Below are 72,089 nucleotides of genomic sequence, written 5' to 3'. Positions count from 1 at the left end.
TACCACAAACCTACTTGGCTTCTGTGTTTTTTGTTTTATTTCATCTGAGCCCCTTGAAGTGGGTTTTGGTAGGGCCAGGGAGTGTCAGTGGTTACATGGCCTGGGACAACAGATTTCAAATCATCACCAGCTGTAGTTAATCAAAAGAATAGATTTAATATTAGCCTGGGACATTTCTGTCTGGCTTTTGTCAGGATTCCCTTTTGCTGGCTCGTATGGTACTTTTTATAGCTTCAACTATGACTAAAGAACCATCTCCTGACCTTGTCAGAGAGAGGCTTCCTAGTCTATATTTTAGTAGATGGCCCTGAAAAGCTGATCCCAGAAGATGGTAGTAGTGAACGTGATAACCGTAGACATAGCAGAGAAAACTTGAAGCCCAGGGAAGATGGGACAGTCCTCTGGCTGGCAAGAAGTTAGTATATTCATAGGTTATGGCTTTCGGTGGATGTGATGAACATAATGCTTTCAACTTGGGGTAGTTTTTCTGGGGACTTATGAGTGAGAAGTAGGTACCCTGGTTAACATACTTTTATCACATTTATGTTCATAGAATGCAAACATGGGCAGAAAGGACTTCGGTTTTGGTAAAGGAGAGACACGTAAAATCAATATAATTATTGAGGAATGTCTCTAGCAGCCTTTTAAGTTATGGCAGAGATAGTACTATTAATAAGCAGACAAGAGAGAACCTGCATGGGCTTTATAAGCTTCTTGGTCACTTATCTAAAGACATTTCTTTACAGTTTGCAAAAAGTCTTTCCTCGTAATAACTTGTGATATAGGCAGCAGCACAAATACTTTTAATGTTTTTTCAGCGGAAGAAATTGAGGCAAAGGGATTAAATGACTTACTTAAGATTATACAGCTAGTAAGTGGGAGAGTTGAGATTCAGCTTTTCTTCCCTCATGGAACTAAGGTTGTTTCAAGGTGTTTCTATGCCACTATAGTGCTTCAGAAAGGATATTGTGAATACCCACTTCTCTGGTCTGGCCCACTCCTTTCAACCTGCCTTCACAATGAATATTCTAGGTTCCCAGAGAAGAATTACTTCCATGCAGTTACATTCAAACTCTGAGAATACTCAGGGTAATCCTCTTGTGGGGGAATATATTCCTTCTACTTAATACATTAGTTTTTGAGATCCCCATTACGCATTTCTAATTATGCAAGCCTGCTAGTCACTGTGATGACACTTTCAGATCTTAAACATAACCATTTACTTAGCAATTCAGTAAAATAAATGATGTCAACACAAAGGTACTTGTATAATAAATCAAATGCAGAACAATAAATACAGCATAGTTCACACATAAACCTGGGTCACATTCTTCCCTCAATGAATTCAGTATTTATAAGGAATAATGGATACATGCAGGATATTAGTAGAGAAGCTCTTGAGGGAAGAAAACTGTTATTATCCTCAGGGTAGGGTATATCTCTGGAGTATAGGTTTCGAAGTCTTGGTCCATTTAGGAACTATTTATAAACCAATACAACATACTGTTTCAACCTATAAAGAGGTGGGGAATCTGCATCTTCAAAGCCACATGTGGCCCTTTAGGTCCTCAAGTGCATCCCTTTGGCTGAATCCAAACCGGCTTCAAGGCCACAGGTTTCCCAGCCCTGCATCCATCCTAAACAGGACATTATTAGAGTGTTTCCTTTTAATTTGGATAGCCATTTCCATTAAGCCAGAGAGATCTGTAAAGCCCATCAAGTTGGCCCTCTCTGAGCAACACAGACTAACCCTAGCAAGCTATTAATTTGCCAAGATGTTGTTTTGTCCAGTCAGATTATAGTAAATAGAGACTGTGGCAAAATAGATTAGGTTGTATCTCTAGGCAAGGCAAGCAAACTTCATCAGCTCTTCACTCATCAGGATTCTACATTATCCACTTAGGTCTGAACATCTCTTCCTCTATGCCTAAGTAGCTATAACCTCAACTAACTCAAAACAGAGGTGACAAAAAGGGTGATTGGCACTTCTGAAAGGCTTCCCTTCTCTTGAGCTCTAGGTGCTATTTTCAGCCAGGTGAAGCCCATCTCTCAAAATGCAGAAGAGTCCAAGCTGGGTTGAAAGCTGAAAAGTTTTATTAGGAGGAAATTCAGACACATTGCCAAGGCTCCCAGTACAAGGTACAAAGGAGCCCACAGTCCAGGAGAGGCAGGGGAGATTTATGCTGGAAAATCACAAAGGGGAAGTTCAGGGAGGAGTTGGGAAAAAAAATAGATAGTCTTTCTCAGGAACAGGTGTATATAAAAGCAGGAGGTTTTGCAGGAATAGCTGACCACTGGAGTGCTGGGTGAGCAAATCGCCTGAGCAGGAACAGACCCAGGGCAGAAGTACCAGCTACAGCTGCAATTGCGCCACAGGCCTCTCAGCCCAGGACGGGAGTCTGTCGGAGCTATGGGAGACACCAGCGCAGAGCCTGTGGCTATGGGAGCAGCTGGCCCGGAGGCCTCCAACCCACAGTCTAAAGGTTTGAAACTTGACTTCTTGAACTTCTGGGAGCCATGATGGCCAGATAAAATGGCTCTCATCCTTCCCTTGACTAAACCTAGAGAATACTATCTCAGGAGAAACAGAGGAGCCAGAAGGGGGGCTTCAGTAGCGAGATAAGTTGGGGAGAGGGCCCTTCTTATGGTGGCAGAAGGAGACTAGTGCAGGAAGAGAGGTGTCCCAGCAACCCTCACCTCTGCAGAACAATGAGAGTAACTGAGCCCCAGGAGGTGGAGCTAACTAACATCACTGCCAGGACCCCACACTTGGCTTTGCACAACCAGGGGAAGTGGCAGACACCAACACAGACAACAGCTAAGAACACCCCTGCTGTAGAACAGTCTTGGGGAAGGGGAGACTTCCAGCAGCCATACCACCCCTTCCCCACACCTCACAAAAACAGAGGCCATAGCACATAAAACTAGGTCCCAACACAAGAAACTTGGGACAGAGGCCCCTGAGCCTCAGAAGCAGAGATCCACTTTAGAAACCAGGAGAAAAAAACACCATGAAAAAGAATACTAAGAAGCTTTCAAAGACCATTGATTCCTACTATGGAGACAGAGAAGATCAAAATACCCATTCAGAAGAGGACAGCATGGACACTACACCCACATCTGAAACCTCAAAAGGGAAAGTGAACTGGTCTCCAGACCAAACAGCATTCCTGGAAGAACTCAAGGAGGACTTTAAAAACCTAATTAGGGAGGTAAAAGAAAAAAAAATGGAAAAAAAATTCACTGATGAAAACAAATTTTTAAAATGTAAAATTGGCAAAATGTTTAAGGAGAATCAGAATACAAATGGAGAAAATGTCTCATTGAAAAGTAAAATCAACCAAATGGAAAAGGAGATAGAGAAGCTAAAGGAAGAAAACAACACATTAAAAATGAGAATTGATGAAAAAAAGAGCCTAGACAGTATCTTCCAAGAAATCTTTAAGGAAAACCGCCTTGAGGTTCTGGAACTGGAGCATAAAATAGTCATAGAAAGAATCCACCCATCAGCCCCCTGAAAGAGATCCCAAATTGAAAACTCCAAGAAATATTATAGCCAAATTCCAGAATTACCAGGTCAAGGAGAAAATACTGCAAGCAGCTAGAAAAAAACAATTCAAATATCACAGAACTACAGTTAGGATCATGCAGGATCTTTCAGCTTCTACATTAAATGACAGGAGAAATTGGAATATGATATTCTGAAAAACAGAGGAGCTTAGACTATAACCAAGGATCAACCACCCAGAAAAACTGAGCATAATTTTCCAGGCAAGGAGATGGACATTCAATGAAATAAGGGAGTTCCAGACCTTCCTGATGAAAAGGCCAGAGCTCAATGGAGAATTTGATCTTCAAATACAAAACTCAAGAGAGACATAAAAAGGTAAACAGGGGAAAAAAACCCTAGTTAACCAGTAAGGCAAATTAGTTACATCCCTATATAGGATTATTTTGTTTTATATACGTTTTATACATATGTCAAACTTGAGAGTAGTACAGTTATTATGACAATTGAAAGGGATATACATAGACTGTGGGTGTCAGTATAAAATAACTGATATAATAATAAAAATACAATTAAGAGATATAAAGGGATGGTTCTGGGAGAAGAGGTAAGGAGGTAGTAGAAAAGGATAAACTATATCACATGAAGATGCATAAAAACATATTATAGTAGAGGGAAAGAAGGGAGGGAAAAGAGCAGTATTCAAGCTTTACTCTCATCGGATTTGGTTCAAGAAGGGAATAGCTGACCACAAGGCTAGCTTGGGCCAGTTTGGGGTGGGGGTGGGGCACAGTTCAGCAAGATCAGCCTGCTAAGAATACCAGCAAAGGCTTTTGGGAGTGAGCAAGACTTTGGCTTGCTGCTGGCTCCTGACTGGCTGCTTTCAGCAAACAGGCTTACTCTGTGTCCAGTACATCTTCCTGATAAGGTAATTGATAGGAAACGTGTATTAATCTCAGGAGTACTTCCACACTACTTAAGGGGAGAGTCAGGAACGACTAGCCAAAGCTTTCTTATTAGCTAACTACTCCTGCTACTGGTCTCTTTATCTTTAATTTTTAAAATTAATTTATTTTAAACTTAAATACTAAAACTTTAATACACAATAAGAAAAGGAAAAGAAACATTTTAAACTTACATATTAAAACTTAAATACAAAATAAGAAAAGGAAAAAAAAAGCATTGCCATGTGCATAGCAAAACATGAGAGTATTCAAAATATACAACAATAAATTTCCATTTCAAGAAAACCTGTATAATAATACTACACATTATGTTCAGAGCTGTCCATCTTTTCTTTGCCTCTGTGAAAGATTTCTTTTGTTCTCTGCTGTGCACATTTTACTTTGTTCTTTCCCCACCCTGCCCCAGCCCCAAGAGGGCTACAATTAAGCATGGATATACATATACATATACATATGCATATGCATATACATCACACACATATACATATACATACACACAATACACATATATATGCACATATAACCATATGTATAACACACACATATACATGTACATACACACAATACACATATATATGCACGTATAACCACACATATATACACATATACACACATACATATATACACATATGCACAAAGATATATACACACATATACATATACATATATATACATACACTTACATAACATATATGCTTAGATATGTATAATCATACTCATATGTAGACATATACATTCATATGCACCTAATGTAAGACCATACTATGCCTATTTGTCCTCTGTTTCTCTGAGAATGGATAACTTCTTTCATAAGTCCAAGTCTTTCCATATTTTTCTAAGTCCACCAGTTTGTCATTTCCTATACCATAGTAATATTCCAACCTTATACTGTTTAGTTATTTTAGTGTATCTTTTTTTCTTTTTTTGGAGGGGGGAAGGCAGGGCAATTGGGGTAAAGTGACTTGCCCAAAGTCACACAGCTAGTAAGTGTGTCAAGTGTCTGAGGCTGCATTTGAACTCAGGTCCTTCTGACTCCAGGGCCGGTGTTCTACTTACTGTGCCACCTAGCTGCCCCATTTAGTTAAAGAGTCTAAAACGATATTGATTAATAGGGTTGACGTATAGTATAGTTTCCCTATTTTGGTGTTTTGATTAAATCTATTTTAGCTTTAATTTTGTCTGAGATCATGATTACTGCCCCTACTTTTTTCCGTTCTAATAAATTCTCCTCCTGATCTTCATTTTATGTTTGTTATTGGTCTCTTTAAACAGTTCTGGCAAACCTATTTTTTTTTTGTCCACTTCCTGCTTCAGTGTTTTTAACCACTGCTACTTCTCTGCCTTAGCTTCTTGTATATTTTAGTGACTTAAATCAGAACCTCCTGTCATTCACTGATCACCTTTCCTTAAAAGGTAACAACTCAACATAATTCCCCTATGAAATCACTGGTCAGTATTTAATCATACCTCAATCTTCAAGAAGCAGTGTGACTTTTGAAAAAAGTTTTACCCTATTAAATCTCAAAGCAAATCATCTGAGGAACCAAAATGTCCTGCAGTTGTAAGTTTTCAACATGTTCCATCACATTTCATTTGTTGTCCTTAAAACTGTTTCTTTTTACTCACATTTTTCCAGTTTTCAATAGATGTTTTTCTCCTTTAAATCATCAATTTCTTCACATATAAACGAGGCATCATTCTGAATCTTTTACAAGATGTTTTAAGTCTTTATATTTACATCACAGTTCATTTCCTGTTCCAAGTTGCTTAAATCCCAACTGAAAACTGTGTTTCTTTTCACACATTTTAAGTAGTTTTTTATAAACCCCAATTTATTTTCCTACGTTTTTCAGGGATGAAAATTTTCATCTGTGACAGATGCAATATCAAACTTTCCTTTTTACAAGTTGATTTAAATTTTTTTCTTTACACAAAACTGCCCCATATGGGTACAACACAATGCTGCCTTTTCTGAAAAGAGAAGAGTACAAGCCTATTAGCTAGCACCAGGGTTGAGAGTGCTTAGGACAGCCATAATTTCTAGAAACATACAAGGCTCTCTCGAAATGATGGAAAGATTGGAAGAAAAAAAATCTATCAGTCCAAAATGACAATTTAATAATTTATTGGATAAATTTTGAAATACTTGACATCTTTGATTTCTTACCCGTGTCCTACTTTCCTTTATCCTGCTACTAGAGACAAAATTGTCCTTTTCATGTTTCAGGCCAGGAGTATTAGCCCTCAATGGGAGGCAGTTTGGTATTGTGAATTAGCATGCTAGATTCACTTAGGAAGACATAAGCATCCAGCTCAGATAACTACTAGCTATGCAACCCTGGGCAAATTTACTTAACCTCCCTAAGCTTTGGTTCCTTCAACTGTAAAATCATGATAATAATAGGACCTACTTCACAAGGTCATTATAAGGATCAAATGACATATTGTGCATACAATGCATGTATGACGATAATGATAGCTGTCATTTATGTTGTATATTAACGCACGTAAAATTTAACGTGACATAAATGCCAACTATCGTGATTATATAATAGCATATTATAGTAACATTATTATGTAGTGTACGTATACCTTATTTACATTGATGCGTGTAAAATTTAATGCATTGCACAAGTGCATTATTATTGCTATTCAACAGCTAAGTTTTTAATTTAATTTTTATTAAAAATTTCTCACCTTGTGCTATTCATAAAAACCCTCCTTTTAGGAGGTAAACTGAATATTCCACAGAGTAGGCTGGATTTCACATGAAAAATTATGTTAGTAGGAAAATGCCCATTTAAAATATATAGTCACAGTAGTACTGTCGAAATGTCTATACAGTATCCGAGCTGACAGGAACAACGGACAGTGAAGGTTTATTCTGAAATGACTCTCCTTTTTGCTTAAGGCTAATAGAAGTTAGCAGGGAGGTTTGTGGTGACAGGCATGACTGTGTGGAACACAGGGTCACACCTGGGTGTCAGTGAAGTTAATATGAATTGGTTTCAAGTAGGTTCTTTACTAATGTTTTTTTGAAAATACATTGCCAAGTAATTTTAAGAGCCCTGGGAGGTGCTTTTGCTGGTAAGCTCTTAAGTTCATAATAAGGGAAAAAGATGTTGGGATACTTTTGTTCCCCAATTAATCCATCTGCTTATGGATATTCCATTCCTCAGGCTCAGATTATTCCGACTCCCCTGCTGTAGGCAGTCAACACAATGATTCTTTGGCTTCCACGTGATACTGGGGAATCATCTTCTATTATCATGTTTTGGTATCAATATAATTGGAGGAAATAAAAGTACATGCATTTTCCAACATCGGAAAGACATTACTTTTTATTTCTTTTTCTATTACTCTTTTACAGCATTCCAGTCTTCAGCACATCTGATTACTTGGGGAAGTGTTATCAATTTCTCTGGCTTCTGCTCTGAGTGAAGCCTTTCTTTGCAAACAGCAGTGACTCATCTAGCATGTAAGAACTATTTGGTAGGGAGGGATTGTAAGATTTAGTTTTTTATGGAATTAATTTTCAAGGGATGCTATTAGCAATCTTAAACGTCTTTGAAATATTTCTGGAGATAGTGAATGTAGAACAATTTACTTCACTGCTATGTGATATCCAGGACTTTAGTTGATTTGAATGGTTTAAATGTGTATTTTTAAACATATACACGCAGTTATACAAATATACCTAAAAGACTGAGAAGTCTCCATAACTCATCTGAATTGGATTCAAACTGTTTTATGTTAGAAATGTTATGTGAGGTCTGGGCCTGAGAACTTGGGATCAAGATTGGGGATTTTCTCATCTCTGATTTCTATAGTATACATAGGCCCAGGCAACTTGCTGATTATGTGAATGCTATACAAGTTCTTCATACTGGGTCCCATATTTCCAAAGCCCAGAATAAAACTTAAATTATATTGTATTTCTTTCAGGTAGAAACATGTCTAAAGGAGCAGAGTCTAAATAAAACAATCAGGAGAATGAAGAAATATAATAAACCCTAAATTATCCTTTTCTTAATTGTTTGAAAAGGGTTTCTTGGAAATGGCACACTATAATTCCTAGGGCCAGGCTCTGAGTCTCTCAGCTCTGTGGTCAAGGCTAGGATGAAGATAGGGCAGCTCTGGGAAAAATGAGTCCAATCAATACAAAGTTTGTGGTCTGTTGAAGATTTTGGCAAGGGTTAACAATTTATTGTACGTTCTGGCAAAACTGGACCAACGTAGAGCCTTTTATTATCAATTGACCATTTCTTTTGTCTCCCTTGTCAAGACACAATGGCACCTATTCTTTGGGGATGTGTATCTGCCTTTTAGGTTGAACGAATACTTATATGTTGTCCCAAAACAGTATGTATTTTCAAGTCCTATTTACTATACCACACTGATTAATTGCTTTGTATATATTTTGTATTATCTGCATATATGTTATTATGCCTAGTATAAGCTCCTTAATATTAAATTTTTATCTTTGTATGTCTAGTGACTTACATAGTACTTTGAACATAATGAGATATCGTAATAAATCGTTGCTGAATGTCATTTAATGGAGAGGGGGATAGCCTTAGTAGGAGAAACAGTATGATCAAAGGCAGGGATATGCACGGTTATATTGGAAGGACAATTAATATACCAACCTGAATGGAATAGAAGAGGATGAGTAACTGATATGGTTAGAAAAGTGGGTTGGGGCAAGATTGTTGAAGGCTTCAAATGTCAATTTACTAAATCGGTCATTGCTGGAAAGAATAAATATTGATAGAGGAGTTAAGTGGAAATAAAAATGTCATCTTGTTATTGTGGATGATCAAAACAATGGATGTGACTGGGCATTTGGATAAGTAGGGGAATGGATAAAAGGAGGAACGTTGATTTGATCCATGGAAGTAGGCTTGGGGTAAATCTGGAAAAAAGAGCACTAACATGGTGCCTGACATGTAATAGGTGCTTAGTTAATGCTTCTGATACCATCCCTTCTCTGTTTTTTTTTTTATAGCAGGGCTGAATTGATGATTAATACAGTATCAGATCATTTATTTGAAAAAAGCCTCAACTAAAATTCTTTTGCTAATTTCTCCTGTACTTGGACTAGGTTGTGACATAGCACAGTGCCACAGCAAAACACACAAAAAATAAACTTCATTACAATTTAGAATACAAGTCAGTAAAAAGTTTATTTCATGTGTTAATGTGTTAACCGACAAGATTAGGCAGGGAGAAAATCAGTTGCTATGTAGATAAGTGTGCCTCTATGGGCCAAAAAGACTTCTGAAAATGAGCCATTTCCCATAATTACTTAGAGTATATGGAAAAGACTATAGTCATTCTGGTTTACAACGGGTCGTTTATTGGCTTTGGGAGCCACTTATTGTGTTTCGGGGGAGAGGAAGCAGAAACCCTCTAATCTACTAGTCTTCATTGGCTTCAGGATTCTGGGTTGTCCATTCCTCTCCAGGTTGCATTCTTGACTCTTTGGACTTTTTCTACTACGCCACAAAAATATCTTTGCCTGGACTTCTTGGCTTCTGTGTTTTTTGTTTTATTTCAGCTGAGTCCTGGACTTTGCCTGAACTTCTCACACGGGAGGTACCATCTGTCCTATGTCTCTTTCTAACTGACTGGCTCCTCACAAAACCTCCATTTTAAGGAGGACATCCGGGACCAGTCATGTCTTCCTTTCTCTCCTGGCCGCTCCTGACTCTTTGTACTTTAAACAAGTTCTCCCATTGGGAGTGAGGTAACTCAGGTCAACCAAGAGAGAGTCTCAGATTTAACCTAAAGGGAAAAGTCCCCAGAGTCTCTAGTGTAACAAGTTGTCAATAGAGATATGATTGAATTTCTACATGTTGACTTCTTCCCGAAGTCTTTCTCCCGTTAAAGGGGCTGAAGAGAGATCAGAATGGCCACCACCTTCTCTCTCAAAGCCACACAACAAATCAGAAGACGACCTGAGAGACTGGATCTTTCTTCTTTCTTGCCCTGGACAAACTTTTCTCCACCTCTCCCATAAGCTCAGGGAGTTAATCTCCATCAATGAGGAGAGAATCCTTTGATGTGTTGTCTTCCCCCATTAAAATGTAAGCTCTTCCAGCACATGGCACAGATTGCCTTTCTTTCTCCTTATATTTGTACCCGTAGCACTTAGCATGGTGCCTGGTATAGGAAATGCTTAATTAATGCTTGTTGCCTGACTTGTCTTTGCATAAGAACTGGAGTAAAAGAAGGCAAAGCATCAGGGCTAGATATGACTGTCTCTTACATTGAAATGGAAGGTTATTCTTTTTCTTTCTCTGCCACTACAATAGTACATCTCCAGAAATTTTCCCAGTATTCCTCCTCTCTCCCATTCCATGTGAGAAATAATATTTTTAAAGGGAAAAAAAGAGGAAAACGAGATTTTAAAAGTCACCCAAACCAATTGGAAAAGTTTGCAATTAAATGCAGTATGTAACATTTATGGAAATGTTAAGCAAGTTACAACTATTATCTCATTTGATCCTTATAGTAAACCTGGGAGGTAGGTGCTATTACTTTGCGCATTTTATAGTTGAGGAAACTGAGTTGATTTGCCTAGGGTCGTAGGGGGAATAAAGGATTCTTAAAAGGCAGGCATAAGAAAGGGAGAGCATGCCATTTCTAGGGCACAGGAGAATCTGTCATTGGTGAGGTATGTATGAATGCAGTAGGACCAGTCTTGACAAAAAAGATTTAGTGGATTTGATGGACTGTATCTCATAGAAACTTTCGCTGCAGTGATTTCACTCAGGGTTTCGTGAAGGGTTAAAAAGACCTGAAAATAATCAGAGTTGACCTCTTGAAGAAATCTTTCTTCTTGTCTTTCTTCTGAGCCATCACTTTCAACTTTAGGGAAAAGGAGAAAGTGATAGGTAAAAGCTGAAGAGAGGGTTGGGAAGGAAGGGAGGGGAAAATAGAAACAGCCAAGTCCAGGGCAGTTTGAATCTGTTCTGATTCAGAGGATAGAGTTAAAACTACCAAAAGAAGCAAAAAAAGAGCCTGCCTCCTTCTTGACTCAACGATGACTGGAAACGGCAGTTAGAGGAATCATGTCATTATACCAGTGTAGCAAGGTCTTCCATTCCATTTGGTTTTTGTGGAGATGATAAGAGTCCACCATCTTGACTAAGATGGAATGAGCAATGAAATAATCATGAGATATTGTCTTTCTGTAATTTTATTGGTGTAAGAATTCCCTTTTTAAGTGGTAAGTGGAAGACAGAAGGGGCCTGGTGTGCTGTGGTCCATGGGGTCAGGAAAAGTGGGACATGACTGAACAACAGCAGCTGTTTTTCAGCCTTTAGTTTTACAGGGTTGCCTGAGGGCATTGAGAATTTAAACTGAGGCCTGACTTGAACCGAGGTCTTCCTGACTCCAAGGCCAACAGCAACAACCCTAATAAATTTTGTGGTATAATGTATTTGAAGTCAGGAATAATGAGCTTCAAATCCCACCTCAGCTATTTACCTGGGTAAGTCATTTTAATTCTTAAGCCTCAGTTTCCACATCCAAAAAGAAAATGATGATCATAATAGTACCTACCTCTCAGGGTTGTTGTGAGCATCAAAAGTGATAATATAGGGGCAGCTAGGTGGCGCAGTGAGTAGAGCACCGGCTCTGGAGTCAGAAGGACCTGAGTTCAAATCCAGGTTTGTACACTTGACACACTTACTAGCTGTGTGACCCTGGGAAAGTCACTTAACCCCAATTGCCCTGCTGTCCCTCCTCAAAACAAAATAAAAAGAGTACCGTCATCTTCCCAGTTACCTAGGCTCACAATTAGTTGTTATCTCTTAAAAAAGTGATAATATGTATAAAGCACTTTGCAAATCTTAAATAGAATATTTAGAATAGAATAATAGAATAAATAGAAAAGTGAGCTGTTTTTGTTATTAATTATCACTAATAAATAATATGGGAATTTAAAAAAAATGAGCCTGCTCTGATGCGAGGCATACACCTAGTTGACTGCACTGGCGTATGATGGGAACTAGCCATTATGATGAATTGAAATTGCTTTTCTTGTGATAATAGCCTTTCCCACAATTATTTAATATTGATCTAGCAACCATTAAATACTATTGTACCACTGAATATACACACAACTCTAGCTGCTTTCTAGGAGATTATATTTCAAGCTAGCATGGCACGCACACCATTATATATTCATGAAACCTACATTAATATAAAAACACCATACAGATGACTTAGTGGCCGGTTTTAGTTGTCTTGGAAATGGTTCTTGTGGGTTCCTTTCATCCACCGAACCATGTTGATAAGCCAGTGTTCAAATGTATGACATATATTTTGTCCTTTAGGCTTCTAAGCTAAGCAAAATATGTTTGAATCTCTGTGTGTAGGTGGTGGCAAGGAAAGAAATATACCAACGTTCCTCATTTCCAATTTGATTTTGAATGATGCATGACAACAAGTCACATACCACTCATCCTTCAAGGTCCAGCTCAAATCTTGCCTTTTTTATAAGGCCAGCCTCTCATACGAAAAGTGTTTCTGTATTTCTTCCTTCTTTGTATTCATAGGAATATATAATTGGAAGGGACCTTAATATAACCTTTTATTCAGTGCAGCAATCTCTTTTTACAGCATCACTGACAGGCTGTGAATATTCTGAGTCATAGTTGTCTCCCAAAGTTGCCCATTCAATTTTGGGCTCTAATTGTTAGGAGGTTTTTTTTTTTTCCAAATTAAACCAAAATCTTGGTCTTAGTTCTGCCCTATGGAGCAACATGGTATTAGTCTATTCACTTTAACTTACAGTTGTCTTTCAAGTTGTCGTGGTTATTGTTGTTGAGTTTTTTCGGTAGTGTTCAACTCTTTGTGACCCTATTTGGGGTTTCCTTGGCAAAAGACACCTGAGTGGTTTGCCATTTCCTTCTCCAGCTCATTTTACAGATGAGGAAACTGAGGCAAACAGGGTTAAGTCACTTGCCCAGGGTCACACAGTTAGTAAGTGTCTGAGGGGGGAGGGGAAGCAATTTAGTAAAGAGGAGCAAGCATTGCCTCTGGAACTGGATCAAACCCCGCCCTCTGATGCCCATCACCTGGACAAGTCACAACCATCCTGGGCCTCAGTTTCTTCATCTATAAAAGTAGAGGATTTGCTTAGATGGCTTCTGAAATTCCTTCCAGGTCTAGCTGTGTCATCCCATTTGAAAACACTCATCATGTCCCTCTTGAGGTCTTTCTTTCATCTTCAATTTAAACATTTCTATCCTTCAAAGAACATATTCCTGCACAGGACCTAGTAGTAGCTTGTGCAAAGAAATGCTACTAAGGTCATTCTCATCCATCCTGTAATTAATTATGCAGTTATTTTTTTTAAAAACACAAGTACATGACTTTTCATTTATCTTTATTGAATTTCATCTTGTTCATTTTGGCACATCATTCCTACCTGGTGATCTTTTAACAATTTTAGCTCTGTCATTTGCTGCATTAATTATTCTTTCCAGCCTTGTGCCATCTGCATAGTATATATACATATATATGTATTTTATACTATATATACATATGTATGTGTGTATTATATATATACGTATATATATAATACACACACATATATCTATATCTATATCTATAGTTGTCCAAATCATTGTTTAACATGACAGACAGGATCAAGTCTCGAAACTTAAAGCAAGCCACAGGTGATATGCCTCTAGGTTACCATTGATTCCTGTAATTAATATTCTTTGAGTATGGTTTTTTTAATCTAACTATTCATCTAGCTATATTATCAATTAGGCAGCTAAGTGTGCTGGATCTAGAGTCAGGAAAACCTGAGTTCAAAGCTAGCCTCAATTATTAGTTATAATAAGCATAATAATTAGTAATAATAAATTATTATTCAAATCACCTATAATAGCAATATATAATAGAATATATAACAATAAATTATTATACAAGTCATTTAATCACTATCTAATATATAAATTTATAAAAATTTATATATATAATTATAAATTTAATTATATTTAACCTCAGTTTTATCAATTGTAATGGGGATAGTAATAGTACCTATCTCCTAGTGTAGTTGTGAGTCTCAAAATGAGATGTTTGTAAACCACTTAGCACAGTGCATGTGTACATAATAGGTGCTTAATAAATCTCTGCTCCTTTCCTTTCTACTTCCTTTGCTACATGCTCTAAAATCATACATTTAATAATACGGCCTAGAATTTGGTCAGGGATGGATGTCAAGCTCAATCCAGTCTAGGAATCTGCTTTTTTCTTCCTCCCTGAAAATTGAAATGTTTGCCTGTCTCAGCTTCTGACACCACTCACATTCCCCATGATCCCTTGAGGATTACAGTCTAGGTCTTTTGGCATTTGGGAATATAATTCATCTGGGCCTAGAGATTTGAGCTCTTTTAAAAAGCAGCAGGGTGTTCTCCTCATTTTGCTGCAGCTTATGGATGAAGTGTTTGTAGACAGGATGAAAAGCTATAATCCAAGAGGAAACCAGAAAGGAGAAGAAAATTCTGAGGAGCTGGAGGGAAATCAAAACCATGTCAGGAGCTAGAGAAGTGAAAAAGTGATTTGGAAAAAATAAACTGCGTAGCACTGGAATTATACAACTCTTATATAAGTTTCTTCCCACAGTGAGTGAATACAAACCTGAAGGCACCGCGGCATCTCATGTGGAAAAGAGGAGGATTCTTTAGTGGACCTATGATGGGGGATAGTAGAAAGTATGCTGGGGTTTTGAGTCAGATGACCTAGTGTTGAATTCTGGCTCTGATACCAATAATGATATCACACTGGACAAGTCATTTACTGTATTTTCCCATGTATAAGATGCTCCTTAATTCTGCGGCCTGAAATTTGAAAAAATGTATTACATAAAGTTATTGAACTCAAATTTTATTCATCTGCTCATAGCTTTCAGGCATCTTTTGGCAAGTCTGGTGCATGTACGCATGCTTAGTCCATTCTGTTTCACGAACCTGAAGCACCAATTTTGTCCTTCTTTGAAATCAGTAGCTTCTTTTTCATCATCAGTTCTTCTTGCCTCATGCTGAACCATCTTTGTGGACACAGGAATTCCGATTGCCCTTTGCTCTTCAATCCATATCTTCAATTCCCTCTCCAAATCAGGCCATTTTGCTGATTTGCCTCTCTTGGCCTTCTTCTGCTTTGGCATTTTCAGTAGGGTTTCTTCATATTGTTTTCTCAGTTGGAGGAGGACCAAACTTACGTTCAGCAGCACTATTTCCGTTCACTTTTGCAAACTGGATTGCTTTTAACATGAATTTAGCACTGTACGAAAATCTTTTCTGAGCCATTTCTGGGCAGAACGTGGCAAAATGTAACCCAATATACTGGAAACAAATGTGAAACAATGAGTGCAAAGAGACAGCAAGCGTGAAAAAGTGGGAAATGCAAGTAAAAAAATCTACAACAATGAGCACAAAAACAAGCGTGAAAAAGAGGGAAATGCAAGTAAAAAAAAAAAAACTACAACAACTGTATAAGACACTCCCAGTTTTTAGACACCAATTTTTTTTTGGAAAAGGGTGAGTCTTATACATGGGGAAATATGGTAATTGCTCTTAACCTAATGTTCTCCATCCATGAAATGAGGATAGATAGATGAAGATTCTCTATGCTTAAGAGGAACTTCTTGAGCACTGCACAGAATGAGAGAAAAGGACTTCCAGCAATCAGAACCAAGCTTGAGCCCACTTTGCTCTGGACTCTGTATGTACTTGTGGGAGAGTAAGTCGCAGACTTGTAGGACAATGTTCTGTGTAACAACGGTTCATATTTTGCCACCTCTTTCTAAAAGCTGTTTGAGGTTGGCTGACTGAATGAATTCTCACCTGATAATCTTGGGGAGAAGTTCACCAGTGAAGGCTTGAGCCAAAGGCATTAGAAAATCACCACTGTCTCCACAGGGGTACCCCTAAAGACCAGAGAGGAAGATGGAGTCTTGCTCCAGGACATAAGACTCATCTGTGAGAGTGGGAATTAGGATAAAGAACCTCCGGGCTTATATGGTACTCTTTAGTTCCTAGGATTGTTCTGAGAAAAGTGTTTTGTAAAACTTTAAGTATTATTTTGTGTTAGCCATTATTATGTTGTTGTTACGTTGGTTGGTTGGTTGTCCATTCTTGAAGAGGACCAAAATGACATAACTATGCTAGTCAAGTTCCAGAGTGTCTGACTGTGGCTGATCAGACCCATGTGAGCTCAGGATGTTCTACCACAGGTTCGGCACAAATGGTCCATTTGGGGTAGATTCTCTAAATTTGCTCATATCGAGTTTCTTTTGAGCTACTTCAATTCTGCTTTGCTCGTAGAGCACAGCATCTTCTCTGATGAAGTCACCCCACGCTGGGCGGTCCTGTGCCAGTGTCTCCCATGTCACACATCAATTCTAAAGTTAAGAGAGTCAGTGAGAGTTTCCTTGAATCCCTTCTACTGACCACCATGTGAACGCTTGTCCTGTGCAAGTTCTCTGTAGTCTTTTTATCAATCATACGTTTCGCATTCAAACAATGTGGCCAGCCCATCAGAATTGTGTTCTCTACAGCAGAATTTGAATGCTTGGCAGTTTAGTTCAAGTAAGGACCTCAGTTGTCCTGCCAGGTGATCTTCAGAATCTTCCTAAGACAGTTCAAAAGGAAGCGATTCAGTTTCCTGGCATGGCTGTCCCGGTTTCACAGGCATACAACAATGAGGAGCTATTGATGAACATGCAGTAGCAATGGAAAGAATCCTGTTAAGAGGCAGTGAGGTGGTGCAGAGGACAAAGTGTTGGACCTGCAGTCAGGAAGACCTGAGTTCAAAATCCAGGCTGACCTCTACTGCTTGTGTGACCCTGGGCAAGTCACTTAACTTCTCTCTGCCTCAATTTTCTCATCTCTAAATTGGGGGTCATAATAGTAGGGTAAGGACAAAGCGAGATGTTTGTAAAGCACTTGTAAACCTTAAAATCCCATATGGAAAAGCCCAAATCTAGGTCTCTTCCCATTTGTAAAATGCAATACTTATACTACCTACTTCACAGAATTGTTTTGAGGATCAAATAAGATAATATATGCAAAGGGCTCTATAAATTGTAAAGTTCTATATAAGGTGATTATGGCACTTAACCATATATTTCTTCATATTTTTATTGTTTTTTTATTCCTTTATCTTATTCTCCCCACTTGGTTGTAATTTCTGAGAGAGTAGGCAGCATATCTTACATACTTTTACTTCTCTGAGGGTCTAGCACAATATTATGTTAAGTAGGAGATAGTTACTAAATGCTTAATAATAATTAAAGTTAGTATTTATATAATGGGGCAGCTAGGTGGCACAGTGCATAGAGTGCTGGGCCTGGAATCTTCATAATTCAAATTTGGTCTCAGATATGTTCTAGCTGTGTGACCCTGGACAAGTCACTTAAAATTGTTTCCCTCAGTTCTCATCTGTAAAAACAAGCTGTAGGAGGATATGGCAAACCACCCCAGTATCTTTGCCAAGAAAACCCCAAATAGGGTCATGAAAAGTTAGACATGAGTAAAAAATAATTAAAGAAAAATTTATGTAGTACTTAAAATCTTCCCAGGTTTCTTACAAATATTATTTGATCCTCATGCATCTCAATTCTCCCTACATAAAAGTAGAGATGGATATGTAAAATTTAATAGAATCTCAGAACTGGAAGGAACCTTAGAAATAATCTAGACCAGCCCCAACAGAGTCTATGAATCCCTTTTTTGAAATCTCTACAAGTTATCATTTGGACACTTTCTTGCATATCCCCGGTAATGAAGAACTCCCTCTCCAGGTAACTCATTCCATTTGTTTTTGGACAGCTCTAATTATTAGGTAGTTTTTCCTAAAAGACTGGAAAACTTGAGCCTTGAGATGGCAAATATGCTGGAATGTGGGAAGGATCTGTGATTTTGTCAGAGTAAGGACCTCCTCTCCCTGTTGCAGACCCAATTCATTTATAATAAGAAAAACAGGTTATTTAGGATGAGTGGTTTGCCCAAGGTCACCCAGCTAGTAAACTTCGGAGGTGGGATCTGAACCTATCTAATCCTAGTACTTTTTATACTATGCCATGGAAACTCAGTGAAATTTTTTAAAATTACTGTTTCCAAGCATCTTCCACATCAAGAAAATCAGAACACATATTGCCAATCTGAGGAAAGTTCATTCTTAAGGGAGCCTTGTACTTTCTTCTGAAAACATAAGGTCTGCAATTAGTTTCATCTTCCACACTCAACTAAGGATATTTGATCTCTTAAGGAACCTTTAGTTATCATTTGTCATGCTGGGCTAAAGTAAATTGCTTAGATTTTTTATTTTTTATTTACATATTCTTTAGACCTGTATCTAATTGAACAAACAGCCTGTAAGGGAATTTTATACTCTGTAAATAGTGCCTAATTAAGAACAAAAGTTATTGTCAAGATAATCACCAGGGGGCAATGGAAGCTGTTCATATTTATTTATTAATTTAGAAAGAGGAATAACCTAGCTAACTATTATTTGCAATTATGACAATGAATATAAAGGCAACTCTTAACTATTGTATCTGAGGCCTGAATGAGCAATGTTCCACCATATTAGCTCCTCCATGGAGATGTCAAAGGAGTCAAGGAAAAGGGCACAGCAAATTCAATGGTGAATATTTCAGTGGAGAAATGGGACTTGGTGAGAGTCCAGAGAAATGAGAGATAGGAATGATGAAATGAAGTGAAGGAGAGACCTAGAGGGAAAGGATGAAGGAGAGAAGTCGTGTGGTCTGCCCGGTAAAGCGACAACTCAAAGGAAACTGCTAACAACTGCATCCCTAGCTGACAGCTTAAAGGTGACAATTCATGTGTATGTGGGGGAGGGATGGACAAATTAGGTTGTTTCATGTTTCGGAGAACAAATAAAAGTAAATGATCCCTAATATGTCTAGTCAAAACTCTGATGTAAATCAGCATGTGAAGGCTCACTAAATATAATCATAACAATAAAGGCAGTTTTGTTTCCTTGTTTATCCCAAAGTGGTGACATAGTGCATGTGGGGAGCTCTAGTTTATTGAGTGCCTACTATGTGCCAGGTCCTGTGCTGAGTGTTTTACAAATCTTAACTCATTTCAAGACCCACAACAAGCCTTCAAGGTAGCTTGTATTATCGTGCCCATTTTTTGGTTGTTAGTAGTTTTTTTCAGTCATGTCTGAGGATTTTCTTGTCAAAGATACTAGAGTGGTTTGCCATCTCCTTCTCAATTTACAGATGAGGAAACTGAGGCAAATAGGGTTGGCAACTTGCCCAGGGTCACACAGCTAGTAAGTGTCTGAGTCTGGATTTGAACTCAGATCCTCCTGAGTCCATGGCTGGTGCTCTGTCTACCATGCCACCTAGCCATGTGTTATGATTCCCTCAGGATCTGTGTGCCCTTATGTTCTTTTTGCTTTTGGGTTTTTTTTTGGTAGGAATTGGACCTGCAATTTCTTTTTTTTTTTTGAGAGAGGAAGGAAGGCAGGGCAGTTGGGGTTAAGTGACTTGCCCAAGGTCACACAGCTAGTAAGTGTGTCAAGTGTCTGAGGCCGGATTTGAACTCATGTTTTCCTGACTCCAGGTGCTCTCTACTCACTGTGCTACCTAGCTGCCCCCAGACCTACAATTTCATTGGTACAGGGAACATGCAATGAGGAAACTTCCCTCTATCAACGCTTATTGGCACCTGTTCTATAATTCAGGCCTTAGAAAGTTGTCTTTTCTTCCTCTTGGGTCCTGCTAATGGACAGGTAGGCAGGTATGCATGCCGGACCTTACCTAGAATTGTGTGTAAGACAAAAGACTACAAGTCATGCCTGGAGAAGTCACCATTAGTGGGTGCCAGGGAACTCGGCCCACTGATTCAAACCTGGGGATAGAGGAGAAGAGCTTCTCCCCAGGAATCACATCTTGGAGCTTTTGATTTCTACTAATTATATTTGCTAACTAGGTGCTAAACTATTTGTTTCTATTCTGCCGAAGGTTGGCAAGTGTTGTCAGCACCCTTGAAACTTGGGACAAGCCCCCATCTTGCTTGCTAGTCTTCTTTCTTCTTTTGTTTATGTATCTCTGAAATTAACTGGTGGCACATAAGTGTATATATTTGTCTGCTGCCTCATAATTCAGGCAATTTTCTCCCTCTCCTTCCTATATACAACTGTCAAAGTCTCCTGGAACTTGAAAACATCTGTCTTTTCTCCTTTCTGCTTCCCACCCACCTACAACGCATGACTCGGTAAAGAGAGAGGAGCAATGCTCTTAGAAATTCCTCATTCTATGAGCAATGCTCTTAGAAGTAACTCATCCTTATTCCCACCAGCAGCGGAGAAAGTGGTGGCAGTGGTCATGATCTCATACTGTCAGAGAGGTAGCAGAGATGATGTTTAGGGTGACAAACTTGTGTAAATATATTCATAAAGGCAGCTACCCTTGCATTCCATGGAGCACCTGAGATTTAAGCGATAAACTAGGCTGGAAGGGCAAGTCCTCTTAGCAACAAGCCATGGCCATTACCATGTGGGGGCTCCAGGCTGAGGCTACAAAGAATGTGAGGAGTAGGGCTCCCTGGTGGTACATGAAGTTGAGAAAAGTCTGAGGAAGGAAGCCCAGGTCAGTAGGGTTTTTTTCAAGCTAAGATAGAAGGAGCTGAACTATATGTCTGGGACACCAAAGCAGGAGCAGCTTGGGTCAACTCTACATAAGAGTATTGATGTCAATACAGTCGATGTTTTGTAATCCCTGGACAATCGTGTCCTAAAAAGCACAGGACTGACCATGTCATTTACTATTCAAAAACCTTCAGTGGCTCTGATCAAGTATAAAATCTTCTACATGGTTTTAAAAGTCTTTCATAATTTACCCCTTCCTACCATTCCATTTTTCATATAATCTTACTCCCCTTCGAGGACTCTACAATTTCATGACATTGATCTCCTGGCTATTCCTCACACAAGACTCTCTATCTCCACACCCTGGGCATTTTTGCTGGCTTTCCCCATGCCTGGAAATCTCTCCTCCCTCATCTCTGCTTTCTGGCTTCCGTGTCTTTAAGGTCTTGGTTAAAATAACACTTTCTGCAAGAAGTCTTTCCTAATCACCCTTAATGCTAGTGCTTTCCCTCTGTGATTGTCTCTAACTTATCCAGCAGATATCTTATCAACACAAGTTGCTTTCATGTTGCCTCCTCCATTGCTCTATGAGGAGTTGCCTTTCTTTGTAGCCCAGTCACTTAGTGCAATGTAGGTGCTTAATAGAGACTTGAGGACTTGGCTGTGGAAAGATCGTGTGTAGAAAATGCATATTTAGGTAAAAGGACTCACATGAAGAAAAGTATTTATAATGGCTCTTTTTGTGGTGGCAAAGAATTGGAAATTGTGGAATCAATTGGGAAATGGCCGAAAAAGTCGTGGTATATGAATGTAATGGAACACTATTGTGCTGTAAGAAATGATGAGTAGGCAGACTTCAGAAAAACCTGGAAAGACTTACATGGACTGATGCTGAGTGAGGGGAGCAGAACCAGGAGAACATTGTACACAGCGGCAGCAACATTGTGCAATAACCAACTTGGATAGATTTAGTTTTCTTCAGCAACACAATGATCTAAGACAATTCCAAAAGGCTCATGATAGAAAATGTCACCCTGATCCAGAGAAAGAACTGTGGAGTCTGATTGCAGATCAAAGCATACTATTTTCTTTATCTTTTTTTGTTTTTTTCCTATTGTTTTTTCCTTTTTGTTCTAATTCTTCTTTACAACATGACTAATGTGGAAATATGTTTAATATGATTGTACATGTATAGCCTGTATTAGATTGCATGCCATCTTGGGGTAGGGGGTATGGAGGGAGGGGGAAAATTTGAAACTCAAAATCTTATAAAGGTGAACGTTGAACACTAAGAATAAATAAAATATGCATATTTAATGTAAAAATGCACATTTAAATTAATTTGAACCAGGAGAGCCCAGGGCAACATCTAATGCTCTTTAGCAATGGGCAAATAATTGAATCTTTTGGGGACTCTGTTTCCTCATCTGTTACATGGGAAAATAATGCCTGTAATACATCACAGAGTTATTGTGAGGCTCAGATGAGGTAATGTAGTAAAGACCTTAATAAACTTTAAAGTACTATATAAATATGAGCTGTTATGATCATTTCCCCCTCTAGCCCAGGCCCCATCTGTTTCTTAAAGAGTCTCAGTTGGGGTTGGATTTTGACACCATTCCCCTCAAGGCCTGACAAAAGACTCATTACCTCCATTTGAAAAAAAGTCTTTGACTTACACCACTTCAATATGACAACTTCATTTTTGTGTGTTTCGTCTACATTTGTGTATGGTTATATGCCCAGTGTTGTCATGTACTTGTATTTGATTTCTATTTATCTGTACGAGAACATATGTCTCATCTCCCCAGCTAGACTGTAAGATGTTCCAGGGCTCCCAAGGTCATCCATCATCACCCAATCTGTCAACAAGTAAGTATAGGGCATTTACTATACACCTAGCCCTGTTACAGACATTTTACTTTTGGACTTCCTAAGTGCCTCATACACTGCTACCTAGCGAAGGTTATTGAATTTATTGAATGAAGATATGAAGCCAGTATTTGCATCATTTTTTACTTTTCAGTTCAGGTGAAGTCCAAGCCGGGTGACTAACACACTTTTCCTGCTTCCCTGACTTTACCATGCTGTTCTCTCTGCCTGGGATGCCGCCCTCTCAACCGCCATCTATTGAAATCCTACTCAGTTGAAAAGGTGAGAGCTTTTCCTGAACACCCCAGACAGAAGTGAAATTTCTCTTATCTCAAACGTTTTTACTTAACAGTCCTTCTGACATTTCTCACACCCCATTCTGTCTTGTGTAATAGCTATTTGTGTACTCCAATTCCTTTTTCTTAGATCAGGGTTTCTTAACTTGGGGGTTCACAGATGCCTAAGGAAATCTAGGGACAGATTTCAGATGATCTACAAACTTGGATGGAAAAAAAAACACATCTTTATATTCATTAACTTCTAACTGAAAATTTAGCATTTTGTTCAATTGTGAATAAAAAAAAACAACATTCCTTAAGGAGGGGAAGGGGAGGAGCCAGCAAATTTGGAACTCAAAGTTTTTAAAAATGTTAAAAAATGTTTGTTTTCACATCATTGAGAAAAAATAAAATTAAACATAAAAACCCTCAACAACATTATTTTGAGAAGGGTACATTAGATGTCACCAGACTGCCAGATGAGTCCATGCCACAAAATAAATTAAAACACCTATCCTAGACTATGAGCTTACTTGAGGGCAGGGATAATGTTTTATTCATCTTTGTATTCCTCCCTGTGCTTATCCCAGTGTCTTGTACACAACAGATGATTAATAAATAGTACATGAAGGAATAAATCCCTTTGGGGAGTGATTTTTGTGTCTTTCCTAATTCAACACTTGAGAACTAGAGTGGAGTGTGGGATTTTTCACTTGAAATATTTACCATTTTTTTCTTTGCTGACCCTAGGAGAACTTTAACGTGGCTGAGATTACCCAGGTTTTTGTTCTGGAAAGGAGCTGAGAATGCCACCCCCTCCACACCCCAACTGGTGTGTAGATATAGACAGGCAGGTGTGGCAAATGAATGTTTAGGAACTGGAAGTGAACAGATCCTGCTCGCAGATACTAGGCTGGCTATGGAATATGGGATACTGGGCAAGCACTTGGTCACGTGGGCAATCATGTGGGACTGAAAAGACAGTGTCAAGGATGCAGTCATGATGGTTCAGGGGGCAGGACATTAATGTACTTCAAGCCAAATTCAGGAACTCTTTTCCAGATCACACAGGTTAGGCAGAGAAATGAGGTATTCACTCACTTCATTTGTTCATGTGTCCAACAACTATCAAGTACCTGCCTTGATTAGGTGGGTGGCATAGTCAATAGAATGTTTGATTTGGGAATTGGGAAAATCTGGGTTCAACTCCTGCCTCTGACAATTGCTGGCTCTGTGACCTGGAGTAAGTCGCTTAACTCCTAGGTACCTTAAATGATGCCCTAGGACTTACCTACTGAAACAGAGATGGGTTGTAGTCTGCCTCGGTGGAGGGAGTTCCCATTATTAGAGATGAGACATAACTTAAATGCATATTTGAATATGTTTATATAAGGGAAGTTTAGGAACTGGGAGAGAACAGGAAGCTAGGTGTACCACAGAAGAGAAGAGTGCTGGATCTGGAATCAGGAAAAGCTGAGTTCAAATCTAGCTTCAGATACTTACTAGCTGTGTGACCCTGTACAAGTCACTAAACCCTCTTTGCCTCAATTTCCTCATTATGTTTTTTATATATATGTATATATATATATGTTATATATATTATGTTACAGACATATCATCTGTAAAATGATCTAGAGAAGGAAACGGCAAGTCACTCTACTATCTTTACCAAGAAAACCCCAAAAGAGGTCATGAAGATTCAGACACAACTGAAAATGACTGAACAACGACAGAGTCAGAAAGACCTGTGTTTGAAGCTCGCTCCTCTGGGACCCTGTACAATTCACCCTCTCAGCACTCCAGGAAAATCTCTAAGACAGGGGTTAATAAGGATGAGGTTCCTCTCCTCTCCTCAGGGAGTCTGTGCACCTGGATGGGGGAAAAATCAGTTATCCCTTCCATATCCTGGCTTTCCCCGTTGTGGGTTTTGATATATCATGGGTCGGCATAAGAACCCATTTCAAAAATTGTAAATTGAAGAGTAGGGGCCAAGTTTCGTTGGTAGGAGGAGTTTTTCCTCATTGGGAATTCTCCATATTGATGAAATCACAAGTCTAGTTAAAAGAAAGAATAATAAAATAAATTAATTTAGACTACTTTTCAGCGTCTGCATCATGTAGCTTCAAGTATAGGAACTGTAGCTATGATAGTCATTCTACAGAAGGATAAATGAAAGTACTATAAAGTTAGGTGACATATGACTCACAAATATGCCGGTGAGTCACTGGCAGAGCTGTAAATAGACCACAGGAGTCTCCCACTGTTCCCCAACAACCAGCATATTAGTGGTGGGTAGTGCAATTAAGCTGTTGATTCTAATGTCAGCTCCTGCAAATAATAAAGCCCTGTGGCACTTCAGTTTGGTTCCTTCTTTTAGAAATAGTGTATGAAAACAAAATAAGAGATATGTAAAAGAAATTAGACTTGGTAGCAAAGTTTGACACAAATCCTGTTAAGAAGAGAATATTTATATTTGATGTTCTCATATTAAAAAAAATCTTTCCATTGCACTGATTAAGGAGGAACTTTGAGTATATTTGAGGATTTTTTTTTCCAAAGGGCAAATGGAAATGTCCTTATTCTTATGAAGCATGCATGCAGTGTTTTCTGCATTGTTCCTTTGGCCTCCCATACTCGTCTGATATTTATTGAAAACAACTTCACTCTGGGTTGTTTGGATTTAGGTTGGACCTCTCTTAGCTTTAAAAAAGTTGCAATCAGTTTCGCAAATCCCATGGGGTGTTTGGAGACATCACCTCATCTTGGGTTGTCTGGGCCCCATTTGGAAGACCTTCCTTCCTCAGACTCGGTTAAATACCAGGGGGTGGCCCAAAGGAAGACATTAAGCAGCGGCTTGGATGCACTGAATGGCTTGAATTTACTCAGAGGACCTGGATTCCGATCCAGTCTCTTACTTACTAGTTGTGTGAGTCAGAGCAAGTCAACTGATCTCTCTGTAAACTGATGGGATTGGACTAGATGACCTCAGGCCCCCTCCAGCTTCCAGCTCTTGATCTGTGATTCCTTAACATCTGCTGTTATTATGGTTATCTTAGAGCAATATTTGGTCGCCTCCAATTGCTACTACAAAACTTGGGACCCTGGGGGTATAGACAGGTCTGTGGAGTTCCAGTGATCCAAGTCTTTTTTTGGCTTTTGAAATTTATGAAAGTGAAAGATGAGATTTTTGTGCTGTTTTGAGAAGCTTGGCCTCTTCTGAGTAGTTTCTTTACTCAAGTCTCTGTATACCCTGGAGTGAAGGAAAAAGATGGCCTTCTAAAAGATAAAAATATAGAGAGATTTTTTATTTCTGGCAGGGTATCCTGGATTGAGCAGCCTGGCATTATTTTGAGACTCTTTAAATTAAAATTTGGGGGTGAGGGGATGACACTATGGCCTTTGAACTGACAAATTAGTTAGTGAATGTATTTTGAGGGGTGAGATGTGCTGGCTAAGTTCCCAGGATTTATATTTCTAGGTTGGCGTATTCTTTTTATTTTTAAATTTTATTATTTTTATTATTAGGTTTTATTTTTTAATAGGAGGAGGCTCATTGTTATTTATCTTTTGACAATGGAAAATTTCCCAGCACTGACATTCACTATCTCTGTGACTCCGGATAAGTCACTTATTCTCTTTCAGCCTTAATTTCTCTTGTCTGTAAAATGGGGATAATAATATTGTTGGGAGGATTAGATGAGCTAATGTGTATAATTTGTGGATGTTAAAGTACCATGTAAAAGAATACAATAAAATACAATGTGATGCTATGCTATCTACACTTACATAGCACAACACAACACACTTCTACACTATGTACTACATGACATTATATTATACTACACTATACCATACCATACCATACCATGCCATGCCATGCCATACCATACCAAACCATACCATGCCATGCCATACCATACCATGCCATACCATACCATACCAAACTTGTTTTCCCCCCTCATAAAAAAAATCCAAACCAACAAAAAGAGTGACTTGTCCAGGGTCTCAGAGCTAGTAAGTATCTGAGGCCGGATTTGAACTCAGGAAGATGAGTCTTCCTGACTCCAGGTTCCTGGCTTTATCCACTGCCACTTATCTGGGGCCTGGAGAGAGATAAGAGGAGCTGATGAAGATAAGTGTTTTCAGACATGGTCAAGGTATGGATTTGTTTTTCTTGACTGTACTTGTTTGTTTCAAAAAAAAAATTGTTTTTTTCTTAATTTGAGAAATGATTTGGGAGGGATTGATGTATTAGCAATAGCAACGCCCTTGCCCCCAAAGACAAAAAGAAAAGAGTGTTATTGTAGCATGAAACACGCTCAGAAAAGAATAGAAGGATGGGTTCCGAAGGGGAAAGACCAACAGGACGGCTTTGAAAGCAACATGCTGGATTTATTAAGTTCTTTTAAAAAATGCAAGCTGTATATCATAGAGATTCATGGTTTCATGTACATTACTCTTTTTCTCTTTTGTATGTTTGAAAATGCTTATGTTTGTTGTTGATGTTTGTCAAGTTCAGACTATTCAAAATTTTTTTTAAAAAGAGAGAATTTGCTTTAAAGCACTATGGGGGAAAATATGACGTGAAAGGTTATAAATTACAAACTTATTTATGGTTTGAGCCTAGCCCTCTCTACTAAACTATAGGGATCTAAAGCGCACTCTTTCCTAGCTTCCTCTATCCTCCCAGTTATTTTCTAGTCCCTAGGTCTTTGATCCTGATGTTAGTACAGTGTTAGAAATTTGGCTCTGGTTGACTTGCATGGCTGTGTCTGAGCTGCGCTTGCTGTCTGGGTTAAGCAATAGGTGTGGAAACCTGGGACATTTCGGCTAATACTTCTCTCTCCCTCTCTCTCTCTGTCTGTCTGTCTTCTGTCTCTCTCATTTTTTTAATCTAATAAGATATACTATCGGTAAAGCAGTTAGCCTGAGTGCTTGGCACATAGTAAGTGCTTGATTAATGCTCCTGTCCATTCTTTTCCCATTTTAGTTTGCTCACACCAATGATTCTGCACAGTGACTCATGCTAGATCAGGGTTCTTTAAGCTTTTTTGGTATCATGGACCCCTTTGGCAATCTGGTGAATCCTATGGACCCTTTTCTTAGAATGATGTTTTTTAAATGAGTAAAATAAACAGTGAGTCAAAGGAAAGCAATTGTATTGAAATATAGTTATAAAACATTTAAAAAGCTCACAGACTGTACTAGACTTGTTTACTGTGAACTTGGAGATAAATACTCTTGCCTCCTGGCTCCCAGATTATAAAGAATCTTCTCTACTTTGCTCTCAAGCATCCTCTACCTTGAGCTTTAATAATCTAAACTCCACCTACCTTGGTTGATTGGTTGGTTGTTCTTCGTTCTTGAAGAGGGCCAAAATGACATCACGATGCTAGAGTCAAGTTTCAATGTGTTCGACTGTGGCTGATCAGGCCAATACGAGCTCGGAATGCTCTACCACAGGTTGGGAACAGGTGGTCCGTGTGAACATTTGGGCTGGGTGCTCTAAATTTGCGCATCCTGTGTTTCCTTTGAGCTGTTTCAGTTCTGCTTTTCTCATGGAGGACAGCACCTTCTCTGATGTGGGCACTCCATGCTGAGCAGTACTGTGCCAATATCTCCCATGTCACACAATCAATTCCAAAGTTCTTGAGAGAGACCTTGAGAGTGTCTTTCTTCTGACCACTGTGTGAACACCTGCCCTGTGTGAGTTTTCCATAAAATAGTCTTTTTATCCTATTTTACTTAGAGGATTGGTGTGTGAATCAAATGAGATCATGCACATGAAAATACTTTGATAAGCATACAATTTTTCACCAAAGTACCTCTCTTATCTGTCTTCTGGAGATCTCGATGCTGTTGTTTCTTGAGCATTGGATACTTCTCTTGTCATAGGATTAAGGTCAATTCTGTGTGTGTGTGTGTGTGTGTGTGAGAGAGAGAGAGAGAGAGAGAGAGAGAGAGAGAGAGAGAGGGAGAGAGAGAGAGAGAGAGAGAGAGAGAGAGAGAGATGTGGGGGAACTGACTCTTCTATTACTCTAAATTTGAATCTCAAAGCCTCATGGCCTGGAATTCTGAGACTAGGCCATATCTTCCCTGACCTGAGCTTGGTTTCTTGCCTTCTCCCCCCTCATGATGACCCCACCATGGGCTATTTCCCAGACTCTCACCCTTCACTCTGCTTAACCCTGTGTCCATTGGTAACCCATCTCTAGTTTCCCATTCATTGCTAGTTTTGAGCTGATACATATTTCCTAAATACACTGGATTAATTTTCTTGTTCAACTTACAAATGAGGAAAATGTGAACTTCAGAGGTTGAATGATTTGCCAAATAGTCCATAGCTAGTAAATTATGAAGTTGGAATTGGAACCCAGAAGAACAGTTCTTTTAAATCCAAACTGTTCTTTTTCTTTTATATCACAGACTTCTGCTGGTGCCATAGACTGCTTTCTCTTTTTTCAGGATGGTGGTCCTCTACCACTCCATTGAGATGGATCCTACAGAATGGATGTTTTTATAATAATTACTTAGAACAAATGTATGTGATGTATAGCAATAGTTACATATTCACTCCTTTTTCTCTGTCCTACAGTAGAGTTCATTCATCATAAAGATTTCTACATGTAATTTACATGAAGTTCTGTGGAATTGAAAGTCTTGGTTTGGTAATAAGGGGACCTGAGTTTTCATCTCATTTCTATCCCAGTTGTGTGCCCTTAAGTAAATAAATTCTCTTCTCCCGGGCTCAGTTACCTCATTTTTAAAATGGGGGGAATTTGATGTGATCTATATGTTATGATCTTTGGACTTTCCACTTGTGAAATACTAAATATGAAAACTTGGCAAGATGTGGTGGTCCTTGTGCCTTCATGATATCACACAGCTGTAAGGAATGACAGAGTCCTCAGAATCTTAAAACAGTTTTTCCTCTCCAAGCAGGGAAGAAGTAGGTCTGTAATTTTTTAGAGGTATTTACTTGATGGATCTTTCCTTAGGATTTCAAAGACTCAGCTCTCCTTATCACTATAGGTGTTTTATCATCAACAGCATCATGATCTTTCTCATTACTGATGTTGGGGAGAAAAGACAAACGTCATGATTCACTTTCATGTCAGTATTCTGACCAGAGGACTTCTCGATGAGACACTTTGTGTAGTACGAAGCAAGCTAAAAATGGGCATGCTAAAGCAAAGGAAATGAAAACCCAGTAAAAAAAATTGGGAAAGCTGTTGGATAATTCCTTAAATGAATATAACACTTTGTGCTTGCCACAATGATTTCACAAGCATTTTCTCATTTGGTCCCCACACCAACCCAATTTGCTTTCACAAGTCTTTTCTCATTTGGTTCCCTATTCTATGGTGGAAAGAGATAATTATATTTATTTTAAGGATGAGGGAACTTAGGTACACAGAGGCTGGTTGGCAATAGAAGGTAGACTGCAGCCAAATTTGTGGCTTGAGAGCCAAGATTCTTTAATAACCTCTTTGGAGGTGAATTGGCAGAGATCTTTGACCAGCTAAGTGGGTGTTAGAATCTCATATGATTCTCTGATGAAATCACCTGGGGGATTGCTAGGATGGTGGCGGTGCTTGAATTAAGAGGGAATTTTCATTTTAATTCTTATACTTTAAAAAATAAGTCTGAGAATTTAAAAAAAGATTTCTGCATTAACATGGAGTAATGTACAGAGTGTCTTGGAGGACAGAAGACCTGGGTGCAAGTTCTACCTTGGATTTATACTGTCTGTGTGATGCTAGTTAAGTTACTTCACCCCTCTAGGATAGAGATACCAAAGAGCAGCCAGCCTGACTCATGCAGCCTGCAACACTCCCTAGTGTAGCCCAAACCAGATTGAAATGGAATTGGGAATATTTAACAAATAAAAAAAATAAAACAGATAATATTACATTTTAAAACTAAGACATCATGCAGTCCACAGGGATCTTCATGTATGAATTGTTGTTGTCGTTCACTCATTTCAGTAGTGTCTGACTCTTTTTGACTTCATTTGGGGTTTTCTTGGCAAAGATACTGGAGTGGTTTGCCAGTTCCTTCTCCAGCCTGTTTTACAGATAAGGGAACTGAGGCAAACAGGGTTAAGTGACTTGCCCAGGGTCACACAGCCATTAAGTGGTTGAGGCTGGATTTAAACTCAGTCTTCTTGACTCCAGACTCAGCACTCAATCCACTGCAAATTATTGGTCCCCATTTCTTTTTTTTTTAATTTTAAAATTATTTTTAGTTTACAACACTCGGTTCTACGTAATTTTGATTTCCAGATTTTCTTCCCTCCCTCGACACTCCCTCCCCAAGACAGCATGGACTCCCATATATCTTCCACGTATAACTTCGCATTGAATTAATTTACACACTTGTCAAGTTGTGGAGAAGAATTATGACCAATGGAATGAATCATGAGAAAGATGAAACAGAAGCACAAAAACAACTACCATGGTCTCCATTTCTACATGAATTTTATACCAACCACTGTTTTAGGCAACTCCCTAAGATTATTCTTTGCAGAGAAGGTGAAAACTTGCATTGGTAGAGGGAATGTCCTCTTCTGGGTTATGTCAGTACCAGTGACATCACAAGACTAGTTCCTAGTTCCTTGATTTACTTGGCATTTGGAATTCTCTTTTGTCACCGTTTGTGGCACTCAGAGTAAAGACAAGAGATTGCATCATGCGGGCAGACCTAAGATAAGCTGTCATCAACAGCTTCCTTGCATTCTTTCATACCTTTCATTCTCTTTCATACCTTTGTTGCTTTTCCAACTTAATCAGTAGCAGTGTTGCCAGTATGATAAGAGATGAGAATTTATTATCCATATGAGCTAATTAATGGAGCTCTTCTTGCTCCTGTATACTTTGTTGTCTAGGGAATTAAAGTTTTATTTTTCAATTAGAATCTTGAAAATATCTTCAGTCCTGAGCAGATCTTCTAGAAAACAGTCCTTACTACCACTGCCCAGATATAGATCATAGGATCAGAGATCTAGAATTTAAAGAGAACTCAAGGGTCATTTGGTTTAACACCCTCATAAACCTTGGCTCAGGAGGTTGTGAATTATTTGCCTGAGATTCCACAGATAGCACGATTTGAACCCATGTCTTTTGACTTGAGAACTAGTGATCTTTCCATTTGTGTCATGCTACATTTATAAAGAAGTAATTGAAGATCAAAAATAAAGCATCTCTGACCTTGACTGTGATCAAAATGGGCATGTGGAAATTATTAAAAGAAAGGGTGCTCTCTTCTTTCATACAAATTTTGCTCTCCTGGTGAACTTGTCTTCTGGTTTCCTGAGGCAAGGTAGTCATTTATGTGGTGACTATCTGATATCTGCTGATACTTAGGAAAATCAGCACACACAATAGGTAAAGTATATGTGATGGTGATGGCTTCTATATTAACTCCATTTTAGGAAAGGAGACTGACCAGCTAAGTGGACCAGTGAGTTTGGAGACAGGAAGACCAGAGTTCAAATCCACCCTTAACCACGAAGGTCTTATGGCTCTACACTAATGAGGAGAGGGAGAGAAAGAGAAGGAAAGAAAGGGAGGAGAAAGTGTGGGTTGGGGAGTGATCTGAGATGGGGAAGAGAATAGTGTCTGGTTTCTCTTCTGTATTCTAGATAAATAAGTGAGCTAAAGGGATTCTGTTTGGTGCTCCAATCACCAGAAAAGACATGAAACACTGGAAAGGCTGAACAGACATATTATGTGTTTCTGAATCCTTCTCCATATGTCTATTTAGGTCATGTGTAATTACCCTTTTCCTCACTAGAGTCTCCATAGACTTTTCATTTTTCCTTGAAGATTTTAGGTAAAACTAGAATTTCTGCATTCCAAGTTCTATGCCAGTCATCAAGGTCCAAAAAGCATGCTTGCCCCTAAAGGGATAGGCCAGCTTTCAGCCTAGATGGTCCAATCCTCAGTCCAGTCCAGGGGTGGGGAACCAGTGACCTTGAGGCCACATGTGGCCCTGTAGGTCCTGAAGCGTGGCTCTTTGACTGAATCCAAACATCACAGAACAAATCCCCTTAATAAAAGGAACTGTTCTGTAAAGCTTGGACTCAGTCAAAAGGCCACACTCAAGGGCCTAGAAGGCCACATGTGGCCTTAAGGTCACAGGTTCCCCACCCCTTGTCCAGTCATTTGTCCCCTTTTTATGTGCCCTTTTTAAAAGGTCTATTGCTCTATGTTAGCACAGTAGAGGACAGGGAGATGCCTACTGAAAACAGATGCCAAAACAAATCAGGTAACACTAGGTAAAGGTGTTAGAGATACCAAATCTATTTTATTTGTCTTTTTATTCATTTTACATTAATAACCACTTATTTTCTTTTCACCTACCCCTCCATTGGAAAAAGAAGAAAAACATTTGCTACTCTTGTGACAAATATGCCTAGTCAAGCAAAATAAATTCTTATGTTGGCCATGTCTAAAAAATGTCTCATTCTGCATATAATTTTGTGAATTTTTTATCACTGTGTACTCTGGGTGAATGTATAGTTTGAAATACTATATTTATCAAGTTTTACAAAAATGTTATCATGCTTTCCCAAATAGCTAGAATGTAATAAGGTATCAATTCAAAATTATGATATTGCCCCACAAGTGACTAGCAACGTATGGCTGTGAGAATTGGACTATAGGGAATGCTGAGCACTGCAGAATTGACACTTTGGAATTGTGGTACTGGAGAAGACTTTTGAGAAGCCCCTTGGTCAGCAAGCAGATCTAATCAGTCAATACTTAAAGAAATTAATTCAGGCTATTTCACTGGAAGATCAAATACTGAAGCTGAAGCTTAAATACTTTGGCCACATAATGAGAAGACAAGACTCATTAGAAAAGACCTTGATACCAGGAAAGGTTGAAGGCAATAGGAAAATGGGAAGGCAGAGGATGAGATGGATAGAATGAATGGAATAGATAGATACAATAGAATGGAAAGAATGACATGAACTTGGACAGACCTCGAGAGATAGTGGAAGACAGAAGGGCCTGGTGCGCTATGGTCCATGGGGTCAGGAAGAGTCAGACATGACTGAAAGACTTCAAAATTATGATATTGCCATGAGTGACTAAGTAAACAGGCTTCTAATAGCTGCTTCTTGTCTGATTGGCTTTAGGCATTATAGGCAGCATTCCAGCTGGGAAATTCTATTATGTTTCTGGTTTGGCCCCACACATCTAGGAACAGAGTTGTTTGGATGTTCGGACTAGTCTTCCCATTCCGCAGCCTGACCGAGGGGAATCTGACTGGAGGATTGTCCTAGTAAAGAAACTTGCCTCCTTCCCACTCCCATGCCAACCCCATCTCCCTTTAGAGATGAAGCACCAAGGTGGCTCTACCACAAACAGCAACAAACAGGTTTAACTCTGTTATTATGGGGAACTAATAGAGACACCCCATCAGGTGAAACTTCACCCAAGAGAATGCTGTCGTGATGCGTCAAGAAGCTCCAAGCAGAGGAAAACAGAGCTCTTCCTTCCCCAGAACATTAATCTCCCCCTCCTTCCCCACTTCAGATTTATACTAAATCAAGAGCAATAATGAGATTTGCCCTAAGGTTTCTACAATTTATTTTTCTCCTTTTTTAAAAAATGGCTCCCCAGCTTTAATGAGCTGCAGGTGCCTGGTAGCCTGTTCCAGCTAATGGGTGCTGAGGAGACATATCCACACTTGGCAATTAGCTTCCTTAGTTCCTGCTTACGTGTAGAATAAAAGGAAGCTTTCTTTGAGATGCTTTTGGCCCAAGCAAATGATGAGGATGCTTTTTCCAAAGCCCTGAAATCATGCACTGAAACCTTGTATGTCACATCCAAGGTGATACATCAGTGAACACTCCGAGCCCCAGGAGAAAACCATCAATAACATCCCCCTAGCATGTTTATTATACAGTAGGTTGTTTCGAAATGGCAGCCATCCACGAAACCTTTATGGCTAGCTGGGGAGATTTGCACTAATGGGGTCTGGTTGGTAGATAGCTGCTAGTCCTTATTTTCACTGACTCCTTTTGCTTTTTATGAGCCTCTCATGTACAAACAAGGCGACAGGAATCTTTTCATCTGATTCAGGATGTCACCCCAGCCTAATGGGGGGAGAAACACCGACAGTAGGTAATTTCTTGGGGATAGTTACTGGTATTTGCTAGTGAAGAGAGAATAAAAATAGCTTTCCACTAGGGAAGAAAACTCCCTTCGAGCCACCTGAGATTTCTCTGAAGAACTTGAGCACCATACTTTAGCCTCTCAAAAACACCTCTGGGTTCATATGCTGCAAAGGAAAGTGGCAAAGAAAAATGTGTCGAGTGGCTTTTTGTTGGAATGGAACTTGGGCACCAGATTAGTTTCCCTGCATATTTTTTTGAATGGGCAAGGGTAAGGGATCTATTCTCCTTCAATTGCTTGCCGTCTCTTCTGTACACCCAATACTCTAGAGTCTCAGACTGAAGTACTGAATGTGGGTAGATTGAGATCTTGGAATGATTGGGCACAAATCCTATCACTGATGACAGAGAGACACTTTTAAGGCAAGAATATAAAATTGTGCAACCCAACCTTTTCATTTGATTTATTTTTGCTATTCTTATTTAAAAATTTTTAATATATAATATTTCCCCCCCCAATTATTTTTCTATTCTTTAAAAATATTGTTTTGTTTTTACATCATCTTTGATTCCAAATATATCCCTCACCCTTCCCTTTTACATAGAGCCATCCCTTGCAAAAATAAAAAAAGAAGGCAGAAAAGAAAGGGCAGAAAGGCAGTTCAGCAAAAATAACCAACACATCAACTGAGTCCGACAGTATGTGTTATTATTACCCATAGTCCCCTCACCTCTGCAGAGGAGAGGTCTTTTCTCTTTTTTTATTCATGGTCAAGCTTGATCACTATAATAATACATATCAAAGTCCAAAGGGTAGATAAACGAAGCAGGTGGTAATGCAGCCTCTTGAGTGTCATTTCCACTGATAAAGTCATATTTATTTTTGATGTTGAACCATTTGACAGTGCCAAGGAGTTTGATGGTCAAACTTTTCTTTACCAGATCTCTAAACAATTATGTCTTTTGAGGAGTTTGGAGCTAGTGGACTTGAAGAAGCAGTTGCAAGGTCCATGTGAAGAGTAGGCCAAAGCTGGGCCACCAGGCTGCTTCTCCCTGGGTTCTTGGGCCCGTGGTCCTGGGCTATCTCTTTCTGAAATGACAAAGGAATAATGGTATTAGACTCACCAGGCACCTCTCATCTCTCTCTCTCTCTCTCTCGGTATGTGCTCGGCTGTTTTAACTAGGCTGGCTTGCCAATTTTGTAGGTTTGACTGGTTGACAGTCAGTAAATATGACTGACCTCTAGTAAACGGGGATTGGTCCCCCAAATGATAGCTACGGAAGCAGGGCTAGTGGTCTGAAATACTAGAAAAAAGCCATATACAGGATAAATCAGAAATAATTAACAGCAGGACAGTGCTAGAATTAAGAGGGGTTGAGAAAACAAAACTGATGAAAAATTTTTACAGCAAATTTCTCTGATAAAGGCCTCATCTCCCAAATGTATAGGGAACCGAACCAAATTTATAAAAAATAAAAGGCATGATGAAGTTGATAAATGGCCAAAGGCCATAAATAGGCAGCTATTAAAATCTTTAAAATTTATTTATTTATTTTTAGTTTTCAACATTCACTTTTATAAGATTTTGAGTTCCATATTTTTCCCCTTCTCTCTCCCCACTACCTCCAGACAGCATGCAATGTGATATGAGCTATACATGTACAATGATATTAAATACATTTCCACATTAGTGATGTTGTGAAAGAAGGAAGAATCAGAATAAAAGAGAAAAAAACACAAGAAAGAAAACACACACACACACACACAAAAGAGAAAATAGTACGCTTTGACCTGCATTCAGATGCTATAGTTCTTTCTCTGGATGTGGTTAGGATTTTCCATCTTGAGTCTTTTGGAATTGTCTTAGATCATTGCATCACTGAGAAGAGCTAAGTCTATCAAAGTTGATCATCATATAATGTTGTTGTTACTTTGTAGCATGTTCTCCTGGTTCTGCTTATTCACTCAGCATCAGTTCATATAAGCCTTTACGGGTTTTTTTCTGAAATCGGCCTGCTCATCATTTCTTATGGAACAACAGTATTCCATTACATTCATATACCACAACTTATTCAGCCATTCCCCAATGGATGGGCATTTCCTCAATTTTCAATTCTTTGCCACCACAAAAAAGCTGCTATAAATATTTTTGTACATGTGGGTACTTTCCCCGTTTTTTCATCTCTTTGGGATATAGACCTAGTAGTGGTATTGCTGGATGAAAGGGTATGCACAGTTTTATAGCCCTTTGGGAACGGACAGTCTTTAGAAGAAGAAATCAAAACTATCATTAGTCTTATAAATATGTTCTGAATCACTGTTGATTAGAGAAATGCAAATTAAAACAACTCTCAGGCACCAACTTACACTTATCATATTGGCTCATATGACAGAAAAGGAAAATGACAAATACTGAAGAGGATGTGGAAAAATTGATACATTAATGCATTGTTGGTAGAGTTGTGAAGTAGTCCAACAGTTCTGGAGAACAATGTGGAATTATACCCAAAGGGCTCTAAAACTGTGCATACCCTTTGACCCAGGAAATACCACTATTAGGTCTATATCCCAAAGAGATCAAAGAAAAGGGAAAAGGACAAGGACCTATTAATAGTACAATAATATTTACAGTATATCTTTTTATGGTGACAAAACACTGGAAATCAAGGGGGAATGTCCATCATCTGGGGAATGACTGAACAAATTGCGGTATGTGATTGTGATGGAATACTATTCTGCTACAAGACATGTTCACCAGGATGGTTTCAGAAAAAAAAAAAACAACCTAGGAAGATTTATATGGACTGATGCAAAGTGAAATGAGCCAGAATCAGGAGAATATTTTACATAGTAACAGCAATATTGTAAGGATGACCAGCTGTGAAGGATCTAACTACTCTGATCAAGACAATAATCCAAGACAAGTCCAAAGGATGCATGATGAAAAATGCTATTCCCCCCCACCAGAGAGAACTCTGAATGCATGCTTTTAAAAACTTTTTTGTTTGTTTTTTTGTCTGTGTTTTCTTTTGCAACATGGCTAATATGAGGACTGTTTTCTGTAGAAGATGGGATTTTAGTTGGTCAATAAGTCAAGTCAATAAGCATATTAGTTTTTGCAAAAAAAAAACTTTAAAAATTTTTTAAGCATCTGCTTTTAAAACTTTGAGTTCCAAATTCTCTCCCCTCTTCCCTTCCCACTCACCCTCCCTGGGAAGGCAAGCAATTCAACACAGATCGCACATGTATCATTATGTAAAACACTTCCACAATGCTCATGTTGTGAAAGGCTAACTATATTTCCTTCCATCCTATCCTGTCTCCCTTTACTCAATTTTCTCCCTTGACCCTGTCCCTTTTCAAAGGTATTTGCTTTTGATTACCTCCTCCCCCTATCTGCCATCCCTTCTATCATCCCCCTTTTTTATCCCCTTCCCCTTACTTTCTTGTAGAGTAAGATACCCAATTGAGTGTGTATGTTATTCCCTCCTCAAGTCAAATCTGGTGGGAGTAAGATTCACTCATTTCCCCTAACCTGCCCCCTCTTTCCTTCCAACAGAACTGCTTTATCTTGCCACATTTATGTGAGATAGTTTACCCCATTCTATCTCTCCCTTTCTCCCTCTCTCAATATATTCCTCTCTCATCCCTTAAATTTATTTTATTTTTTAAATATCATCCCTTCATATTCAACTCATCCTGTGCCCTCTGTCTATATTCCCTTCAACTCCCCTAAAACTGAGAAAGGTCTCATGAATTACTCACACCATCTTTCCATGTAGGAATGTAAACATAACAGTTCCACTTCAGTTCCACGTCCCTTATGAATTCTCTTTCTTGTTTACCTTTTAATGCGTCTCTTGATTCTTGTATTTGAAAGTCAAATTTTGTATTCAGCTCTGGTCTTTTCATTGAGAAAGCTTGAAAGTCCTCTATTTTATTGAAAATCCACATTTTGCCTTGGAGCATGATACTCAGTTTTGCTGGGTAGGTGATTCTTGGTTTTAATCCTAGCTCCTTTGACCTCTGGAATATCATATTCCAAGGCCTTCAGTCCCTTAATGTAGAAGCTGCTAGATCTTGTATTATCCTGATTATGTTTCCACAATATTCAAATTGTTTCTTTCTGGCTGCTTGCAGTATTTTCTCCTTGACCTGGAAACTCTGGAATTTGGCAACAATACTCCTAGGAGTTTTCTTTTTGGGGTCTTTTTCAAGAGGAAATTGGTGGATTCTTTCTTTTTTTATGATTTTTAAATTTAGTTTTCAGCATTGATTTTCACAAGAGTTTGAATTACAAATTTTCTCCCCAATTCTACCCTCCCCCCACTCCAAGATGGTGTATATTCTGGTTGCCCTGCTTCCCAGTCAGCCCTCCTTTCTGTCACCCCACTCCCCTCCCACCCCCTTTTCCCTTCCTTTCTTGTAGGGCAAGATAAATTTCTATGCCCCATTGCCTGTGTATCTTATTTCCTAGTTGCATGCAAAAACTTTTTTTTTTGTTTTTGAACATCTGTTTTTAAAACTTTGAGTTCCAAATTCTCTCCCCTCTTCCTTTCCCACCCACCCTCCCTAAGAAGTCAAGCAATTCAACCTAGGCCACATGTGTATCATTATGTATAACCCTTCCACAATATTCATGTTGTGAAAGACTAACTATATTTTGCTCCTTCCTAACCTATCCCCCTTTATTGAATTTTCTCCCTTGACCGTGGCCCCTTTCAAAAGTGTTTGTTTTTGATTACCTCTACCCCCATCTGCCCTCCCTTCTAAAATCCCCCCTTTTATCTTCTTCCTTCTTCTTTCCTGTGGGGTAAGATACCCAATTGAGTATGCATGGTATTCCCTCCTCAGGTCAAATCTGATGAGAGCAAGATTCACTCATTCCCCCCTCACCTGTCTTCTCTTCTCTTCCTACAGAACTGCTTTTTCTTGCCACTTTTACGCGAGATAATTTACCACATTCTATCTCTCCCTATCTCCCTCTCTCCATATATTCCTCTCTCATCACTTAATTTGATTTTGTTTCTTTTAGATATCTTCCCTTCATCTTCAACTCACCCTGTGCCTGCTCTCTCTCTCTCTGAAATCAGCCTGCTCATCATTTCTTATGGAACAATAGTATTCCATTACATTCATATACCACCACCTGTTCAGCCATTCCCCAATTGATGGGCATTTCCTCAATTTTCAATTCTTTGCCACCACAAAAAAGCTGCTATAAATATTTTTGTACATATGGGTCCTTTCCCCATTTTTGTCATATCTTTGGGATATAGACCTGCTTCCCTCTGCTATTTTCTGGGTTCTGCAGTCCTAGAATTGGTTCAGAGTCATTTTTTATAGGTTTTTGGAGGGGCTCGGCAGGGAGCTGATGCTAGTCCCTGCTTTCCAGCCACCATCTTGGCTCCACCCTCCATAGGAGCGATGGATTCTTTCAATTTCTATTTTACCCTCTGGTTCTGGAATATCAGGGCAGTTTTCCTTGATAATTTCTTGAAGGATGATGTCTAGGCTCTTATTTTGATCATGGCTTTCAGGTAGTCCAATAATTTTAAAATTATCTCTGCTGGATCTATTCTCCAGGTCAGTGGTTTTTCCAATGAGATATTTCACATTGTCTTCCTTTTTTTTTCATTCCTTTGGTTCTGTTTTATAATATCTTGGTTTCTCATAAAGTCACTAGCTTCCACTTGCTCCAGTCTAATTTTTAAGGTGGTATTTTCTTCAGTGGTCTTTCGGACCTCCTTTTCCATTTGGCTAATTCTGCCTTTCAAGGAGTTCTTCTCCTCATTGGCTTTTTGGAGCTTTATTGACATTTGGGTTAGTCTATTCTTTAATGTGTTATTTTCTTCAGTTTTTTTGGGGGGGTCTCCTTTAGCAAGTCATTGACTTGTTTTTCATGGTTTTCTTTCATCACTCTCATTTCTCTTCCCAGTTTTTCCTCTACTTCTCTTACCTCCTTTTCCAAATCCTTTTTGAGCTCTTCCATGGCCTGAGCCCAATTCATAATTTTCCTGGAAGCTTTTGATGTAGGCTCTATGACTTTGTTGACTTCTTCTGGCTGTATATTTTGGTCTTCTTTGTCACCAAGAAAGGAATCTAGAGTTTGAGTTTCAGTCTGATTTTGAGTCTGAGTTCCTTTTCCCTGCCTGTTCATGTCCCCAGCCAACTACTTGACCCTTGAGCTTTTTGTTAGGATATGACTGCTTGTAGAGTAGAGAGTACTTTGTCCCAAGCTTTAGGGCCCAAACACTGCTGTTTTCAGAGCTACTTTTACTCCACAGTCACCCAGGCTCTGTCACAGCAGCGCTCCTCCTTCCCCAAGAACCACCAACCAGGACTGCAGTACAGATCTGAGCAGGGCACAGCAAGAGAATCTGCTTTTGTGCCCACAAAGCGCTCCTTGCATTCCCATTCTGATCTGCTGCTAGATCCCGCCCACCATGTGAACCAGGGACTCAGGAAGCCACTGATGCTGGTGCTCTGGAGGCAGCCTCAGGAGCTTCCTGCTGCTGCTATGGCCTCCGCTGCACCACCTCCTCCACCCCCAGAGTTGGCAGCCAGACTGCTCTGAACTCAATCCCGCAGTTTCCCCCTAACCTGCTCTTTGGCGTTTGTGGGTTGAGAAGTCTGCTAACTGCCACAGCTGACTGTTTCATGGCCCAGGGCCTGTTCTGGCTGGCTGACTCAGGGTCTGGTCTGTCCTGGCGCAGCCCTCACGGGGTGGCCCTCCACTCTCAGCTCCACATGATAGACCCTTCCCGGCGACCATCCAGGTTCTCCTGGGCTGGATACCTGTTTCCCTCTGCTATTTCATGGGTTCCGCAGTTCTAGAATTTGTTCAGAGACATTTTTCACAGGTGTTTGGGGGGCAGATTAAGCAAGTCTCTGCTTTCCAGTCACCATCTTGGCTCCACCCCCCTCAATAAGCATTTATTAAAATCAACTATAACCGTAACAATAATAATAGCTAGTGTTTTGATAGTACTTTAAAGTTTACAAAGAACTTTATAAATATTCAGTCATTTTATCCTCACCAAATCCCTGGGACATAGGTGGTATTATTATCTTTGCTTTACAGATGAGGGAACTGAGGGAAATAAAGGTTGGGTGACTTAACTACGTTCATCCAGCTAGTTAATGTGTGAGGCTGGATTTGAACTCATGTCCCCTTGACTCCAGGCTCAACGCTGTAGCCATTTCATCTGATTCAGGATGTCACCCCAGTACCGTCCTGACTTGGGAGCAAGAAAAGGTCTGAGGCTGAGGAAATTAAGAAAATCACTTCCAGAATTTGACTAAATCTTCTGATCAAGGAAGACTACAGCTTCGTTTCAAGGGAAACCAAGGACTTTAGATGAGAACACTGATATACTATTATTTCCTAATATTTTATAATACAACTGAAGCCATGGTCAATAAGCTTCCACAAAATGCCTACGGTATTCTCTGAAGTCAAAATAACTCGTAAAGAAAGGTAATGGGGTTAATAGAAAATGTCCTTTTCTTAATAAATATATGCAGGCTGGCTCTTAGTGATTACTGCTTCCCTTTTTAAAGATCTACAAACCATCTCTTTAATAATAATTTTGCTACGCATCAAAGTCAAGCTCCTTGCCCTATAGTTTGCATCTATTTTCTTCCTGTCTGAAACCTTTTAAATTTACTTTTTAAAACTGGGACATTTGCCCTTTTGGAGTTCTTTTCAAAAGTTTAATTGATTTCTTTGGTTACATTTTAAGTTCCAAGCTGTCTCCCTCTCTCCCTCCCCTCCCACACTAAAGAAGGCCACCATTTGACACAGATATGTGTGTATGTATATATGTATATGTATACACACATATATGTAATGTAAAACCATACTATGCATACTTCTGTTAATCAGTTCTTTTTTCTGGAGGTGGATAGCATTTTCCTTCATAGGTCTTTTGTAATTGATTTGAATATTTATAATACTCAGGACAGCTTAGTTCGGTTATTCTTTTAATAATATTGCTGTTACTATATACAACATTCTCTCAGTTCTGCTCATTTTGATCTTTGTTATTTCATCCTAGTCTTTCCATGCTTTTCTAAAATCAACCTACTCATCATTTCTTACGGCACAGTAGTGTTCCATCACAATCATATACCACAACTTGTTTAGTCATTCTGCAATTTATGGGCATCCCCTCAACTTCCAATTCTTTGCTATCACAGAAAGAGATGCGAGAAATATTTTTGTACATGTGGGTCCTTTCTTCATTTTTATGATCTCTTTGGAATACAGACCTAGAAGTGGTATTGCTGGATCAAAGGGTATGCATAGCTTTATAACCCTTTTGGGATAGTTTCAAATTGCTCTCCAGGATGGTTGGATTAGTTCACAATTCCACCAATATTGCATTAGTGTCCCAATTTTCCCACATCTCCAACATTTATCATTTTCCTGTTTTCTCATGTCATCCAATCTGATAGGTGTGGTGTGATACCTCAGAGTGGTTTTAATTTGCATTTCTCTAATCAACAGTGATTTAGAGGATTTTTTCATATGACTACAGATAACTTTGATTTCTTCATCTGAAAACTGCCTGTTCATACCCTTTGACCATTTATCAATTGGGGGCAATAGCTTGTATTCTTATACATTTTACTCGGTTCTCTATATATTTTAGAAATGAGGCCTTTATTAGAGATACTGGCTGTAAAAATAATTTCCCAGTTTTCTACTTCACTTTTTAATCTTGATTGTATTGGTTTTGTTGGTGCAAAGACATTTCAATTTAATGTAATCAAAATCATCTATTTTGCATTTCATAATTTTCTTTATCTCTTGTTTGGTCATAAATTCTTCTGTTTCCCATAGATCTGACAGGTTAACTATTCCTTGTGCTCCTAATTTGCTTATTGTTATCACCCTTTATTTCTAAATTGTGTACCCATTTTGACCTTATCTTGGTATATGGTGTAAGATGTTGGTCTATGCATGTTTTACAATTGTGTTCATATAATTCCTGGGTTTGTCTTGGCAGGTAGACTCCCAAATATTTTATATTGTCTATAGTTACTTTAAATGGAATTTCTCTTCCTATTTCTTGCTGCTGGGTGTTGTTAATAATATATAGAAATGCTGATGATTTGTTTGGGTTTATTTTGTGTCCTACAACTTTGCTAAAGTTATTAATTATTTCAAGTAGTTTTTCACTTGATTCTCTAAGATTCTCTAAGTATACCATATACCAATATATTACCAAAAAGTGATAGTTTTGTTTCCTCATTGCCTATTTCAATTCCTTCAATTTCTTTTTCTTCTCTTATAGTTAATGTTAATATTTATAGTACAATATTGAAGAACATTCTTTGATAATAGATATCCTTGTTTCACCCCTGATCTTATTGGAAATGCTTCTTGCTTATCCCCATTACATATAATGCTTGCTGATGGTTTTAGATAGATGCAACTTATCAATTTAAGGAAGACTCCATTTATTCCTATGCTTTCTAGTGTTTTTAATAGGAATGGGTGTTGTATTTTGTCAAAAGCTTTTGCTGCATCTATTGAGATAATCATATGATTTATATTAATTTTTTTATTGATGTGGTCAATTATGTTGATAGGTTTCCTAATATTTTTTTTTTGGAGGGGGGAAGGCAAGGCAATTGGGGTTAGGTGACTTGCCCAAAGTAACACAGCTAGTGAGTGTCAAGTGACCTCAGGTCCTCCTGACTCCAGGGCCAGTGCTCTATTCACTGTGCCACCTAGCTGCCCCTAGGTTTCCTAATATTGAACCAGCCCTGCAGTCCTGGCATAAATCCCACATGGTCATAATGTATTATCCTCATGACAAGTTGCTGTAATCTCCTGTCTAGTATTTTATTTAAATTTTTTGCATATTATATTCATTAGGGAAATTGGTCTATAATTTTCTTTCTCTGTTTCATCTCTTCTCGGTCTAGGTATCAGCACCATGTTTGTATCATAAAGAGAATTTGGTAGGATTCCTTCTTTGCCTATTTTTCCAAATAGTTTATATAGTTTTGGGATTAATTGTTCTTTAAATGTTTGGTAGAATTTACCTGTAAATCCATCTAGCCCTGGAGATTTTTTCTTAGGGAGTTCATTAATGGCTTGTTTAATTTTTTTTTCCTGAAATTGGTTTAAGTATTTTATTCTTCTTCTGTTAATCTGGACAATTTTTATTTTTGTAAATATTCATCTATTTCACTTAGATTGTCAGATTTGTTGGCATACAGTTGGGCAAAATAGCTCCTAATTATTGTTTTAATTTCCCCTTCATTGGTGGTGAATTTACGCTTTTCATTTTTGATACTGGTAATTTGGTTTTCTTTTTTTTAAATCAAATTAACCAAAGGCTTATCTATTTTATTGCTTTTCCCCCATAAAACTAGCTCTTAGTTTTGCTTGTTAATTTGCTAGCTTTCTTAATTTCAATTTTATTAATCTCCTTTAATTTTCAGAATTTCTAATTTGTTATTTAATTGGAGATTTTTAATTTGCTCTTTTTTCTAGCTTTTTCAGTTGCATGCCCAATTCATTGATCTCCTCTTTCTCTATTTTATTCATGTAAGCATTTAGAGATATGAAATTTCCCTCAAGAACCCTAAAAACCATAAGTTTTGGTATATTGTCTCATTATTGTCATTGTCTTGGATGAAGTTATTGTTTCTAAGATTTGTTGTTTGACCTGCTCATTCTTTAGGATTGGATTATTTAGTTTCCAATTAATTTTCAGCCTATCTTTCCATGGCCCTTTATTACATGCAATTTTTATTGCATCATGATTTGAAAAGGATACATTTAATATTTTTGCGTTTCTGCATTGGACTGTGAGGTTTTTATGCCCTAATACATGGTCAATTTTTGTGTAGGTGCCATGTACCATTGAGAAAAAGGTTTAATCAATAAATGTTGCATGCGTTCTGACTGCTGCACTGACCTCCCTTTCCCACCTCTCCTTGGGCCCCCTGTTCCCTGAGATACAAAAATGTTGAAATTAGGCCAATTAATAACCCTACAATGGTCTCTAAGTGGTCCAGTGAAAGGAAGAGTCAATCCATGTGGCAAGCTTCATTGTTATCTTATTTTAAGAAATTGACACAGGCACTCCAGTCTTCAGCCACCACCTCAGAGTTCAGTGACCATCTCCCTGGTCAGCCAGCAGCCATTTAACGTTGCGGCAAGACCCTCAACAGATAAAAGATTACAACTTGCTGAAGGCTTAGATAATGGTTAGCATTTTTTTTAGCAATAAAGTATTTTTTAATTAAGGTATATGCATTGCTTTTTAGACATAATACAATTACATACTTACTAGACTACAGTATTATGTAAACATAACTTTTACATGCAATAGGAAACCGAAAAATTTGTGTGACTCACTTTGTTGCAATATTAGCTTTATTGCAGTGGTCTGGAACTGAACCTGCAATATCTCTGAGGTATGCCTGTATTACCTTGCATTTGTTTTGTATGTACATAAAATCTTCCCCCTATAGAATGTGGACTCCTTAATAGCAGGGACTATTTCATTTTCTTTTTTTTTGAGGGGGGAAGGCAGGGCAATTGGGGTTAAGTGACTTGCCCAAGGTCACACAGCTAGTAAGTTTGTCAAGTGCCTGAAGCCTAATTTGAACTCAGGTCCTCCTGACTCCAGGACCAGTGCTCTACTCACCGCACCACCTAGCTGCCCCAACTATTTAATTTTCATCTTTTTATTTCTAGCCCCTAACAGTGCCTGATACACACTAGGCACTTAATAAATACATTTCATTTGATTCCTAAAATGTGGTACCTTGACCTCAACACAATATGTGGTATGAATACAGATATGGTCTGACCAGGATTCCCAATAAACCAATTTTGTTGCCAAGATTACTTTTCTTTTCAGAGAAAAGTAACAAAAGGATTGAGTTGCTCAGCCTTTTCTCTGGTAAAGATTATCATTCCATTTTCCCAGAAGAGCTGTCTTATACCTCTTTGATCATCCTTTTTCTCTCAACATTGTTGTCCTAAACCTTTCTTGAGACTCACTCTTGGCTTGTTCTATATGTATACTTAGGAGTCATTTTTCATAAAGTTGATACTTTTGAAGTTGAGGGAATTAGTTGAGTACACCAAGAAAAAGTATAAGAAAAGGAAAAATAAGAGGTGAAGACATAGGAGAATTTTGAGGTACAGAAAAAAGGAAAGACTGAAGCTGTGGATGAATTATCTTCTTAGCAAGTTTTGGAGATTAGTACAGTCAGTACACAAAGGAAAAAGAGGGACCAGGGATTCAACGGTGAATGTACATTGTTGAAATTGTTAAATACAGCTATGGTCAAGATTGTAAAGTCTGTAAAGTCAGCATTAAATCAGAAGAACTATGAAGTTAAATTAAGGGAGGCAACAAATGACTGTTGAGTATTTTGAGGGCAAAGATAGTGTTTGGGAAGAAGTAGATGAGAAAAGACAAGTGATTGAGATCAAAGAGTAAGAATTGGTAGGAATTTCAGAGTTCAAGGTCTCGGAGATGGAGTAGTTTCAGTTCATGGGGAGATCTAAGATGTGAGCACTTCCATTTGTAACTGAGGTGGACTAAGGGTGGAAATACAGTTATCTTTTCCATATCATGGGAGTTAGTGTGGCATCTTCTGCGATCTGAAAAATCCACACAAAATTTTTTGGCCCCCTCTTTGCACCAGAGAAGAATGTTTTAATTATTATGGTATTGAAAGGTAAAATATATTGATATCATACACACGTATTTTATGCATTCTGCCTTTCAAAACTTTTTGTGTGTCATCTACAGCTTCTACAAAACTCCCCCAGAATTCCCACTTAATTTCTTATGCGGACCTGTGATATATTGAAACTGTGATGGGGGCATAATGTGGAAGGGATAACTGTAGTGAGAGTTGAGGAAATGGACTAAAGTAGAGACTAAGATAATAGCAGAGTCAGCAATATGAATCTTGAAGTCAACAGGGATGATGTCAGGGTTTCAAGTTCACCAATCAATGAGCACCTGTTAAGTAGCTACCACTGTACTTGTCCCTAGGGACACAAAACTGGAAATGAAATTGTCTTGGTCTTGAAGGAGAACAATCATTTGTTAAGTGCTAGCTATGTGCCAGGCATCGGGGGAAGTGCTTTATAAATGTTATCTCATTCAGTCCTCACAAGGTGATTACACATTCTAATGGGGATACAGGATGGACACAGGCTACACACAATACCTATAATTTCAGGAGAAGGGAGCTTTGATAACTAAAGAGAACCAGATGAGCATTCTACAAGGTAGTGATGAGGAGGGAGTACATTCCAGACATGAGGACCACTTGGATGAAGGCATAGAGATGGGAGATGGCATGTTGTGTGTTGGGGAGTTTAGAAAGGAACATTATAATCATGGTGCTGCAATGATTGAGAAATGATTCATCCTTTTATAGAAAGGACAGTGTCATGTAGCATAACTAGAAACTGCTATTTAAATATAGTTTGTAACCTAATTAAATGGGGAGGGGATTGAGGGGACTTACTGTCATTATAACGTAATCATTCACACGTAGATAGCTATGTATAGCTTGCCAAGTTCTTCCCTCACAACATCCCTGAGAAGCAGTCAGTGTAAATATCTCTAGTTTTCAAATGGGGAAGACTCAGGCTGACAGTGACTTCTTAGGTCACACAGCCTGAAGTGACTCAAATGACTTCTGATAGGCCCAGGGCTCTTTCACTGTGCCACATTTTCTCTTTTAACATGTACCAATCTGAAGAGAGAAGAGAAAAAAAGTGGAACAAGCTGAATTGATGTCCTAGAAAATACTGATAATAGCAGGAAGAAGTATGTGTTTCTCCCAGCACAAGATTGCTATGGTGACAATTAAATTCCTTTTTGACTTTCTCTGTGAAGCTTTGGTTAAATCTTCCAAGTGAAAGTTCATCACTGAAAAAAAATACCTTCTTTAAATGTTGGTTGAAGTGCTAGAAAAAATTAGACAAAAAAGGAGAAAGAAAAGGCAGAGACTCAAGTCACTGTCACCGGTGCACCTCCGTCCTTCTCATTCTCATTCTTCTGCACTGTCAAGCACAAAGTGAAGTTGAACACTTCCTGCCTCTCACAGGAGAGCCCATTAGCCATGCCGCGAGCTCTCTTTTTATCTTCAGGAGGGAATATATTCTATTGTTTACATCTGGAAAAAGGATGGCAGGTAGAAATTGTGGTTCTCTTCTTAGCTCTACGAGAGCCTGCTGCGAGAGAGTCTATCATGGATGCCCGCTGGGCAGCAGAGGGTAACCAGCCTAGGATTGGAAAATTGCCATGGAGAACCCCCAAAATAGATCATTGACATGATGGTAATTGAGAGTCTACATTTGGTCCTGTAAACATTATTTTAAATAAGGTGGATCAAAATGCCTGCTTAAGTACTGCCATTCCGTCAAAACTTCTCTGCTTGACCCAACCCAGCAGTGCGTGTGGTACTATGGAGAGGATGCTGGCTCTAGTCAGAGGATACGGGTTCAGATCCTACTTCTGCTTACTACTTACTTACTAACTTACTACCTCTGAATGACCTTAGACAAAGCACTTAACCTCACTGGACCTCAGCTTCCTCATATGTAAAATGAGGGTGTTGCTCTAGATCGGCTCTTGGGGTCCTTCCAGGCCTGGATTTATGAGTCTATGAATTAGAGAACGTATTTTCTGAGTTGTTCATTGTCACGTGCCATATATCATTCTTGTGCTGTCAGTCTTGTTTCCTCAACTAAAGTGTAAGCTTCCAGAGGACAGGGATTGGGTATTTCTTTGTATATGCTAAAGTACTTGGTATCATTCTCATTTTCAAATAAAAAAACTCAGGCTGACAAAGTGACTTGTTAGGGCCACACATAAAATATAGTAGATACATAAAATATATTTGTTGATAGATGGAAAAAAAGAAGTACTGAAATGTCAAATACAAAGTTTAAAAAAAAAGAATGGAAACATGAATTTAATTAAGAGATGTATCTTTGAATTTAAATAGTTCTGTAATTCCAGGGATGGCAACAGAGAAGGCATTTAATTCTCTCTGCTCCCTCTTCTCTTCTGAAAAGGGGTGGAGCTGAATTTCACCTAGACCTCAACTCTCTCATCTAGGTCAAAGTTTGTTTCCACAATGACCCATTTTCTTTTGTATTTGGGGTTTGGCAAGTAGTTCAGAATGGCTATGTAAGTGTATGCTGAGGACTATGGGATTTACTTGCTGGTAAGTATTGGGGAGCCAATGGAAGAGTCTAAACAAGGGTTTGGTGGAATCAGAGTTTTTTCAGGAATGCTGTTATGCCAAGAAATATAATGTTAAGTCAAATGGTAGGGGGAGGGGGTGAGACATTGAAAGCCGGGAGAACATTTAGAAGATTGTAATCCAGGTGAGAGATAATAAGAGTCTCAAGTAGTGTAGTATTAATGGGGAAAGAGGGAAGGGGGCAGATTTGATTGTTCGTGAAGTCGAATCAATATTCCCTGGAGAGGCAGTGGAAAGTAGACTGGATTTGGCGTCCGAGGACCAGAATTCACATTCAACCCCTGCCCAATCTTCTACCCCATTCCAAATCACCTTGTCCCTACTTTGTATGAATCTTCATCTGTATGTGTTGTCTCCCTTGGTTAGAATATAAATTGCTTGAGGAAAGGGGCTCTTTCAACTTTTGTCTTTGTATCTCCAGCACCTAACATAGCCCCTGGCACATAGTAGGTGCTTAATGAATAATTAACTGATTTTGTAAATTTGGGCCAGTCATTTAACCTTTCTAGGATCCAGTATCATATTTTATAAAATAAGGATTTATTGTAAATGGCTTCTGAGGCACTTTCCAGCTGCAAATGTATGAGGCTATGGTTCAAGGATTTCAGGGAGCACGAGAGAGAAAGAGAAGAGTAAAAAATGACTGAATTTGATTATGGGTAACAATGGAGCTCTTAACATAAAAAAGGAAAGTCAGGAGGAAAAGCAGGTGGGAAGATCAGGAGTTTGTAAGGAATTGTACAAAGTTGAGGAAGATGATGATAAATCCATTCTTCAGTGAATTGTGATTCAGACTACAGCTGATCTTAGGCAAAATGTAATGAAATGGAAACTTGCTTATGATGTGTTTGTACAATGGAAATTCTTTTTATAATCTGTTTATATGAGGATCCCTGAATTATAAGCACTGATTTCACATCTCTGGGAATATCAAGACAACATCTGATGGATAGCTTGAGTAAAATTTTTACCATTAGCCCATTTTACTCATTCTCAGACAGACTTGGATTTTTTCCTTTTTTCTCTTAATATTCTATTTTCCCCAATTACACACAAAAACAATCTTTTTTTCTTCAAATTTTGAGTTCCAAATTCTCTTCCTTCCCCCATTAAGCAGGCAAGAAATTTAGTTATACATGTGTAGTCTTGAAAAACACATCTCCATGTAAGTCATTCTGTGAAAGAAAACAGATTCAAAAACCCCAAGAAAAATAAAGAAAAACTATCTGCATTGAGGCTCTACCAGTTCTTTCCCTGGAGATGAATAGTACCTTTCATCGTAAGTACAAAAATCATTGGGTTGCTGAGAATAGCTAAGTTTTTCACATAGTAGATGATCATACAATATTGCTGTTACTGTGTACAATGTTCTCCTGGATCTGCTCATTTCACTTTGCATCAGTTCACATAAGTCCTTCCATGTTTCTCTGAGAGCATCCTGCTCATCATTTCTTAAAGTGCAATAGTATTTCATCACAATCATATACCACACCTTCTTCAGTGCTTCTCCAATTGATGGACATCCCTTCAATTTCCAATTCTTTCCCATCACCAAAAGAGCTGCTATAAATATTTTTGTATACATACTTCCTTTTCCTTTTTGTCTTTTATCTCTTTGGGATACAGACTTGGTAGTGGTATTGCTTGGTCAAAGGGTATATATGGTTTTATAGCCCTTTGGGTATAGTTCCAAATTGCTCTTCAGAATGGTTGAATCACTATACAACTTTACCAATAGTACATTAGTGTTTTAATTTTCCCACATCCTCTACAACATTTGTCATTTTCCTTTTCTGTCATATTAGCCAATCAGAGAGGTGCGAGATAGTAGCTCAGAGTTGTTTTAACTTGCCTTTCTCTCATCAATAGTGGTATAGAGCATGTTTTTTCATATGACTATACATAGCTTTGATTATTTTGTGTGAAAACTGCCTGTTAATATCTTTGACCATTTACCAATTGAGGAATGACTTATTTCTATAAATTTAACTCAGTTTTCTATATGTTTGAGAAATGAAGTTTTTATCTGAAAACTCACTATATTTTTTCATAGTAATGATTGCCAACTATGTATTTCCCTCCATACTATTTTCCCCATTTATCCTACTCTCTCTCCTTTTACCCTGTCCATTCTCAAATGTTTTGCATCTGACTTTTACCTCCCCCAAATTGCCCTTCCTTCTATCAGTTCCCTGCCTCCCCCAACCCTTGCTTCTTTTATCCTCTTCCCTTCCTACTTTCCTATATGGTAAGATAGATTTCTACACCCAACTGAGGGTGTATATTATTCCCTCTTTGTGGCAATTCCCATGAGAGTAAGGTTCATGTGCTCTCTTCCCCACTTCCCTTACTTCCCCCCTCCACTATAAAATCTCTTTCAGGCCTCTTTTATGTCAGATAATTTATCCTATTCTACCTCTCCCATTCTCCTTCTCCTACTGTATTCTTCCTTCTAATCTCTTAATTTTTTTTAGATAATCATACCATCACTTTCAACTTACACCTCTGCTTTCTATGTATACTCCCCATAAACTGCCCTAATAACAAGAAAGTTTTTAGAAGTTACAAATATAATTTTCCCACGTAGGAATATAAGCAATTTAACCTCATCGAATCCCTTATAATTTCTCTTTCCCGTTTACCTTTTTAATGCTTCTTTTGCATCTTGCATTTGGTCTATTTTTAATATGACTATAACCAAAGGTAATTCAGTTTCCTTTTCTTATAGTCATCTTAATTATAGAGTCCTTAATGTGGATATTCACTAAGAATATATTTTAGGTCTTTTACTTTCTTTCCATGGTTTCTTAAATTCCAGTCCTTCCTTAAGGTTCCTCTCATTTATAATATTCTACAAAAAGGAGTTAATTTTTTTCAGCCTTATCTCATGTTACTTCCATTCACATACTCTGTGATCTAGTAAAATCGGACCTTTCTCTGGCTTCTGAACATTTTTTGTACTTTCCCACTTCTGAGCATTTGTTCATGCTTTTCCTTATATCTGGAATATCCTCACCTCCTTCCTTTTACCTGTTGAATACCTGTCCTTTAAAGCCCAGCACAAACACCATCTCCCCCACTCAGGTTCTTTTTTTCTCTCCCTCTCAGAATTGACTTATCCCTCTCAGATCTTGCATTGCATCCTGGTAATTCCCTTGTCATCTAATTAGTTTGTGCCAGAGGTGTTTGAGTATGTGTTGTCATACTTCTACTAGTAGATAAGCTCCAAGAAAACAAGCACCAAGTGTTAGCTAAACTTTGTATTTCCCTTAGTACCTCACATAGTTCTCTGGCAGTGGGCTGTACAAAGTGCCTGATTTGGAGAAGAAGAAATGGGTCCAGATCCCATCTCTGTCACTTAATAAGCTGTTTGATCCATGGATAAATCACCTCTATGACATTTTTCCCCATCTGTTTGCAGCACGCACGATTTAGTCCACTCTTGCAGAGTCAAGCAGCTACATCCTTCTAGATGTTTTCTAGAGTTTTCCTGAGGTGTTTGGGAATATCTCTTCTCTATTGCCATTTGCTCAAGCCCCAGTTACTGGCCATGTTTCCCCTACTTTTAGGTGCCAGTGACTGGGGTCCCCATTCAGTTTAACTATCATTTAACATTCCCTAGCATCAATTAGCTTTTTACTAAGGGATATTTACTTTGAAGATATAACAAGTACAAAAAGAATATAACAAGTACAAAAAGAATATCCTGTAATACCTCTAGGGCATAGCTCCTCCGCTATTCTACCTGACTCTGGGGAGAGTGACTCATTCTTAGCACAGTTTCTTCATAATATTGGTGCTACCTAATTTGTTTAAGTTCAAATAAGGTATGAGTTCTCATCTGAGCTACCACCAGTCTCTGTCCTGAAGGCAGCTTACAGATTCCTCAACGCATTGATGTTGGTCAGGCTGCAAAACCCAGATGTTAGGACACTGGGACACCAGGACACTAAGATACTCACTCTCCTGACCTTTGAAAACTCACAAGTAGCTTTCAATTCCTTCACTTAAAATAGCTAAAAACTAATGTAGAGAGAAGGAAAGAACTGAGGCCCATTTTCAGGGGGGCATTACCTTAGCAGGGAGAAGGCCCAAGGTCTCTTCCCTTAAGCATTGTCTTTCACCAGATGCCATCGGTTAAGGCATCAAACCAAGAAAGGGGTGCCAAATAGAATTGCCCAGTCTCTTGTCACTAGTCCCATTTTGAAGGAACCCCAAATTCTGACTACCCAGCCAATTGAAAAGGCTTCTCCTAACCATGTGGATAGCAAACCAGAACAAGTTTCAGGATGATTTTCATTCATGCTCAAATTTCTCCGAGATACTTCCATTATATGAGAACATGATATTTCTGGATGTAGGTTTCCTAGTTTCTTTCATGTGTCAAGGAGCACCAGGGATGTCCTGAAAATGTACTAGACCCTGTTACTTGTAAAATGGTGATACTAGAGGAAGCTGGATGGTGCAGTGGACAGAATACTGGGCCTGGATTCAGAAAGATCTCAGTTCAAATCCAGCCTCAGACATTAGCTCTGTGACTTTGGAAAAGTTACTTAACCTTTTTCTACCTTTTCTACCTGTTTCCTCAATTCTGCTTTCCAGGCAAGTGAGATAATTTATAAAGCCCCAGAGCAGTGTCTGGCATATAGAAGGCATTTAATGGATGCTTATTCATTAGGATTTATTATTGTAACAATACCCATAGCACTGGCCTCATAGAGTTTTTGTGAGGATTCAGTGAATGTAAAGTGATTTGGAGATCTTAAAACAATATTTAAAAAATCAGTAGGGGCTGGATACATGTTTGTCGAATTGAATTTGATTGAATAGTGTTTTTCTTAGATGAACTTTTCTTCTCCTGTGAATAACCAGAGGTGCAAAAGAACAACGTGTTAATATTGTAGGAGAAGAAACAAAGATTTGGGGTGTGGCACAATTTGAATTCATATCTTAGGCTGGCTGGATTATGGAAATACATTGATTAAAAAATTTGTTTCCTCAACAGAAGTTACTCTAAGCCGACTTATTCTCCCAAATCTTCAATCATTTCTGTCTGTTTAGTGCTGTGCTGATAGCAGAGCCTGATTGAAAAAAAAAAAGAACTTTCAGTAATAGAAATTTCTGGTATCTTAGGTTAGGACTTTAGCTTCTGTTCTTGTGTATAAATATATTTCATATATTTTGTTTTTTAACTGTATTTTATTTTATTTAGAAGGCATCAACTTCCGTTTTACAACCTCAGGTGTTAGCAAAGTGCTCCTGGGAATCCAGAAGGCAAAAGAGCTTTGTATACTCTAAATTGAACCCCTCTTTCCATTCAGGGCTTTGCATAGAATAGCTAAGAATAGTTCCTCAGAAAGGAAGAAGCAACACGTATCTGGTACCCAGCAGATTGGGAGACTGTTACTCTCACCTCTGAGTTTTCCAATCTGAATAGCATCTCCTCACCATGTCGGAAGGAGAGCAAATTTACCTCGATCTTTCCTCAAGTCATTCCATTCTATCTCCACCTTTCCCCAAATGTAAGAACCACAGAAATGGGACTGAAAAGTACATTGTAAATCACATTTTGTATTTTCAAAGGATCTAAAGTTAATTGATGAGTAGTGCTTCTGTCAGATAGGCAGGTAAGAGCCCTCTTCCCCGTGGAATGGTGAAAGTTGACTTCTCTTTGAATTTAGACATCCTGAGCCAGATTCGACCTGTGTATCAACTACTCTGTGGGAGCAGAGGCACTTTCAGAAGCTGTATAAATCCCCCAGGCTACCACTATGCTGTTTAGTTAAGTATCATTGTAGTGATGCCCTAATGATTTGAAACATGAATTTGTTCTCAGGGAAAAGCTTTGCAAATACTTACCTCACTAAATAGAATATAATAATATTTATAAGAAAAATTTACAGGAAGTAGAACAGCATTATTCTTTAATAAGATAAACTTTCATCTACACTAATGGGGAGCATTGGGACAATCTAAAATGAGATAATAAAAAAATTACTTTAGGCTTTGGAAAGTATTCTGTACTGAAATATGAGTTTGTCTGGTATTATGGGATTTCACAAAATTTCAACCAAAGACATAGAGTTTTACTATGTAGGTCTGACTGTCCATCTTTTTCTTCCTGCCTCTTGCTTTACTATTACCCTCTCCCTGCTAGAGATAATTAAATCATTTCTCAGACCAGATGTGATTTTTACAAAGAATCAGAGCTATTTTTTTTTAAAAAGCAAACTTGCTGGTTTATACTTTCCCTGAGGCAGAGAAGTAATTGCTTTGGCTTAGAATATTCTCCTTCTGGGTTCCTACTGGACTCTAGTATTCTCTAGTAAACAAAGATTCTATTTGCATGATGAAAATGCTTAAACTTCAACCCAAGACAACATATTTATATCACATACACACACACACACACACACACACACACTAATCCATCACAATGTTTGGTACAGAAGACATAACATATATCTTCTGTACCAAATACACACATGTACATATACGTTCTACACCAGGGCTGTCCAAAATGTGGCCTGTGGCCGCATGCAGCCCACATTGCAATTTATGCGGCCTACCTACAAGCATAGAAATTTACATAAATGCTTTAGTAAACAAAGCTGAGCTACCTCAGAGCTCTCACTAAAGTGACAATAAAAACCTAAGGTCGGACAGCCCTGTTCTACACTATTGATATTATGCATACATGTTCTATATTATACACATACAGATATTTATATGTCTGTATATAGTATGGAACATATATACAAATATGTCTGTCTGTTATACCAAACACTGTGAGGGACTCAAAGAATTATAAAACATGGTACTCGTCCTCAAAAATCTTAGAGTCTCATTGGGGGTTTGTGACATAGACATGTAGAATAATATGGAAAACAATTTAGATGGCAATCTTAAAAAAATCAAAAGCTGGATTGGGGTACAGACTCATGGACTGTTAAGTGTACTTTCTCTAAAGAACAGATTATTTAAGGACCACAGTGAGAGAGGAGTCTAGGAACATGGAAATGTTTGCAGACAGGAGGCATGGGGTGTAGTTGTGCACAAGTAGGGAAACTGATTCGATAATGACACTTCTACCCTAGACTGATTATAATTGTGAGCAACTGGAGACTTCCCTTTATTGCTGATCCACTTATGGAGTGATCTACATGGACAGAAATTGATGCTGCTTAACTGTGCTTCCCTCGTGGCACTGTCTTAGATTTGAAAAAAAAGAAAAGAGTTCAATTTTCATTTCCTTCTTTTCCCTAACATATCACTGAATGAAAGGCAAACTGTCATCACTTACCTTTTGGAGTTGCCTGTGCTTTTTGGTCTTATTTAAATGAGTTTTATAAACTCTGTTTATAGTTTGATGATGGGTTTCGTCTATAGATTAAACTAATTTTTATTGCATTCTGTTATAGAGGGTATAGATAGGGGCGACCAAAGTAACTTGCTAAGACCTAATGAGATATAATGTAGGGCAGAGGAGCCAGTCACTACTGAGTAGTTCCAAAATGAAAAAGATCTCTTCCTTAATCTGGGGGCTCTGAACTATATTGACTTCTGTTAATAATTAGTTCCCCAAAATAGCAAGAAGAAAGGTTACAAGGTGAACTTGTAAAAGCATTTGCCCTGTATTTTCAAAACATATATGAATTTCATTTGTAAGGCAGATCAATAAGTATAGGAAGATCACTTTAAGTTCTCAAACTATTCACGTAATACCCCTTGGCTTACCTATTTTTTACTTGCAGTGAGGTGAACTGGCCAAACTAAATTTCAGTGGGGGCAATCCCATGGTGAGTTAAGTGAATGTAAATCTTTGCCTCCTGGCCTGCCATTTGGTGAATATTACCAGACAAGCTGAGGACATTGGAAGTAGCTATGGAAATGAAAAGACATTTTGCCCAGGAGTCATAGAAACAGTGAGATGTTCACATTTGGAGTTGAGAATTCTGGAAAAGAGAAAGAGGAAAGGATTCCATCTGTCCAAGTTATGTGGAAGAAAATAGCAGTTGGATACAGAAAACTATGTCCCATTATTTGATATGCTGCTCCCCTTGGGTTGCATAAGCATAATATGAAACTGGAAATAGGGGCCTAGTACTTCAAATATGTATAGTGTTTTCTACCTAATACCAACCCATGTGGGATGCTTCTGGGGGTAAATAACAGAGTGCTCTGCCTTCATAGCATTCACAAATATTCTGTGAGAATTCCTGTCAGTTTATTGTGTGATGATGGAAAACCTTTTATTTGGCTGCTGAGTCAAAACTATATATACAAAAGGCTCAATCTCTTGAGAAACTCAATTTCTCTTTTTCTGGGTGGTGATCAAGGAAGATCTGTCCTAAGTCTTCAGGTTGGGGAAAACGCGGCCTCATTAGGTCAGTAATCACTAGCAATAAATTTTGAGGAGAACACACAAAAATAGGGACTCAGGGCAAAATATTATTAAGAGAATCACCATAACCCTTCAAAATTCCCTTAGAAGCCTGAGGGGGAGATATAATCACCCTCTGGGGATTCAACTTGTTAAAGTGAGTGGGAGTTGGGCTAAGGACTTCTCGGAGTTTGTATGTGCTACATAAGCACATGACTTAAAACTTACTACCTCAATCTCCTGTTAAACTGAGGGAACACCTGACTTTCATTAAGGGAGGTCTAATCAGGCTACCCAAGGTCTAAGCAGGGTACTTGTGTCTAATAGTATTATATGATGAGACAATAAAGTGGCTTTAATCTCATTTCTGACCTCACATAGCTTGAGCTCTTTTCATAATTCCAAATTTATTAGAAGGAAATTCAATCTTATCTTGATCTGTCAGTCAACTTCTCTCCAAGATAGTAGACTTCTCTGTGCTCTGTCTTATTCATCAGTTGGATGACTTTCTATAGTGACAATGTGATTTCAGTAGGTCTGCTCCTTTCATTTATGTCCTACAGAGAAATAAATTCAAATCAATGGTACTGCTCCTCTTTTTTTTAATTGGGAGCTTCTTATCACATGGAAGGACAGCTTGTTACTAATGGCAGCTGTCGTCCTATGGGGGGGACTCCCCAGTTATTCTTGTCCTATTTTCACCAGAAGGCATTTCTAATGGGAATTCAGATGATGAATCCCTTTAGGACTTTTTTTCTGGTGAAAACCCAGATTAATTTTTGTAAATATAACTGCAATAAAAACATCTCATAGGCCATGAGCAAAACTGTCTACTAACTCCCCTGTGATAAGTTGTCCATTAAACATGATAAAGGCCCAGCGGGAGATAGAAACTTTTTGCAGCACATTAATGACCTGTGGACCTTTCTGGAATGAAGTACAAGATTTTACCTGCAGAAGAAGAGTTATAGATGAATATTTCCAAATAATATCTTTAAAACATAGAAGCTTTAGTATCTCCAGTAAATGCTTGCTTTTGCCCAAATAAAATATCACTCCTGTATTAGTGGTTATCAAAATGTTTATTGCTAATGTCTAATGAGGCTGTAATTCTCGGCAGAGACAGCCAAGTCTTCAACATATGCCATCAATCCTACAGCTATTTAGGTCTGATCTTGTTTCAGTGAATCATTCTGGCAATTTCATGAAACCATTTCATCTGTTACCTTAGAAATAGCTCATTTCACACACAGCACCTTTCAAACTAAAAAAAACTGTTTTAAAATCAATGTTTGATTTTCATTTTCATGCTTTACAATAAATATGCTCCAATGCGGAATAAATGTGGTATATGTTTATTGCACTTCATTTAACACAGTCTTATGATATGTTTTGTGAAACCAAAATAAAAAGGAGCCAGGGATTTATGGGTTGCCATCCAAACCAAGATTTTCATTCATTCATGCATTCATTCATTCCAGCATTTGGTAAGTGCCTGGCATTTGTGCTGTGTTAGGCAATAAGGATAAAATTACAAAAACCTAAAAAGACCCTGCCCTCAAGGAGCTTAGTGTGTGCTTGGGTTTGTACAAAAGCATTATTGAAGAGTAGGGATAGGTTCATGCTCTCTCTGAACTAGGTGGGACTCCTGAGAAGGAAGAAGTGATAGTTCAGAACTTCTTTAAGATGGCTCCACCTATCACTTGGTTATTGGACTAACTTTTAAAAATATTACATACTTTAGTTAGAGATTCAAAGCTCCCAGATATGACATTCTACTGAAATTTTCAAGTGTTAAGAGAAATGTCTTGGGCAGAGATTGAATTATTACTGTGGACACCTGAGGAAATCTGGGAAGAAAAACAAGATATAACAGTCAGTATCATCCTTAGCATTTTGAAAATTAAATAGTAACTAGTGGTTCCATGTTTCTCTCTATTGGTGAAAAGGCTCTGTCCAAAGTCTGGTACTGGTTATTCTACAATAAGATAATCATAAAATACATATATTGATAGCAGTATGAGACAGTACAGTAAAGTTGGATACTTTGGAGATCCTCCATGAAGTCCTCCTTTGATGCTTTATAATGGTAAGGAGATGATCTTGGGTTCTCAAGAGTTATACAAGTTCTATCATGATAGAAGGGCTTGAATATAGTCCCGACACAGAATCTGCTTATTATCTGAGAGTTAGAAGGGTAGGTAGAGACAGGCTTATCACCACCAGACTGGTCATATTAGTGATTGAGTTTGGCCGTGACAGGACATGAAGCAAATGATAGTCAGCCTTGTATAGCCCTCTTTGGCTTTAGCAAAGATGGTATCAGAGTTGAAAAAGAGAAGCAAGAGTCTAATAAAGATCATAGCGTTCCAGACTATGGGATAAACACTAATTTATCACTTGGCACTCTAAATGTAAGTTCCTCATAGAATGCAAATGAATAGACAATATTGCTGGAGAAACTGAAGTATATCAATTTTGATATTCTTACTATAAACCAAGGGTTGCTAACCATTTGTCACGGACCCCATTGGCAGTCTGATAAAGAGGACGGACAGCCTTTCTCAAAGTAATGTTTAAACATTTATAAAAAAATTAACAAGATTGACTTTTAAGGGTGGAGCCAAGATGATGGAGTAGATGAAACATCCATTCAACCTCTCTCAATATTCCCCTCCAAACAATTTTGAAATAATGCCTCAAATAGAAATATGGAGTGGCAGAGCCAACAAAAGGTCAGTGTGAGTCATTCTTTCAGCTCAAGACAATGTAGGAGGTTGGAAGAAGGGATTTGTGACACAGAGGTAGAGGCTGGCCTGGAGCCCTCATGGATGTAAACCAGGGGTGTTACTAAATAATGGTAACAGAATCAACAGCAACTTCAGGAGCTCTCAAGCAAGGGTACCTGGCAACTGATCAGAAAGATATCATAGGGAACTCTTTAGCTAGCACTGGACAAAGGACAGGACTCTGCTTGGCAGCTCCCTTCCCTATACCTACTTCTGGGTCACAGTTCAGGGACAGAGAGGACAACATTTGGTCTAGAGGGAGCAAGGACCCTGAGGAGCAATATTGCTTTAGTCCTAAGGGAGCAAGGCCCATAAGGATCAGTATCAATTGCCATCCCAAGAGATTAAAGGCCCTTCCTGGGTCATAGCACAGACAAAGAAAGTAGAGACCATACTACTCCCCAGCTCACATTACCTTGGAAGCACTGAATCAACTCTGAAAACAGCATTGCAAAAAAGCCTAAAGCATGAGACAGTACCCCTCTTTGCTGCCCAACACCAGGGACAGAGCCAGACTTTAACATAAATTCACAGTCAAGAAACAGGCTGGAGAAATGAGCAAAAAAATAAAAAAGAACCTGACCACAAAAAGCTACTATAATGACAGGGAAGATGAAGACACAAATTCAGAAGATAATGAAGTCAAAACAGCTATAAAGAAAGCCTCAAAGAAAAGAAGTGAATTGAACACAAGTGCAATAAGAATTCCTAGAAGAATTAAAAAAAAAGATTTTCAAAATCCAATAAGAGTGGTACAGGAAAAATTAGGTAAAAGAATGAGAGCAAGGGAAGAAAATCATGAAAAGACAATTAGCAGCTTGGTAAAAGAGGTAGGAAACCACTAATTACAAATAACTCCTTAAAAAGCCTAATTGACCAAATTCATTGATGAAAATAATTCCATAAACATTAGAATAGGGCAAGCAGAAACTAATGATTCCATGACACATCAAGAAACAATAAAACAAAGTCAAAAGAATAAAAAAATAAAAGAAAATGTGAAATATATTGTCTAAAAATTAACTGACATGGATAATAGAGCCAGGAGAAATAATTTTAAAAATTATTGGACTATCTGAAAGCCATGATCAAAGAAAGAGTCTAGACATCATATTTCAAGAAATTATCAAGGAAAACTTCTTTGGTTTCCTAGAAAAAGAGGTTAAATAGAAATTGAAAGAATCCATTGATCCCCACCTGAAAGGAATCCCAAAATAAAAACTCCTAGGAATGTTATAGCCAAATTCCAGAGCTCCCAGGTCCAAGAGAAAATACTTCAAGCAGTCAGAAAGTAACTATTCAAATACTTTGGAGCCACAGTCAGAATCACACAAGATTTAGCAGCTACCATGCTAATGGAGCAGAGGTCATGGAATATAATATTTCAGAAGGCAAAAGATCTAGGATTATAACAAAGAATAATCTACCCAGCCAAACAATATAAGCCTTCAAGGGGAAAATGGATATTTAATGAAATAGAGTACTTTCAAGCATTCCTGAAGAAAAGACTAGAGCTTAACAGAAAATTTGACTTTCAAATAGAAGACTCAAAAGAAGCATAAAAAGGTAAACATGAAAGAGAAATCATAAGTGACTCAATAAGGTTGCACTATTTGTTGTTCTATATGGGAAGATGCTCCATGTAATTTCTGAGTACTTTATCATTATAAGGGCATGTGGAAGGACTCTTAAGTAGACAGAGGGTGAGGGAGTGAGTTTGTTATATATTGGGATGATATTTAAAAATAGTTAGGAGAGAAAGGGAGATGACCTGGCAGAAGGGGAAAGGGAGTAGAAACTTGGGGAAAATTATCTCACATAAAAAAGGCAAGCAAGGGAGAGCTCTTACAGTAGGGGAGGGGGGAGAGAAAAGAGAGAAAGAGGCATGTTGGCCACACTTAAACCTCACTGTCATCTAAATTTCTTCAAAGAGGGAACACACACACACACCCTCAGTTTGATACAGAAATCTATCTTACCCAACAGAGTGGGTAGGAGGGGAAGCTGATAAGAGACAGGAGGAGTGATAAAAAGGGAGGGTAGATAAAAGAAAGTCATAGTCAGAAGTAAAACAAACTTTAGAGGAGGGACAACATAAAAAGAGAGAAGAATTAAAAAGAAGAAAATTGGATGAAGGGAAATGTACAATTAGTAATTACAACTGTGAATGTGAATGGGATGAATTCACCCATAAAATGGAAGAGGAAAATGGAAGAGGATAGCAGAATGTATTAGAAGCCAGAATCCAACAATATGTTGTTACACACACACACACACACACACACACACACACACACACACAAAACAGAGAGAGACACATTGAGTTAAAACAAGGAGCTAGAGTAGAATCTATTACGCTTCAGCTAAAGTAAAAAAGGCAGAGGTAGCAATCGTGATCTTAGACAAAGTAAAAGCAAAAATACATCTAATTAAAAGAGATAAGCAGGGAAACTATATCTTACTAAAAGGCACCATAGACAATGAGGTAATATCAATACTAAACATATTTGCACTAAATGGCAGACCAACTAAATTCTTAAAAGAAAAGTGAATTATAGGAGGAAATAGTAAAACTATATTATTGAGGGACCCTGACTTTTCCCTCTCAGAGTTAGATATATCTAACCATAAAATAAATAAGAAAAAAGTTAAGAGGATGACTAGAATCTTAGAAAAATTAGATATGATAGACCTCTGGAGAAAACTGAATGGGAATAAAAAGATTATACATTTTTTCTCAGCTGTTCATGGTACCTTCATAAAAAGTGACCATATATTAGGGCATAAAAACCTTACAACTAAATGCAGAAAAGCAGAAATATTAAATGCACACTTTTCAGATCATAATGAAATAGAAATTACATTTAATAAAGGACTGTGGATATATAGTTTGAAAAATTAGTGGGAAACTAATCCTAAAAAATGAATGGGTCAGAAAACAAATCATAGAAACAATCAATCTCATTAAAGAGAATGACAACAATGAAAGAACATATCAAATTTGTGGAATATAGTCAAGTAAGTACTTAGGGGAAAAGGTGTATCTCTAAACATATACGAAAGATATACATCATATACAACATATACATCAATGAAAGAAAGAACAGATCAATGAATGGGGCATGCAACTAAAAAAAATTAGGAAAAAAAAACCCAAATTAATATATCTTATTAATAACAAAATTAAAATCTTGAAAATCAAAGGAAATATTAACAAAATTAAAAAAAAAACTAAAACCATTAAGCTAATAAATAACAGTAGGAGCTGGCTTTATGAAAAAAATAATAAAAGAGACAAGCTATTGGATAATTTGTTTAAAAAGAAAAGGAAAACCAAATTGTCAGTTGTTTGTTTTTGTTGTTCAGTTTTGTTTGACTCTTCATAATCCCATTTGGGTGTTGTTTTTTTTTTTGTCAAAGATACTGGGGTGGTTTGCCATTTCCTTCTCCAGCTCATTTTATATATGAGGAAACTGAGGCAAAAAGGGTTAAGTGCTATTTTCCAGTTGATAAATGGTTAAAGGATATGAAAAGGCAGTTTTCAGAAAAAGTAATCAAAGCTATCAATAGTCACATGAAAATATGCTCCAAATCACTATTGATTAGAGAAATGCAAATTAAAAACTCTGAGATCCCATCTAACACTTATCAGATGACAATTGTAGAAAAATTGACACACTAATGCATTGTTGGTGGAGCTGTGAACTTGTCCAACCATTCTGGAGAACAATTTGGAACAATGTCCAATAGCTATCAAACTGTGAACACCCTTTGACTCAGCAACATCACTACTAGGCCTGTATACCGAAGAGATCAAAGAAAAGGGGAAAGGACTTATTTATACAAAAGTATTAATAGAAGTTCTTTTTGTGGTGGCAAAGAATTGGAAATAGAGGTGATGCCCAACAATTGGAGAATGAATGAACACATTGTAGCATATGATTTTGATGAAATACTATTTGGCTGTAAGAAATAACAAGTAGGATGGTTTCAGAAAAACCTGTGAAGAACATTGTACATAGTAACAGCCATATTGAAAGGATGATTACCTGTGAAAGAGTTGGCTACTCAGATGAAGACAACAATCCAAGACAAATCCAAAGGATTCATGATGAACAATGCTGTCTACCTCCAGAAAAAGAACTGATGAGCCCCAAGTGCAAAATGAAGCATACTTTTTATTTTGCTACTTTATTTTTCTTGTTTCTTTGTGTGTGTTTTCTTTTGAAACATGACTAATATTGAAATATATTTTGCATGACTTTATATGTATAATTGATAGCATATTGCTTGCATTCTTTAGGTTGGGAGTGGGGTGGGAGAGGGAGCAAGAGAATTTGGAACTCATGATTTTAGAAAATGGGTATAAAAATTATTTACATGTGATTGAGAAATAGTTAATAAAATAAAAATATATTAAAATGTATGGGATGCTAGTAGGAGATGAGACTAGGAAAGACCTTTTGCAGAAGTCAGAAATTCAGCTGAGTCTTGAAGGAAACCAAGGAAACCAGAATGTGGAGTTGAGGAAGGGGAACATTTCAGGCATGGGGTGGGGGGTAGACAATGAAAAGGTACATTGTTAGGAGAAAGTCATGTCATTAGAGACATCAAAAAGGCCAGTGTAGCTCTTTCATAGAATTGTTAATCTCTCTACTTATTTAAATCTTCCTTTATTTCTGTTAAGATTATTTTATAATTGTATTCATATAATTGTGTGTGGTTGGTGAATTCTTAGATATTTTCTATATTGTGGAGTTATTTTAATTCATCTGTAGGCTTGTAAGTCCCAAAGTTACACCTGTGGTTCAAACAGTAAACAATCCTTAGGTTTTGTTACTATGTCATATGACAGTGCCCTGGGCTACAAGACATAGAGGGCAATGTGTATGATGAGTTCTGGAAGGCCTTCCAAGGCAGATGGAAAGGCCACCTGTTATCTCTGAGGTGCTTTGGCTTGGGGAGGAAGAGAAGAAGGAACTATAAGGGGAGTGGTATTCCTGAATAGGATCTGGAATGTCCTGAAGCTGGGAAAGGAGAAGAAAACCATCCAGATGACCTTAAATCCTTCCTTTGACACCACCTGTGTTACCCTGTAAATTACTTTTTTGGGCTTCATTTTCCTCATTTGTAAAATTAGGATGTTGGACTAGAAGGCTTCTGAGGCCCCTTCCAACACTCGATCTATGATCTTATATATACATAAATAGGATCCATTAGAACTGAAAGGGATCTTAAAAGGAATGTCAGGACAAGTTATGTGTCAGAAACTTAGGTAGATAGGCAGGAACCAGGAGGACACCATGGTAAAGGGCAGAACAAAGATGATCAAAAGGCCAACGAACAAGGAAACCCTAGCTGTGAGAAAACAGGACCTTGAATACAAAGGCAACTCCCTGTCTTAGGCCCAGAAGTTATTATTCCGTTTGAGTAAAGAAATAATCCTAGTTTCCCTGGGTCTTGCAGATGGAAGCAAATAATCAGAAAGAGCTAGCTGAGGTGAAAATGTGTGTGGAATTGGGGAAATAGCAGCTTCTGACAAACACATCCTGAAAATGAATCCTGTTCTTGCAACTCAATGATCCACAAGCATCGTTGAAAGATGTATTCCTTGACGGTTGGACTAGATAACCTCTAAAATTTCTTCATAACTATAGGCTTCTGTGATGTTATGATAAGTCCTCAAGACTGTTATTTCAGAAAGTGTGCTGGGAAGTATGCTTTCAAAACACAGATGTAGGAAGACACACAGTGACACAAAAGACTGTAGGCTGGCTACATTATGGGCTGATGACAAAATGGAAGACTATTAAGGTCATATACCAACCCTACATGTAGTCAAAGATTTTCAGCAGTGACAGAACTGAAAGCAATCTCTGAGTTTCACTGGATAGGCAACACACTGCGTTAAAAAGTGCAAATTGCAATCAAGAACGCCAGCGAGTCTTATAGGAACTGAAGAAAAGAAAGAGTATGGTGCCGACATGTCATCAAAGAATGAAACTAACCTTAAACCTTCAAAAAACAACTGGCTCAAAGAACAACGGTCACTCAGATTTTCCGAGTTTAAGACTTGGATTTTTGGTAAAGGTTGCAGAAATCCTTTTGTGCAGTTTCATCGTTATTTCCTGAGTCCTTTTGAACATCTAAAGGCATGAAAGATTGTCCCTAGCAAGCAAGGGAAGTACAGATGGTCTGTCTCCATTGAAATAATGCTTACTGTAACCCTAGACCTAGGATTGACCCAAAAGGGGTCAATCCTTACAAAAACTGACAAGAGAAACTATGAAGACTCATTAACATATAATTCTAAATAATGTAATCATTTCTACCTTCACTTGGGTGAGATGGCCATTGCCTTTGAGAACACCCAGGTAGTTGAGAGCTATCCAGTTGAGATAAATTCAAAAAGCCAGGTTGTAGGGCCTGTCTTGGGAAGCCTGGACTGAAAACACAAACAAAGCAACACTACCACCACGCACCCACAGGATTTTGAATGCAACAAAATGAGAGACTCCTTAGTCAAACTTAACCCCTGTTGTCTATCTCAGAGGCACCCTGCCTCTGAACCTCGTTTCTCACTAGCCATCTAGTTGACCTACTTTGGTCATTCTTCTACTAGATCCTATTTTTCACCTCAATCTGTGACCCCATTCTGGCAAATGACTGACTGTTGACCACCCTTCTGGACCCTATCTGCACAGGATTTTTCTGGCTATAGCATTTCCTTGCTCTCCTCCCAAATCAGGAATTCCTCAGCAAGCATCATGGTGCTTTCCTGCTTACAGTCCACAATGGGCTCTTACCCTAGCTGGCCCTAGTCAGGGCAAAGAGTATTGTACAGCTGTAGGCTACAGGAATCAAAAGCTCAAATATCTATCTGACACACAGCCCATCTGAGACACAGGATGACTTTGAACAAAGGTTACAGATATCTCAGGAGACAAAGGGCTACAGTTTCAAAGAGCAGAAAGCTTAAGTCAACAATAGTTATAGCTAAAAATGAAAGAATGGCTTTCACAATATAGAAAGGACTGGAGCTAATGCATCAACAAATTTGTGCCATGTAGAAAGACGGATTGTCTGATTGGTCCTGAAATTGTCGTCAGAGGGTTTTGTAACATTTCTGCCACACAGATTCTCTGTGTGCAACAACAGGCATAGAGAACCACACCATTAACAGTATTGTTTTTGGTAATAACTATGCATAGAATCAAAGAATAATAGAATGTTAGAGCTGGAAAGGACCTGAAAGACCATGTAATCTAAACTTTATATATACTGCTTTATACATTGGAATTTGGGGCTTAGAAAGGAGAACAGATTAGTCGAAAACCATTCAACTAAAGTCACTAAAAAGTAATGTATGACCTTGTAAGTCATATGTAAGTGTTTATCTATCTATCTATCTATCTTACCATTTTATTGTCACCCCTCATGTATTTCACATCATTGTATTGGTCACAACTACAGTGTATGGACAGATGTGGAGACATTTATTTTTGACACTGGACCCTTGATTTCATTGGTCTAGGGAACTCCTAGGGAAGCACCTCTCTTTATCAGCATTGATCAGTATCCATTCTGTAACTTAGAGTTTTAAGGGATGAAAAAGTTAAGAGATTTGCTCAGGGTCATATAGCCAGTATGTATTAGAAGCAGGACCCAGGGAATATACTTGAACATTTTCAACATGACAGAATTTTCTAGATGTCATACCCTGTTGACATGCATTCTAGAAACCAGAATCACCTCCATAGAGAAGAAAAGATGGCATTGGCCAAGATAAATACAAACATGATTTGCAAACATATAAATCGATGAAGCTTGTAATCAGTTACCAACACAAATACACAAAATGAGAGAGCTAGAGGAGCCCTTAGAAATAATCTAACCCAAGGGTTCTTAACATTTTTTTTTGTCATGAACCTCTTTGGCCTCTTCCTCAGGATAATGTTTTTAAATGCATAAAATATATAGCATTATGAAATATATAGCATCATATGGAAATGCAATTTGGTTAAATTATTTTAAAAGATTGTGTTAGTATAGATTAGATTATGATAAGAATAATTAAAAAAAGTTCACAGACCCCAGTTTAAGAACCCCTTGTCTAGCCAAATCTTATCATTATCCAGATGGGGAAACTGAGATCCTGGAGAGCAAGCAGATGCTGCTTTTTAAAACTCAATCAGATGCAGAACTTAATAGTGAAAAAAGTAAATCAAAGCATTTAAAAACAAAAATAGGGCTTTTCTAGTCTTCAAATTACAAGTCTGTCTATCATTCTTAGAGAAAGGCTTAAGTCATTCTACATTTTTATCCTCTCAGCCCCAAAGGTTAATGTCTTTTGGGCTTGGAATTAAAACCAGGGCTTTGCTTGTTGAATTAATTAGCGAGGAACAATCTTCTTTTTTAGCTTACTTTGAACAAAACATTTACTTTGAGAGTGCAAAGTTCATAAGGGTGTTCTCTGTAATGTCTTTCCAGAGGCAAATCCTCTTCATCTTGGGAGTGGTTTTTCTGCATAGGAGGCCTTTCCCCAAAATGACTAGAAGAGAATTTGCTCGATTCCCTAGGCAGTGCCTTTGAGGCACCATTTCCTCTTCTGACTCAACCCCCTGTCTTTGTACTCAGGATGAGGTTCTCCTGCAGTCTTTGTTTTGGTGCCAGGCTGCCCCCCCCACCTCATTTTATTTTGTCAGAGTCTTCAGCTGAACATTTCTGAGTGGAAGTAGCTTTAATTACTGTGACACCCCTCATTGCTTCAGGTTGTGACCCTTCCCCAATCATACCATATGTCCTTTTTTCTGTGCCTATGTTCTCTTTTAGTGTCTTTGGGTGGTATTGCAATCCTTATTATGTCACACTGAACTTAGTAGGCTGGTTTCACTGTGCTATTTCATAATTTGGTTTCCATTTACTCTCTCTAATTCTTCCCATGTGACTTGCTGCTGGTGTAATTACATTATTGTGCTTCATTACATAAAGTCCAGCTCTGTGGAAAACTGACAGGCATGATGGAATCCTTGCCTGCAGCAGGCAAAAGCATCAGCAGTCTTTGGGGGGGACCCTTCACCCAGGTTTTTCTCTATGTCCTCCAGAAGTATGTTGAGTCCCAAGTATTTGAGCTTGGAGGGGTTTTCTCTTGTTAAAGAAAATTATGATGCATGGAGCTAGGCACCTTCTCTTGCTGGCTAGGAGACTTGATCAATGTCAGAACAACAGAATTACTCCATGCATAAGGAAGACAGAGCTATTCCTAGAACACCAGCTGGGTTTCTACAGGCAGTAGCTAAACCAGGACAGTAAAATGAAGTCCAGATTCACTCAGCAATTATACTGGGTACATACACATCTTGAGAGTCATTTGGCTTTGCTGACTTCATTTCAGCTACTTTATCATCTACATAGGCATTGTGTGTGTGTGTGTGTGTGTGTGTGTGTGTGTGTGTGTGTTTAGGGGGTGGTATGGATTTTGGAAAAGGCACCCTAGGCTGAGAGTCCTGGAATAAATTTATTGTATTCACAGTATATTATGGATAGATTTCAGTTGGGGAAACTAGGCTACGTGACAACTGACAGACCACTTCCATTTGGGATTTTAATTAGCTTAGATTGTGATTTATGAGAATGAACTAAAAAGTTCATCCATAAACAATGCCAGGATTGAACTTTGTGAAGTGCCACATTAAATGGGCTGCAGTCTAATGCCAAGCTGACATATTTGAGGCAATTTGTTTTTCATTATCTTTAAATAAAAACCCAACTGATAACAAAAGAGTGAATAATACAACAAAAGGCTTCTCCAGACCGTATGAGACTCTACTGTCATGTAAAAGATGAGCAAGACAAATAAATGCTATAGTTCTATCTATGCTTTTTGTGAAACTTATAAAGTTATACTCTGAGAATTATATTAGGACCGCAAGTAAATGGTGTGGGTACAGACCAGAGTCAATGAGTATATATTTTGCTACCCTGTGTAATGGCAAGCAAAGCGGGACTTTGTTTTGCCACTTTTTCTTTTGGAGTTCCAGTTCTTCTCAGCACTAAGGTAATCAAGTGCCTTTGATTGAAACCTGCCTTTGTTTGAATCAAGAGTCTTTGATTAATCAAGAGTCTTTGATGACTTGTTTAAGTCACAAGAAAGCCTAAGTCACATGAGTTTGAGTCACACGATTGTGACACCCTCTGTGGGCTGACCCTAAAGAAGTGTATATATACTCTTCAGGTTAGCATTTTG

The sequence above is a fragment of the Trichosurus vulpecula genome, chromosome 2 (genome assembly GCF_011100635.1).
Source record: "Trichosurus vulpecula isolate mTriVul1 chromosome 2, mTriVul1.pri, whole genome shotgun sequence".
Lineage (NCBI taxonomy): Eukaryota > Metazoa > Chordata > Mammalia > Diprotodontia > Phalangeridae > Trichosurus > Trichosurus vulpecula.
Note: the sequence above shows the minus strand (reverse complement) of the source record.